The sequence below is a fragment of the Pipra filicauda genome, unplaced genomic scaffold, assembly GCF_003945595.2.
Source record: "Pipra filicauda isolate LSUMZ 115617 unplaced genomic scaffold, ASM394559v2 scaffold685_size171430_pilon, whole genome shotgun sequence".
Classification (NCBI taxonomy): domain Eukaryota; kingdom Metazoa; phylum Chordata; class Aves; order Passeriformes; family Pipridae; genus Pipra; species Pipra filicauda.
The window spans coordinates 49,776-121,864 of NW_024104848.1; the positions used below are offsets into that span (position 1 = coordinate 49,776).

Here is a 72,089-nt window from a genome sequence, read left to right on the forward strand (position 1 = left end):
TCTACTAGGAGGAACAGGGAGCAGACAAAACCCACACCTGAGATATGACGGTGAAAATCCAAAGGCTAAAAAGGATGGTGCAGTTTTCTGCAGACCAGAAAGTTCTTGGTTACACTGAAAGCAAGACTACAATAGATAGCAGGAAAAGTGGTTTATGAATTTTTAAAATTTCTAGTTTGCTCATTTTTATAATTTAAAGGTTCTTTTTACAACCTTTTACTTTCTCTGTTGAGAAAAGAAAGTATTCTACACTCTTAGATACAAATTAAAACCTGCATTCCTTACTTTTTAATTTTTTTACCTTTGTTTTCTCATTTTAAAACATGCCACTCTTACAAAAGTTCATTGTAAGCTCATTACTGAAATAATCTCAAAACTGTATTTGTTTCAGAGTACTTTTATAGATGACAAGAGCACTAGCATACAACTATCTCTGTTACCTATTCTTCAAATAACACAAGTGTAAATAGAATGCATTCACAAAATATATAATAAAACATATATAAAAACCCAAAATTGTTAATAAATGACCAATGCATTAAAAAACCCAACCAATTTAAAATTCTTGCTGATTTTGTGTATTTCAGTCAGCTGAGTTATTATAAGGCACATTCTAATTTTCCAGCTCTAGCTGCCTGATTGATCAAGAAGTGTGGATTCTGCAGTCTCTCCAACATGTTATAGGTCTCTGGTATTTTAACTCACTTCATTCAATTATCCAATCACTGATATAGTAAAACAATATTCCTTTAAGCGTTTTATTGCTCTTACTTATTGTTAGGATTAATGTCAAACTGCAAGTGGCTTTGCATCCTGTGTTGGGTTTCTGAATGCATTTATGTCCATACAATTTCCATTTCCTAGCCCTGGCAGGTAATGTTGATTGGCACTGGCAAGATAGAAAGTCTTCCATTTGTAGTAAACCGCAGAGATGTTAAAGATCAAATTAGTGTAGCTTAATAAAGCAGATGGGAACTTGCAGTCAGGTCCAAACATGGCATCGTTGTATTGGCTGTGATTCTGTATCAAGGACTCTCAGAAGATTCAGACATTCAGCATCAGAGATTTGAGGCTTTCAGCCAGCAGTTGGGGTTGTTATTCCAGCTTTCCATTCTCTTGTGCACAATTCGTTCACTCAGCTATGCTTGATCCTGCAGTTCTTCCTTCCTAAGGAGTCCTCCTGCCTCTCCTCAGCTTCTTTTCTCTCACCATTGGCCCAAGAGCTGCTTGTTTTTTCTCAGTGAAAAGAGTTTTATATCTTCAGTGTTTTGTTTGAATGGACTTTTTCTGACCTGCAAGTTGCCTTAACTTAGTGCTACTTGTTGAAGCTTGGACAAGCCTTTCCCTGTCCTATCCTGAGGCACTAGGAACAGAAAAACAAAGTGATTTTCTTTTCATTAGAAAGTTTTATGTTTTAAAACATCTGTTTGTGGATAAATAATTATTAGGCAACAGTTAAGAAAATAATTCCCAGCAAGACAGACAGGAGGAAACAGACTATTCTATTGATGCTTGAAATCTATTAAAAGGAACTATTGACAAAATAAGTTTCTTAAGCATTGTCTGTAACAGTGTCCTCTGCTGGCTCCTGGTGATACTAAAAGTTCTGGAACACCACAAAAGGATTCTTACAGTACTTGTGATCTGAAATGGTTACAGACCAATTGCAGCAAAAATTTGTTATAGGTGTAAAACAAAACATACCTGATAAACATGCCATCGGTTAGAAAATCCTCAATAAACATTTATATATTTACCATATGTCTCCATATGACAAGAAAACTCAGATTCAAATAATCAATATATATGTAAGTATTTATTATTTTTGTAATGTATGTGTTTATACAGACATATATTCAATATGCACAGCATTTGAAAATTAGGTGTTTTTAGCCGGTCAGACTGGACAGGTTCAAATAAGCCAAGGACCTTCTAAAATCTGTATAGCCTTCAGATTAAGTGAAACATTTTCTGATGTAAGACTTCCAGAATGAGTATCCAGAATGAGTATTATAAGTATTCCCAAATGAGCAAACCTGAGTATGCGGTGTACTCCTCTCGATTTGGTGCTCTGTATCTGTGTTTTGGGTTGCACAGAGGTGGTTGTGACTGAGGTGAGAGAGATGGTACTATGTTAAACAAAATCCTTTTAGTCACTATCCTCGTGTGGTATTTTCAGACAGAAACTACACTCATTTGGTATGTGACATGAGCAGGGGCACACATTCATAACGCCACAGATTCCTTGCAGTCAAAGTGCTAAGGTGACTGTCATGACCGAACTTCCAGCTATAGCAAACCTGGCTGTCCTTGATGAACTTCTGCACACCTTTTAATACTACCTCAAGAAAGTCCTCTGCAGTTGTCTCCTCTGATTAATGGATGTACATAAATAAGTTCTGCAGGTATGCTGGTTTTTACAGGGAATTCTAATTAGTTAAAATAGCAGGTTCCTCTATTAGGTGCACACAATTATTCTACACTCCAATTTTTCTGCCAGAAAGATCTACCTTTATCAACAGAAGTGACTACCATGGCAGCAGAATCTGTTAAACTTATTACAGTCTGTCCTAAGATAAACACATGAAATACTAATTTTTTTCCCACATAAATTGCTATTTCCAGAATCCATGTTTTGCAGAAGATGCCTAGTTAATAAGGTTCTGTTTAACCAGGTCTTTAAGGATCACTGTTCTTGCTTTCATCCAAAAGAACTGGTTACTGCTGCTGCTGGGAATAAACAATAGCAGTGATGTTATGTTTGTTCTTTACTCCCTCTCTGTCTTAGTCAAAGAAAAGGTGTTATCATTCACTGGAAGAGTTTTCTTTGCTGTAGAGTGATGATAAAACCCGTTGAGACAATATTTCTGGTAGTTCTCTAACTCAAGAAGATCTTAATTTTGAAAATTCCTCTCTCTCAAAATTCCCATTAGAAATAAAAAGGTCAAGAATAGGCAGGATGCAACTCAGATACAGGATTTTTTAAAAATACTTTTTCTATTCAGAGAAATTCAGAGAATCTTGAAACTCAATCTTTTCTGATAGCATACAGCAGGTATGCATGTTTACTCATTGTGACTTGTGTTTCCCATCTGCTGGAAATAATTTTCTTTAGATTGTTTAGTTTACCCTCGAAAAGATATACCGTCTTGTATTTAGTTGCAGTTACCTAAATTCCTCCTAATCCTATGGGTTGAGGCTATGGATCCCCTTCACCATTCCAGGTCCCACCTCTTCCTCTTTGTTGGGAGTGTCTTATATGCAGGATACTTCTTTCTTTCTAGCATGAGGCCACCCTCAGGAGAAAGGGAATAACTGTCCTCCCAGCACAGAGCCTTTTGCCTGAGAGACAGAGGAACCCCTGTGTTGCTTTGTTTGGTACCATTTCAGACAGCCCTCTTTGATATTCAGTGTCCAGATGATGCTGCATGAGCTGGGATCCTGATGCTACAAACATCTCTTCTTAGGTTACTTAGATCAGCCCATCTTCCCTCACTGCCCTCCGTGGCCAACAGTATTTGACTGCCCTGGAGAAACAAAGCTGAGCAGATTTAGAGAGCTGCTGAGCAAGTCTGGTGATCGCAGGTGTCACATACAGAAATCCCTGCTTTAGCTTTTCATGGAGAAGGGCCAATTTTCATGTGCCTCTGCTTATTCTAACCACCACTTTAAAGTCATACTTCAACAAATAAAGATTAGAAGATATAGGTCAAATCACTGTAGAAAATCAACACAGTCCTTAAAATCTAGCAGTAGAATTTACTTAATAACGGGGAATCCATGTTTTCCTCACTGAACTGGAGAAGTTATATTTCTCTGAAAGGCAGTGTGTCTGAAAGATGCATGAGCCTTATTTCCAAAAGCTGCTTGAAAGCCCAAGAAATCCCGAGATCGTGAGAAATAGTAAAAGCCTATTTGTCAGTGCAAATCCCATCAGTTGCAGTTTGTTTTTCCTATCATCTTGGATGCAAAAGTGATCAGAAGGCTCACAAGCCCCTGTTTTCCATAACACTATCATCTAAAGCCTTCTCCAGTCTTGTGCCACATAGAGTTTAAATGACAAGAAGTAATTTTAGCAAGATTCATCAGCAAAATTCAAGTCCTCTGTGCTTTGAAGATCAAAAGACTGTCACAGATATTATCATTCCCATTTATTGTGTTATCACATTCTCCATTTTCACCTCTGAATGATGGCAAATTCTAGTCTTGATAACTCCAGCTTCAGCATTTGTGATTTTTATTTCATACCTTTCAATCCTGAGACCTTCAAATCTGACTAGCTTCACTTTTATCTGCTCACTAATAACACTCTGGCTGACAGGTTGTGAAGCTTGAAACCACTCCCATGGACTTTAAAGGTTGATCACTCATATGGGGGTGTTGATGAAAATAAGTTTTGTCTGCAAAATTTAAAAGTGAAATCTTTTCAGGATCAATGTTACCACAAGCCCTTTTTATATTTTTCATCCCCAGAACTGAACTCATAAACTTGTCAACCCATCATGAATATTGAAATAAACAAATACAAATCAGACCATCTGATAAAGCACCCTATTCTCCCCTCCCCACACCTAGCATGTGAATACTTCTGTATCAAAACCTAGCATTTCACTCACAGTAGAGGCACACTGATGATGTGAAAGATCACCTAAATGGAATAAATGTAAATGAACATTTTCTCAGCCAGACATTAAATGTGCTATGTGTGCAACTGATTCTTGGCCATGTGTGAGACAAATATAAATACCATTAATCAGCTTTGGAGTAGAATTTTTCCTTTGCCTCTTAGTCCTTTCCTTCTTTTTAACAGCTAAAAAGGCAGGAGAAAGGGGCAAAACTAGTCTCAATTGCTGGTGAACTGTAACACTACAAATCATCAGGGAAAGAGTCCTGGTGTCTCAGCACTCAAAAAATTAACAAGGGCTACTTTTGACAGCAACATAAAACACCACATTTTTCTCAGTAAATTAACCACAGTAAGTGAAATGATGGCTGAAGACTGCATCTGTGGGAGACAAAAATGACACTTTCCTCAGGCCTAGGCAACACAGTTTAGACAAGCATGCAAGTTGCCTGCTGGGTTATTGCTTCACAGCCTGTGTGGGTGGTGTGTTGCTTCTCTAGATGAGTTAACTCTGTGCTGCTGTAAAAATGGTCATTGACTTGAACTGCATTTAGTTACTTTCAAAATACATGTGCCAGACACACGAAATAAGGGAGCTGCGAATGCTAATAATGCTATCGTGTACAGTGCTGAATTCCCAGGAGCATTTGGGAAGATTCTTAAAGTTCTTTGAAGGAGGAAAGACAGGTGAAGATGTAAGCAGCAACATTATTGCACTTGTGGGAATCTATTGTCTTGTCGAACACTGTCTCATGATGCAGAAAAGGCTACAGTTGTGCAGGCTATATTTCTTCATTGGCAGTGTGGTGGGACCTTAGGTCATGTTGAATGCTTGCGCTGGGCTGCCCAGGCTGTCCTGGTAAAAATTAGCATGGTAGAGCTGCTAGTAGCTCTTAGACTCACACAGGAAAATGTCTCATGATACCCTCACGTCCTTACATGTGACTCTGCCAACTAACTTTTAGCTAATTTAGTTGAAAAACAAATCAAGAGAAGATTAAATAAGGAGATTCTCTTGTGACATCAAATTCCTGTCCACAAAATATTGCTTCCTTAAGTGCAGTTTGAACCCAAATGTAAGCATTTGTAAATGAAGCAGCTAATTAACTGCTCCAGTGGAGGATAATAGGTGGAAGCAATCAGAGATTTAAGCAAAGAAAAAGGCAATGTATTAAGAATGCATCAGTATTTCAAAGTCCATGAGCAAAAGATACCTTAGTTTTAAGACAGGAAATATCGGACAATCAAGTCAACAATTTCCAGTAACCATTAGCTTTCAAAGAGCCTCACAGATGTTCTCTCTAGATTCCTCATTCTGAATCAGCTTCTCACCTATTTTTACTTCCCATTAGTGGCATTCTGTTTGTTGCAAAGATAATGAAAAAAAGAACATCCCAAAATTCATGTACTGATTCTTACCCTGGCCTCTGCTAATGAATACTTGTCTGACTGACTGTTTACAAGTGTTGAATTAACTCCTCTGCTTGGAGGCTTATATTGACTTAAAATACCTCATGGAGCAAATGTGAAACTTCTCTTTGATTTGTTTATTACAGCCTACAGTATAGAATCCAATAGCATAAAAAGGCTTCAAAAGCAGCTCTGGTGCAGCGAGTCAAGAGAATTATTTGCAAGATTACAGTATGTAGTAGTTATCCCAGTAGTTAGCCAATTTTCAACATCCTGTGTGAGGAAACTACATAAAAACCAGTATTGTGTAGGTTTTCTATCTTGATAATACTTCAGCCTCCTTTTCCTAAGACATACTTCCAAGAAGTTGGACCACATAAACAATGAGTAAAATTTGTGTAGATTATCTTAAAGTGTTTCTCATATCAAACAACACTATATAAAAAATAAAGATATCTTCAATAGTTAAAGCAACCAGTGGTGATGTTTGCAACTGAAAGAAAAAAGTCCAGTGTTCTTCAAGTTCCCAGGAAGGGCTTTCCTGACTAGAAGGAGTAGAGAGGTCAAAGAGTTTTAAAGCCAGAGTAGAAGATAAAGCATCAGCCGCATTTTTCCCCTTAAAATTCCTGGATAAAGAGAAAGATTATCAGATTCTCACTGAAGAGAATGGCTCATTCAAAATTAAATTAGTCAGATCAATGAAGCAAAATCAGTATGCTGTTGAAACACAAGGCTCAGAAGAGAATTTCAGTTGAAGTTCTACCCCAGGTTTTTCTCAGGTGGCTTGTGGTGGCATGTCCTTAATACAAAAACACTTGGTAACTCAAGACAATTCTTTTTCCATTTAGAAAAGATATTTAGCACAGAATTTTTAAATTAGATAAATACCACCTTTTCCTCCTCTGAAATGCTTGTCTGCTTCAGTGATATATGTATTTACTTCTCATACACATTTCTTCTATGTAGATTTACTCCAGATAAAAATATTTACTATGTATGAGGTAAAATTCTGTGTAATAAAGCAGTTTTCACTGGGTTAAAAAGTAATAAAACTGTCACCAATTATGAAGAGCTTTCCAAGTTTTACAGTGCTAATACTTCAGTGGTTTAAGTTTTCTTACCTAGAGCTATTGTCAAAATAAGTAGGAATATACACCAGGAAGGGACCACTTGGCTTACTGAGGCCATTTTCCTGCTGGTGCAGACAGCCAAACTACTTGATCTTTTTCATACACTGATAGAAACTCTATTTTTAACACCAGTTATGCATTTTCTCTCTCGTGTCACTGAAAAAAGAAGTTCCAGAACTCATTCAAGTAGAAATAAATCTCTAGATTCAAGTAGAATTAAATCTCTAGATTTAAGCACACATTTATTCATTAACAGATAACCATTTTTTTCCTGTGCCAAAAATGTCCTTTAACTTAAGTATTTTTTTCCTTTCGGAGTTCATACTTCTGATGATGTATTTACAGACAGTAGTCATATCTCTTCTCATTCTTACAAGTACTTTAAATTTTGCAAAACACAATAAATAAGAAGATAAACTCTTTGGAAGAATATGTTGAATTCAGAAGTAATGCCAAGAAAATTTTTGAGACATAATCCTTTAAAGCATAAAACATTTACATTGTGGAAAATACAGAGCTATATTTGCTCTTAACACTTTCAAGTCTAAGATATGGTAAAATTATGTACAAAGGAAGAAGCTACTGTGAACGCTGTAGTGATGGTGAGGTGTGCAGAGAAATGTATTGGGCTTTACACATAAACTTGGATTATTGGGAAATTTGTTATATTGAAAGAAGAAATGTTGGCAGAGATTACCATCTGAGCTTCTAGTACTCATGCCTTGACAAATTCACTGAACAGAGGTGTCATTGGATAAAAGAGGGGAAAAAGCTCAGTACCCCAGACCTGATCATATCTTTAAATTTTTCTGTTTGTCCTTTGTTATGTTACCTTTCAAAAGCATTTATGAAAAGTCACTGTAGAACTATTTGCAGGTGTAATTAGCATTAGTATCTAGTGGCTACATATATCTTCACCTGTGACTAGCTAAATTGTGTCATTTATGTTTACAGATACAAAATTTGCCAGAAAATGAAAAGGTCAGTTAAATGCAAATCAGGCTCAGAAGTAAAACATTTCCAGATACTTTTGTTGATTTCAGCAGGCTTTGGATCTCACTTTAAGCATTTTTAATTTTCTGGATCAGCTCTTGTAAAGTTTCTGGGTGACAAGGTACACTTCTGTAAATAGGAGAAGTAACAGTTCTTGATCTTTTAGTATAATGTAAGGTAATATTGATAATTTTATTGAAAAACACTGTTGATTTAAATTGCACCTTTAAAGGTCATGACTGACAGGCAGAGGAGATCAGAAACCAGAGTATTTGAGTTTTGTTGGGTAGATCGGTTACCAAAAGTACTAACAGAGACGCCTTTTTATAAAGGCTGTTCTAAAACTGGCAGTGCTGTCAGCAGTTACATTCTGTAGTTGCTTGGACTATTAGGCATTCCTGAATGGCTGTAGTTCTTCTTCTCAACAGCAGCTTAGGTACTTTTTAGACCAATAAGTGCTATTCTCCATCAGAAGAGAAAGATTGAACATATTGTTAAACATCACTCTATTTGTATGAAAATCACCCTGGTGTATATATTGTGTGTTGTTATCAGGTTTTCCAAAAAGAATTAGTGGTGTCATTCAGCTGAATTTGATCAATACCTGTTGCAAAACTCATAGATTTGTTCAGAAGACACTATTGATATTCTATTGATGTTCCCCAAGACTGATCTAGTCTTGGGGAAACAAGTGGAAATATTTTGAATGCCCATTCATAAAGCCAGACACAAATACCGTTGTGTTTTTGCTTCAATAATTGTGCCATCCTGTAGAACCTTTTCTCTGTTTCTAGGTCCATTACTTATTCCAATTATTGTTTCTTTCCCTTGTCTGTCATCTAAACTCATCTCTGGTTACACTCTTTGTTTTTCCACATTGCTGATCTCCTTATAACTTTTAAGGTAAAGGTCACAAGAGCTAGACTATTTTCTACTGTTTGAAAAGCACCAGCCTCTTAAAGCTTTCCAATCTTCTGTGCTTCCTCCATATTTTTCACTCCATTGATTATAATGTAACTCACTTTCAGAAGTTTCCAAATGAAAAAAACTGTTTCTTCTGAGATTTTCTGAGATGAGTATGGTTCAGTCAGGGTGTTAAGTGTAACAAAGTCATCTGCATAATGTGGCATGTGGGATCATTATATGAGCACAACATCTGTGACGCGACAGAGTACAAGCCAGCTTCTATGGTACAAAACAAAGAACAGTAATGTTTTAACACAGAAGACTCTCTCTTAATTGTCAAAAATAATGCAGCTTTTATTTTACAGATAAAAGCATGATAGACAGATATTAATTAAAAAAAATGGTGTGTTTCTTAAAACATTTCTTTTGCTTTATTGATGTTTCAGTGTCAGTAGTTCCATATGATGTGTCAGTGTTTCTCTGACTTCGGATTTTATTGGCAAGCTCATAGTACTCTAGTGCCTGTTGAAAAATATCTGCTTTCTTGATTATTTTTCTGTTGTCAACTTTATCACGCCATCCCAGTTCTCAGATCTTGTGAAGCATGTTTCAGGTGCTTACAGCAAATATCAATACATGTTAAAAGCCACATTGAAGATATGGATGAAATAAATGCATAGTCTATTGTATCTGTCTATGTCCAGTATGAATATGCTCATAGATGAATATTTAGGTTTGAGGGCAAGGGGCAAACTGATGAAAATAGGCAAAATTACTTTGACAGGAAATAATTTCTACAAATTTCCTGTTGTCCACTGAGCTAGTCACCTCACCAGAGAAGGGTCATTTGGTCAGGCATTTTGCCTTCGCAGGCATTTTACCTCTGCTGACTAATCCCAATGACTGACTTGTGCTTCTACCTAATTTGGCACTGGGGCATTCCTAGCTAGTTTTCCCTTTGCTGCTGATATTACAGTGAAAGCCCTCATCATCTATCCCCAACCAGAGATCTGTCTCTTCTAACTACTCTCTGCTACAAAGGGCAACTCCTCCTCCTCCTCAGAGGGTCTGTATCCTTCCACATGAGCATGATAAAGCTACCTCACATTTCAAGTTGAAAAAACACAATTTCAAGATTAGTGAGCCAGTCTAAAAGGCAACAAGACTTCAGTATGGGAAGCACAGCTTAGCTGCACCTGTTGTACAACCTATGAATGTGTCACTGGCTTTAGAATTACAGCAGCTGTGTGCTTGCACAGCTTTTCTATGCCAGTTTCCTACCTGGGGAAAGGTTAGTGGCAGCCAAACCCAGTGGCATCTAGGTGTTCTTTCTGTATTCATAATATGTAAACAAGCCTTTGATAAAGAATTGTCAATATAATACTTTTTTAGATCTTACATTGAAAAGAAACAAACAAGCCATAGTCTCAGAAAACTGACTCGGCATTAGGAGTTGACTAGAAAAACAAATTCTTTGCAGTTACTCTTGTTTGCCTGCCATTGTTTTCCTTCCTTTTGCTGCCCTTTCCTCCCCAAACAGTTGGTAGAACAACAAAGTGTAGGTATGTGTAACAGTATTATATGTAAACTCCCACAGAAATATTCTTTTATTTCAATACTTGAATTATTTATATGTACTTGTATGAAAAGGTGTTTTTCAGTCTTGAATAAAAGAAACATCCTCTCAACATTTGAATCAGGTATGAGCTGCACAGAACACAATCACACAATTCTGTGACATAACATAAGAAAGAAGAAGAATCTGAAGGTGTTAATGTAGAAAAAAGCTTGGGAGAAAAAATGCAGTTTAAAAGCCAAGAAAGGTGATTTTTATGTTACAGTGTCTCTTTCCCATGCCTATATAGTTAATATAGACATTAACAACTAAAAACATTTTAATGTGCCTTTCATATGCAGAAGCAGTGATTTCTGCTAATGTTTTGTTATAATGAACTATTATTTTGTTATAAAAAACTATTGTAGAAATGTCTTTCATGTACTATGATTTATTTGCAACTAAATGTTTTAGGATATGGTTTTGTTACACACCTTATTTAACTTTCTGGGAAATTAAGTTTTCTTTCTCTCTCCAGTTTACATTCTGTATCTGTCTTTAGCTAGACTACAACTCCCAAGGAAAGTTTGATGTCAACAGCTTAAGGCATTTCTCAACATAACGCAGGACTTTGGGAAGCCTCCCACTGGCTGTTGGGAAAGTCAAATATCAGAATCATAATGACACCTAACCCATTGCTGGAGAAAAATGAAACTCAGTAATGGGCCCTTGGTGATTTTTTTAGTTCTCAGGTATCAGCATGAAAGAAAGAAGCAGTGGTGTCTGCAGGCCCAGCAGCAGCACTCACAGACTGGATGTTTTCACAGTGAATACTAAACAAGGGTTGCTGGTGCGGCACTGAGTTTACTCTGACTAACTACTGCAGTATCAACTACATCATCATGTAAAAAGGTTGTAGCAGAAAACAAGGAGACACATGTGATGCTTTTTAAAAATCTCATTTTCTAAGCCAAATTATACAGGAAAAGAGAATAAGATTGCTGAGTCTACAGTAATGAAATGTAGCAAATGGTAAAAAAAAGGCAGCCCTTTCACTCTACCAAAGGGAAAAGAACTTGTTGGAGCTTAACCAACATACACTGGAGCAATCCCTGGCTATCTGTTCTTCCTTTGCTCCTGTTCTTACAGGGACTGTGACTGTCTTTTACCCCTTTTTTATTATCTTTGTGTTTTTCCTGTATACAGCATGTTGTATACATATTCCTTTTGCCTCTGTCATGTCCTGAAATCAATCCTACTTAACTCCTAAAGCTGCATTCCTTCAGTAAAACAGTAACTGAGCATGTGGTGTCAGGCACATTTAGAAGGTTTTCTTCAGCACCTTCTGAACTGGTCGTCTACTGCCCAGTGGCTTGCAATAGAAGGGTTTGGGGCTTGATAACCCATTCCAAGAGGATGTCAGCAAGCTGCACGGGGTCTAGCAGAAGGCTGGAAAGTCAGGGCCAAGATCACACAAGTTGTGAGAAGTGGTTAACAGAGTTGGCCTTTTTTAGCTTGGAATATGGAAGGTTAAATGTAAACTCACAGCAGCCTACAACTGCTTGAAGGGACTTGCAAAGAAAGTCTTGACTGTGGCAGGTGATATAAGAGGCAAAACCCACAAGCTGCAAGTTGAGTAGCTTAGATTGGACATGACTTCCAAGAGTCACCCAGAGAAGTGGTAGAATTTTCATCCCTAGAGTTTTTTTTCAAACTTGTCTCAGAAACATTATAGAATCTTCTCTGAGGAATGAGACTGAACATGGATGTAATGAGATTATTTCTGGAAGGATGAGAGAAAAGGAAAGGGAAAGGTTTTACAAAAGGAATCTCTCAAGTACTGCTGATTAGGGCCAGTTCATCCTCTAAGAGTCTGCCATGGAAAAATATAAATGACAAAAGCAAGCCTCTCACATACATTGGAATAACAATGATTCTGTTTTAATAATGAGGGTTTTTTATTGTGAATTCTGTGTTTATTGTCTATTTTAGTGTATGTAGTGATTTAGTGTAGCATCATTCCCACTATTTCAGAAAGATCATGATCACAAGCAGGCAACTATGTTGTGGTAATAAAGCTATGTTTCTTTAAAGGAAATGTCAGTCTTTAAAAAGAAGGCATATTTGGGAATGACTGGATTAGGTTAGTAGTGATCAAATTATTATTGTGTAGACCACTTGGAGAAGAAAAATGTAATAAACCATTCTATTTCACAAACTAAAAAAATCGATAGCTTTACCAAATTAAATATAACATTAATATTTTTTTCATCTGTCTTAGTCAGCTCTGTTAAGTCATCAAATGCAACCTAATTTTCTTCCAACATTAGAACTGGACTGAACGACCATTTTGATAAAGCCTTTCATATTAATCAACTTCTGTACCAATATCTTCATAAGCTAAAACTGAGTTTCAAGCAAATGGTCCAGAATTTTTTGCTTTTGAAAATCACAGGAACTGTTATTTTGATAAAAATAGCTCTCCTGTATGTCATGTCTTCAGAACTGTTTTTGAATAAATAAGTATATCTGATGAGAAAGCCGTGGATCAACATAGTTTTAGGCATTTGCTCAGAGCTGCAGTAACAATGGAAAACTGAAGCTGAAATTTTGAGGCATTTTATGTGGTTCAGGTTTTTTTAACATTTTGATCTTTGACAACTTAAAGGTTAATTTCAATAAGTATTTCCTCTCAAAGCTAACAAATTATACCTTTTTGAAGTAACCAAGGGACATGCCAAATGTTTTTTTCATTTTAGCACTTTATTTTCTTCTTTATAAGGAAAGTGGCATTAAATTTTTCAATCCCCAGTGATTCATGCTCTGATGAAAAATAAGTTCATGTGATTTGTAAGTGAGAAGTGTATTGATATTGAGGGTTTCTCCCTTTTAGTGGAGAATATATATCAAACTACTATTATATGAATGCTGTCAAAAATATCTTGATAACAGATCGTGTAAAATATGATTTACCTAATCCATTTTAAGGTTTATTAAAACCTGATGGGTTTTTAAGAAAATGTTTGGAACTAGTGCTGTAAAAGAAACATTTTTTACTGTTTTATGTAACTTTACTGAAGTTTCAAGGATTTTCCCACTATGGAGTAAGCTAATCCAAAACCTGGCAAGGACTGCAAAAATGACTGTGACAGCACAGAAGACTTAATGACCTTCACAAGAGAAATTTCAGTCTGCAGTGTGAATATGATCTGCTGGTTTGGATTTCTGTTTTGCCAAATTTAACCTTCAGTCTATTCTCATGAAAAAGACTCAGTCATGTAGATATTGATTAGCCAAGGATACTTACTTTCTAGTGTCTTTTATGTCTTTCTAGTTTTGTGGTTTGTGGTGGATCTCTTTGTTTTGGTTTTGTTATTTTTTTCTTTTCAATATTCAATATATCATTGTAAAAGCAGAGAGTCTGATCTAGTTCTGTTTTGATTTAGGGGAATGGTTTGAACCCTAAATTGTGCAATTATTAACTGTTACCCTATTTCTGATAGATCAATATTTTCCAATCTGTGAAAAACACCACCATTTTTAAAAGAAATCCCACAACTAGCTCTCTGTAGAACTGACTTTGGTTAGTTAAAGAGCATGATGACTGTATGATTTTTGTAGAGAATACCCTTGGTTAGATTTTGAGCATCTAATGTTTATGGACATACCCACTTGGACTGCAATCCTAGGTTGAATATGACCAAGATCAAATGAATCCTTGGGCCTACTAAAATAATTGCGTCAGTGCTATTAATGAAATGTTCATTGTAGTTAGATTTCTAAAAGCTAAGCCTTTTTGTAATTCATCTTTGTGGAGATCCTTTCTTAAATATTGTCAATAATACTAATGGGAAAAAAAAATCATATTCTACTTCAAAAGGAGCAGCACTTTGTTGATGACTGAAAGGATCTATGTAAAAAATATGTAAAGCATTTTGTGATACTTAAAGATGAAAGTTACTCAGTATATATGAGTTAACAACAGTAGCTGTATCTAAGGGCTTCTATCCAGTATTGGTATTGTGGTTTCCTGAGGAAAGAGTCAGGAAACACATGCACCATCAGCTAAGGTTTAGAAACCACCTAGAGTAAAAGGTACATTTCATTTCCCCACCAAATTTTAATTTCCTTGAGATAGACTCTATCCTTGAAAGGATATTAGGCTTAATTGTCAAATAGCAGTCTTGGCTGGAATTAAGATTGTAGTTATATATATGTAGTATATGTCCCAGACAAATGTAACCATTTCAGGAGACTGAACATTGTTATACAGATTTTTATTATCTCTTTTGTTTTGAATAATCATGGATGAATGGAAGTCCTTCCTTACAGTGGTCTCCTTGTGTTATTTAGTACAGAGCTAAATTTCTTCAGTAGCTGATATAGTGCTGTATTTTGAATTCAGGATGAAAATAATGTCGATAACACACATTTTAATTGTTGCTAAGCAGTGTTTACACTAAGTCAAGGACTTTTCAGCTTCTCACACCATCCTTTCTGCGAGGAGGCTGGGGGCCACAAGAAGAGTAGAAACAGCCAAGACAGCTGATCCAAACCAACCAAAGGAGTATTCCACACTCAGTATATAAACCAGCAGGAAAGCTGGCTGGGGGACTGCTACTGGGGACTGGCTGTACCTCAGTGAGTGGTGAGCAATTGCAGAGTGCATCACTTGTTTTGTATATTCTAACTCTTTGTATTATTATTATTTTCTCTCTTACTTTTCTGTCCTTTTAAATTGTCTTTATCTCAAGCCACAAATTTTACCTTTTTTTCCCTCTATTCTCTCTCCCATTGCCCTGGGCAAAGGGGTGGGAGGGAGTGGTATGAGGATGGAGTGAGCAAGTGCCTATGTGGTGTTTATCTGCCTGCTGGTTTAAACCACAATGGTCCTTTTTAGGACCCAACATGAGGCAAGAAGGATTGAGACAATGACAGATCTGACCAGAGAATGTTAAATCAAACTTGTTATAAACATTCATTATATTAGTTTAGCAATCACTGGTTACAAGGTTGCTCTATTTGCCCTCAGAGTCGTGCTTGTTCTGAGGGTTGTGTTGTGTAGCCCCGTTTATGCTGTATACGTTCCCATCTGTGGTGCTTATCGCGTCTCGGGGCTGGGTTAAGGTTGTCATCTTGTTGTGCTCTGTAACACAGGGCAGGTGGTGGGAGAGTACCTAGTGTGTGCACTCGGCACTGCCTCCATCCCCGCGCTTCGGGAGCCACCTGTTGGGAATTACTGTTGATTACACTGTTACCTTTTCTCCTTGGAGAGCCCAGTCGTGGGGGAAACACCTTCCTCCATCTTCCCCTCCTCCTCCAGGATGATTACAATAGCTCTTCAGAATTTTGAATATTCCTGGGATGGTCAAACCAGCGTGTTCCTGTTGCTATGTTTCCTGAATGTGTTTCAGGTCTTGTTTAGGGTTAAACAACTCTCTAAGAGTATCACTCAGCAATCTGCCGTGAGGTTGGATAACTATGAGCGTCAGGGTGGGGGATAACATTGGCAAGTGCCTAGGGCAGTGGGCACCTTCAACTTTTTGGAATTTCACCCTGAACAAGTGCAGAATCCTGGAAAAGAGTAAGATATTTGGAAAAATAATGCTGTCACCTTGGCAATTCTAGAGAGACTCAAGTCACTGCAATATGCTGTGGTCTGGCCCAGGCCTACCAAGCCCTGTTCAACACTATCAGTACCCTTAAGGGAAAACAGAAGGTCTCTGGCTCTGACAACAAAAGGACAGGCACAGTGGCTACTCAGCAACAGTCACTGTGGTTATTCCAACACCCACCACAAACACCATGGCTATTCCAATCCCTGCAAGGGAAGCGGATTGGGCAGATTACTGCAAAGCAGGGCCATCACAAAAACAGGAAGAGGAAGAAGCTGCTGATCTGGGAGGAGGAAGAGGAAGAACTCATAAATGAGGCAATAACCCCCAATCCCTATCCCTGAGTGATCTGAGAGATACGCGAAAAGATTTCAACTGTCTTCCAGGCAATTACTACACGCTGTAGTAATTCCAACAGCCTGGAATTAGAGAGTAAGGAAGCCAGAAAGCTGGGATTCCTTTCTAGGGAAGGAGTCATTGACAAAACAACTGGAGAAGAGGCACAAGCCCCCGGTCTCTGGACTTGACTCCTCTCAGCATGAAGGAAAGGCAGTCCTTCAAGGGATTCATCATGAGAAAAAATCAAATGGCTTTTGAGGATAAAAGATAAATAATCAAAGACATCTGTAACTCTTTAGTCTTCAAAAATCTACCCACATTATTTCAGGATGATTTTTAAGACTGAACTTTGTGTGTCAAACTTGGCAGACATTTTCTTGTCTTTATTTAAAAATATTTTACAAGGAAATATGCAGTACCTTTTCCTTTTTTCTTTCAATAATTTTAAAACAAATTTGCAGGAAAAAAAATCAAGTCATAGCTAAAATGTGGTCAGCTGCCTTTTCTTCACCTGCTTTGCAAAGCACAGGGACCCACTTCAGAGGAAACACATACAAGGGACTCAGCTTCTGGAATGAAAAAGTCAAGAGCCATGGTGAAAAGATGGACTTCAACTACCATCTGCACTGTGCAGTACTGCCAATAGAGAAAATAGCAGCTTTTGCCTCAACATTCCTATTAGGAAGTCAGGATCAGCCTGAGCCTTTCTTAAGCACCCATCATTCTATTCCTGCCTGGGACACTGGAGGTTTGAAGACACAGAGGTCTGCCTCTCACATGATTTCTGGATTTTTAAGAAGAAAAAGGAACTTACTAAGGAAAGTACCAAATTTGCAAATATTTTGTTTAAATATGTTTATTTACATAGACTCACTTCTTGGCCTAAGCCAGATGTTTAATTCTGTACTACTTGCCTTGATTAGATTAATACAGATGTAAATTTCAGTTTCCCTTTTGAAGGACACCTTGTAATGAGATTATCCATAAACTGATCTTTGCTATCTGTCTGCCCCTGTTAGCTTCTTACTGCCAGGTGCCAAATAAATGCATGCATTATCTTTTGAATTTGTGTCAGTGTGAACTCATGAACACTGTTTGCCTAATAATTTTGTTCTCAGAAGTAGCTTTTTCCACCATTTAGCAGTTAATTTTTACTTAAAATTCACTATTACTCTGGTTTTGATTTTTTTTTTTTAATGAAAAATTATAAGAACCAAGAGCTGAGATGAAATGCCCATCTTTTGATAACAATTCTTATCTTTATGAATTCAAAGAAATAACTGGCACTTGAAATTAAACAACTTTTTAAAAAAATTGGCTTTAAAAAAATGCGCGGTAGAGAAGTAACATCAAGCCATTACTTCCCAGGTTAGATGAAATCATTCATCCTGCCAATACTGATTATAGTCCCATGTGGCTCAGTCTCTACTTCCCATCTCTCGTCTTCAGTGAGCTCATAATTCAAATTGTGGCAGACCTGGAAGGCTGTGAACATTGAAATCTCCCCTTTGGATACTACCCCAAAGGAAATAAATAAATAAATAGTCTTTAGTACAGCTGGAGACACAGTTCAGTGCATGGTTGTCTGTCCCTCTTCCCCCTGCAGACACCTATGGTTCAGATACACCAACTTCGCACCTAGGCTGCTGCCTCTCTTTTACAAATAATGACCCAACAGGACTGCTTGGAGGAACACTTCACACAGGATGGTTCAGCAAGTAGTTGTGAGCTTACTTAAGGCTTGTTGAGCCTCTGTACTGGGGTCATCTCTCATGTGTTGTGAATCCAGCCTTGAAGCAGCTGAGACATAGAGATGTAATTGGAAGGAGAAGTACTTGAGAAAGAGAATAGAGACAGGCTGCTGTCCTTGCTGATGGTGTTTTCTGGGCAGGCAGAGGACCTATGTGTCATAGGCTGCTGTTACTGGGACTGCTGTGAGCACTACCAAGTGCTTCCCTGTGCCTCTCCTGTGTGCAGGAACCAGGTATGCTTCCTATCTGAGAAGTCTTACTCTGCTGGCACAGTGTTTTGTAGGAGCTGTTGGTCTTCTCAGGTCTTGAAGTGGCACAGGAATTAAGGCTGGAAGACTCTTCTCATCCTGATTCTTGGCCATTTTAGGAGCCATAGGCTGTGACATTGAGGGAAGGATGGAAGCAGAGATTTTAACTGCCAAGCTAAATCATGTTACTCAGTATCCTATATAATCAAATAATGGAATATGTCTTTTAACCATGTAGAAGCGTCCCCTAGTTGGTGTCATAGCAATTGACAGCAGGTATGGAAAGTTTCCCCTTCAAATCTGCAAACTATAACTTTGAATTCAGGAAGGATTCCCCCCCGCCCCGCAGATCACTTTGGGACTTTGTTCTTCTTCTATTCTTCTATTATCAGATATGTAGAGGCAGAACTGTCACTTAGCAGTTAACCTAGGACACACCAGCTGCCTCTGATGTCTCCAGCGTTTTCCTAGGGTACCTTAGCTCTTCAAAGATTTTGCCCTATGTACTAGAATTTACTGAGTTTTTTATAGTGATGTTGGAAGTGTTTTTCATTTGTTACATGTGGTTGAAATATTCCCTTGGCTTTCTTTCTGTATCATTCATCACTGTGGGGGAAGGAGAAGATGGAGAACTAGAGATCTGTATGGCCGCTGATACATGTGTTCATATATTCAATAAATGATACTTTTGAGGGAAGATTTTCAGAAAAATAATTTGAGCTTTGTGTTGACAAAATGTTTTGACAGCATTTTGATCTGAGTTCTCTAAACTCATACCTTACAGTGTACACATCAAAACATGAAGAGGTTTTAAAAGTCAGGGGTTATTCAGCAACAGACCATGTGATTTTCTAAAACAGAAAAGGCACAGTCACTTGAAGAAGACAAAAAAAAATGGGCATCATGAACAAATCTCTGCTTGTGTTGCTTTTGCAGGAAATATCCTATGTCCTGGATTTGTTTAAAAACTATTAAATATGTATCTTTCTAGGTAGCAGCAGAGCACACTCAGTATCTCTGCAGGAATTCTGTCCTTCCACCCCTTTGGAAGTCTCATGGCATACCTGCTCCTTCCTCGTTTGAAGCAATTCATATCTGTTGCTCTATGAATTACACTTATGGGAAGCTCTCATTTCTTGCTGCACTCTAAAAAGTTCTATTAGTGGACAGACACTTGTATGTCTCCATGCAAAACATATTTTCCCCTTCTTTTCTAAAGAGTCCACCTGCCCCAAGGTATAGTAGTAAATACTGGATGATCTGCAATTTTCCCTTAAACATTCCACAAACTGTTATACAAGTGTTGTTTTTCAAAAACTAGTAAACATTTTTATGAATATACTGCAAAATGTATACTCATGGATAGACAATGATTACTTGAGTAGTTAGGAACCATATTTTGTTGCTTTTATTTACCAGTTAAATTTTCATTTACTCAAACTTTTCTCATGACACCCATATGGAAATGTGGTATTGTGAATCTGGGACCAAAGCAAGATTTAAATTAAAAGTAATACTTTGCTTCAGAGCTTCTCACAAGCATCCCTTAGAACCATTGAATTGCTAACATGAATGTTATGTGGAATTGCACAACCAACATACTTTTTTTTTTTTTTTCTGAAAGGAATTATTTTCTTTATGCACTTGTTATAAAGTTTTTGCTTTTGAGTCAGCAATATCTGTGCTATAGAGGATAAGCTGTATTTAATAATCCTTTAAACACTGAAGATGAAGCTATACTTTCCCATTAATGACTTCTGGTGAATGGCTCTCTAGCTACTAGTCTAGATGAAACTCAAGGAATTTAATATTTTTACATTAAAATTATAATTTAATATAATTTTCTACTGTCCCTTTGACATGAAGACCTAATGAATGAGTTTTTTAAAATTAATTGTGAAGTAAGAAACTCTAGCTAATGTGACCCTAGCTTCTCTGACAGAGATATTCCATAATATGTAGAGCTCTAAATTCTTATGCCTTCAACTGAAGATAGGCTGCTTAACCTCCTTAGAAGCCTTCATTACAGCAATGTGTTCAATGAAGCAGTACTCCTTAAGAGTTTATCTTTTTTTGATGCAGTACTCAACTATCTTAAAAAAAATTCTAAAGAGGAGTGAAATGTTTAAATGGTATCAATAATTTCCACTGATTTTGTTACCCTCATTGCTGTCAAGCCTTAATGAATAGGCCAACTGCAGTATTGGGTGTTTTTTTATTTATTTTGAAATGGGACTGCAGCACAGCTTTACAGGCAATGAGAGATCACTTTTGCATTCATAATGTTTAATTGCTGAAAAACAATTGTGGCAGAAAGTGCAGTACTTGTTGCAGTAGAAAGACACAACTCTGTTGCTCTAATGCAACATTACGGCAGAGAGCTGTTGTTTATACGTGAGTTCACATTTTCATCTTTAACCTTATTTTTGATTTCTCATAACTTCCTCAAACCACTATATTCTTAGCTGAAGTATCTTGTCTGGTATCAATCGAGAAGTAAAGTATTTAATTTTGAAAAGTGTATATAAAAAAGCAAAGAGAAAAAAAAAAGTAGTTTCCACACAAGCCATTCTGGAGCACATTCCTGGAGGCAAAAATGCATAAAAAAAGGTTCAGCAACTTTATTTACCTGAAGAAGTTTCAATTTGAATTTTTATTTTAAAAATTACCTTTAGAAAAATAATTTCCTGATGATATGAAATACAATATTTTCTTTAAAGATTGTGCAGCATGGACTTCAGATATTTACCACAGTGGATAACAGAATTTGCAGCCATGCCAATTGAGAAATCATTGTGAACAAGACTGGAAGATATAAGAAGGAAAAAAGAAATGAAAACTTCTAACTTTGAATATTTTGTCATAGTATATATCATATGTCTATACATCAGTTACATTGGGACTTGCTTTGAGGATAAAAATATAAAATAGTAATAAGGCAAGGAGGTTTTGAGAAAGGGAAGATATAGGAAGAAAGAATTTTGTGGTAAGCAGTCTCACGAGGGGAATGTAGATAGTTCTTAAAAGGAAAAGTGGGACTGCAACAATAAAATTCTGTTGCCTGCCCTAGATGTTTGATTTCATAGAAAAATAAAGCTTTGTTATGTTGAATCTGCCAGGAACTTTCACAAGAAGCAGCTGAAGACTTAGTGATTGCATGTAAAACATTCTCAAAGAAGTAACTCTGCGCTTATATTCCAATGTAACTTCCTATGTCATGATATGTAGACTGTTTCCAGTGACATAATGACTCTTGATTGGGTCGGTGATAGAACTGCGGTGAGGCTTTGGAATATCACATTGTCAGCAGCTATTAGAAGAGATCTGAAAGATGGTAGATTAAATCTTGAGAATTATAAAGAATGTGTTATGGAGAACTGTCATTGTGGGCACGTATTTTAAGCCTGTTATTAAGACGTTAAAATAATTCATGTGTTTGTTTCTACTTTACATACTCATGCAAATACTACTGATAACCTGTCAAAAGTCTTTGAGATAGGCAGAAGTGAACAGACATGCTGATTAAGCTTTGAATCTTGCTAATGTGATCTTTACTGTCAAAGAAAGAAAATGATTTATTGTCTAATGACCTCTGTGAGGTTTTTGTGTCCAAATTTCATACTGTGGAAGATGAAATAAGAGCTCCTACTTTAAAAGTGAAAACCCTGTAATATATGCTAAATCTTATTTAAGACTTCCAAAACCTCCTTTGGACTCCTAGAGCAAATGTGAGACAACATAATAAAACTGAATGGTATAATTATATGAACATAGATAGCTTAATTTTTTTTTAGGGGGGGGGAAAGGTATGGCAGAAAACCTATGAAACTGCCTAGATTTAGTAGTCTGATACTTTGGATAAAAAATAATTCTTGGCACTTGAAAAGTAAATTATTACTCCAATTTATAAATCAAGTATGAGAGATGAGAGGTTTTTTTCATTCCTTTTAGGTATGCTGGCACCATAGAGAGAACACGAAATAAACATGGAGACTTCATGTCAAACAGCTTCAAATTGGACCTGCTCTTAGGGCTACATGATGTAATTAATCCAGTGTATTTCTTCTCTCTTTAGAAAGACAAAGTGCTTAAGCAAAATTATTTCTTTATCTATATATTGAACTAATGTGCCATAGCATTTCAAAGCATGTGGAAAAAACAACTACTTGCACTTGGGTGGTCCTCAAAACAGGAAATCTACATTTAATAGCAAATGGGCTGTGTGATATTGTGGCAGTTTATTAATTTTTTCCCAGAATTACCCTAAATATGAAGAAATCTAGTTGATTGTTTTTTTCCTCAGTCTTGTGTGCACAGTTATAAATTATAACTGTATGCCAGCATACCATTTTTGATTACTTGCAGAAGATATTTTCTCTTTCTTATTGGTTATGTTTACCTCAATTTCACATGTTTCACATTGGTGTCTGAAACACTACCAACAGTCCTTTTGAATCAACAGAATAATTCTGTGTATTCTCAGAGATGTAAATTAAATAGAAATTTAATATTGGGTTAAATAAATCATCAGGCTTCTAAAGTGTGTTTATTTCCCCGAGAGCTGTATTTGGTCCTATATTTTCAGATCTGTGGTTTTGCTGTGACACATTTTAAAAATCAGAAAATAATCTGCTAAAACAGAACATCTACTGTTATTTAATATGATTACTAGCACACTGCATGATTCTAATCTGATGTGATAATATGATAAATATGATTAGTATAATATAATATAAAGAACCAAGATGAATCATCATATTACTGTTTGACATGGGAGGCTGTCCTGCAAGCCACTGTTGTAGCAGATAAATTTAATGTCAGACCAAAACATGATTAAATTTTCCTAGGACACATAACATATAGAAATTTCTTTCTCTATTAATTCCCACTCACAAAATATCACAGAAAACTTTTTCCTAGAATCAGAGAATATCTTGAATTGGAAGGGACCCAATAGGATAACCAAGTCCAACTCCCTTCTCCTCATAGGACTGACTATCTATATGACAAAGATGTCACCCAGATGCTCCTTGAAATCTGACAGGCTTGGTGCCATGACCGCTTCCCTGGGGAGCCAATTTCAGTGGCCGACCACCCACTCAGTGAAGAACCTTTTCCTAATGTCCAATCTGAACCTACCTTGACAGACCTCATATATTATAATCTGATATGAGTAGACAAATTCTCATGCCTGTATAAAAACCACAATCCTGCTCTGAGAGCTCAGTCCTACAGTCTTGTTTCATCAAGTAGAGATGCAAAGACTTTATCTGTCAGGAGTGTGTAACGCACCACAGTAGTTACATGATAAACATTCCAAAGCACTAATGCTTCAATGTGGTGCTCAACATGAGTCAGTCTGTCTTCAACAGGATCAGACAAATTACAGCTTCTCCTACATTCCTCCTTACCCTCAATACGACTCGAAATATTGCACCTGGACATGGGCTAGCTCTTGGCTAGTACCAAATAGAAAGGGCATGCATACCTTGCTCATGTTTGTTTACTTTCCAACTATAGAATGGACTTAGTGGAAAATGATTTTCATGCTTCTAATGCATTAGGATATAAAAGCACGTATCTTTGTAATGATCACCTAAAAATGAACGCTGCAAAAGCATTGTTTTGAATGCCATTCTTTCTCAAACCCTGACATCACTGAGAGAAACAGGTTTGTATCCCAGAGAGTTTTGCGAGCACTATGGCACAGCAGATACTTAAGGGTAGAATGTTTGATTAATAAAGTGACTGTAAGGGTAGAATTTAATTTTTGATTTATTGATTTATTTGAAATTTACTCTTTGTCATATAACTAGGGAGGAATATAGTAGTTCAGTAAATGTAATTTTGAATGGAGTGGCAACATGTAAGTTGAGATGATTTTGCCATCTTGAATTAGTAGGATTAGTAAATTCAGTTTAATTTGACTGTTACAGAGATGAACAACAATAATAAAATCACCATGTGTAAACTCCTGATAAAATCAGCTATCCAGACAAATAAAAACTGTCCCAAGGTACTCGATCTAATATTTTTTTAGAATTATTATAATTGCCTTAAAATACTACTTAAAAAACTGTACTTGATGGATATAATGCTTCACTCTTATGCTTCATTTTTACAATGCTTTATTTCTGCATGCAGGTTTGAGTACGAGAGTGTTTTCTGTTTGACTGTGTTAGTTAACTCAGTTTGAATTTATTTCTTACCCACTTCCAAGTAGTTACAAAGAGGAAGTACACTGAACACTTAATTCTGCTCCATGTCTCTTTTCTCCAACAGCATCCAGGAAACTTACAAGTATTTTTTCAAGCAATTCTGAAAAGCACCTGCTACCAGTCCCCTTCTCCTGAGGTGATCTCAGAGTATCAGTTGCCTCACATGCTGAATGCATGAGTTAGAGTCGATCAGATGCTCTTAGCTGAGGCTGTCATTTCTCATGAAGCCAGATGACAAAGACCCATTCTAGTGTGATGATCTGGGAACCTTTTAACACTCCCTTCTGGAAGCCTGCTGTTTGACTTCTTGTTAAAACATCTTTATTGTTTTATCCTTGCAAAATGAAGTTTTTTATTCGCTCATGGGATGTTATCTATCAATCATCCAAGCTTCATGCTGCTTTGGTAATTAGCTAGTTTTTGATTAGAGGCCAAGAAATAAAAGGTGAACCCTGCCATGAACTGAAAAGAAAAGGCTGAAGTGGAATTACAGATGAGTTTTCGAGACTGATTTTCAGCTTCTCAGCGTGCTGCTTCAGTGCTAATGAACATATTCAGAGCACACTGACCAAGAACCTGATCCCTAAATGGGGGCAACCAGGATGGATGGAAACACATAGGAGCTGTATTTTTCCCTGGGCTAAGGAGTACTGGAGACCATCATTGAGATGGTCTCTGAAAAAAATCTAGCTATATGTGACTTTGCAGAATTCATATCTTTGTTCTCTAACATGCAAATAGTTTTCTATGTTTGACTGGCTTCTCACTGACATCCTCCCTTCTGTGCCACAGATGGTGCAAACCCTCCTTACACAAATTTAAAAAAAACCCTAAAATGCAACACACAACCCTCAAAAGAAGTTAAAAGAAATTTGAGAATGACTGTATTCAGAGAGAGTGAAGAATAATTTAAGGAGAAAAGAGGTGGAGACAGGATGTTGTAGGACACCTCAAGAAAGGAGGGTTGCTTAAATGATGGTCACAGGCTGATGAATATTTAGATGACATAAATTAGTGGTCCTTTCAAAGTTCTTTATATCCTAGTACTTTGCTCTAGCATCCACAATGTTTAGCTCCAAGAAGAATGCCTGATTGTTGTGTTAAGCAAAGACGTCTGAAGAGTAGACACAGAGGTGCCTATATTTGTTATAGTTTGCTTAGGGTGAATAGTGGGCAACCACAGAGATATGTCCATGTGTGCATACGTGTATATATACATGTATAGAAGCACCGGTGCTGTAGTTAGAGTCTATTTCAGGACTGGGAAAATTATGCTATTCAGCTATAGACAAGGAGAGACAGCTAAGAGAAAGAGACTTTTTGAGTGCACTTCTAGTGACCCTAAAGGACATGAAAATAACTCCAGCCTTGATACCCTGAATGTGCGCTACCAGGATGCTTAAAGTTTTCAGAAGCCAACAAAGAATGAAAATATCTTTCATCAAATATCCCATGGTAATAACAAGTAACAAAGAAGAAGGTTCTCAGATATCATAATAAATATTAAAAAAGCATGAGTAGGTAAGCAGGTGGAAAAGAATCAGCTCAGACTGGGGAACAGTAATTGCAGTTAGAGTCCAATGATTGTACTCACTTATAATCTTTCCTGTAATGAATAATCCCACTGAAATAAAATTAAGTTCCCTACATGAACAATGCAAACAGTGTGTTTTAATTTAGATGAGCTCATAAGTATGGGGATTTTTTTGGTAGAATAACATTTTTGAGCCCATGAATAGCATTAATAATTTGAAGAATTAATGCAAGTTGAGAATTCTAATTTGAAACCTTTATGGACTATTTAATCAATTAAAATGCACATGGGACGTTTTGTCTTTTTAAAACATGGCAAACATTCTGAAAAGCAAGCTGACATTGCCTCCCTGTAGCTCATGCATAAATTTTAAAGATGTTAGGCATGCCTAGTTTAGTGATGGTTTGTTGAAACTCCTTAAACATGGTTCATCTGGTTTGTGCATATGTATCTTGCTAAAAGGCAGGCACTACTCTATTATCCCTTTTGCAAAAACTTTTTAGGCTAAAACTCCTCAGAGATTTAGACTGCTGGAAAGTTAGAATCAGGCAGTATAAAACTGCCAACCCAAAGGCTATCTGTTTAAAGGCTTTACCAGTGAAATATGATCATTCTGGCAAATTTGGATCATTTTCCATCAAATGAGACTGGATTCTTAAAAGGTCACCTTGGCCAGACAATAGTTGTTCTGAGTTAGCACTGATAAAGTCATCCCACTCCTATCAACTGTGGGACAGCTGGGACATTCCTTAGGAACTTTTTGTCACTTCAGCCCCAGAAAAAGCTGTTGAGTGTCTGCATGGATTCACATAGAAGGTTCATTTAGATCAATATTCTGTTTCTGTCAACAGGCTTCTCCAAATTGTTCTCTTGACTCTCAGCCTGCAGCATCTCTGAGACTTACTGGAACAGAGGTAATTTTTGTTTTCCATATCGCTCAGTGGATTTTTCTAAACTAACCATCAGTTAGTTTTTTACAGAGACAATGTCAATTTTTTTCACCTGTGGTTTCTTCAAGGAAGAAGGTTCACAGTTCATCTGTGCATTGAGTGCAAAGAGAAGCTCTTCCCTTTGGCTTGTGTTGTAAGGCATATTCGTAATCCCTGGAGATGGAGTGAGCTTTTGACTGTTCACCTTCTTCGTGTCACAGGTGACTTTATAGCCACACCATTCTCATCTCTGTCATACCTTTAACCAGAAGAGGCTATTTAATCAGTCCTCATACAGAACCCCTTCCAAATCCTTAACTGTTCATACCACTTTTTTTTCCTTTCAAATTCTATATACACTTTTTTATGAAGAGGCATAAATCCCATACAGTATCTCAGAAGGTGGTGCCTATAGATTTACGCCACAACATAATGATGCTTTCTATTTTGTTGTCTGTTACTTTCTTAATGATTCCTAACATTTAATTTCATGTCTTGACAACTATTGAATAATGTTTCTCTATCCAGGTCCCACAGTCACATAAGATCAGAGCACAGCACTCCATAAAGAAAATCTCTGTTGTTTTTACTAATGCACATGTTTTCATTTATCTACATTGAATTTCATCTACTGTTTTATTGCCCAGTTACTCAGTATCAAGTTCTTCTTCATAATCAGTTCCCATTTTTGTTATCTTGAATAGCTTAATACCATCAGCAAAAATTTCTAACTTGACTACTCATCTCTTTGCTACTCCGTCATGAACACATCACACAGCACAAGCAAGAACAAATGATAACTTCATAAAATGTATATTATGAAAGGCATTTAGGAAATTTATTTAGGAAATTTAACTATTTAGGAAAAATAATCATAAGAATATTTTACGCTTTTGACACCATTTTCTAAAAATCCATAGGCAGGACAGGCTTTGTAGGTGGAGGCAGTGTTCTTTAGTAGACATGCTAATATTCTTGAGGAAGAAAATAATCTTAGGCATGAGCCCAAGGTGTCTTCCAGGTCTCAAAATAGAGGTAGCATCTTTCAAAATAAAATACATGTTAAGAACATTAATTTACTTATATATCAGTTAAACCATCTCTATAAAAATAGATCTTGTTACCTAGGAAGCAGAGAGGATATTGGGAGGGTGAAAAGAACTGAAAAGAGAGAAAAACAGAGACGGAAAGTAAGAACAAGACAAACTGAGAGAGATTAATAGAAATTTGTACTGAGTTTCTGTGGCTGGGTTTTGGTTGTGTGTGGGGGGGGTGGTGGCTACAGGGGTGGCTTCTGTTAGAAGCTGTTAGAAGCTTCCCCTGTCTGGTGGAACCAATGCCAGCCGGTTCCAGGATGGGCTTCCTGCCGCTGGCCAAGGCCGAGACAATTATGAATGACAGTAATGCCTTTGTGTTAACATATTTAAGAATGAAAAGTTGTTGCGCAGTGAAAAATTTCAACCAGGGAAGAGCAGAGTAAGAACATGGGAACAACAAGGTAGACACCAAGGTCAGTGCAGGAGAAGGGAGGAGGTGCTCCAGGCACCAGAGCTGAGGCTCCTGAGCCTGTGGTGCAGACCATGGTGGAGCAGCTGTGCCCCTGCAGCCCATGGAGGACCATCGGAGTGCAGAGACCCACCTGCAGCCCATGGAGAAGCCCATGTTGGAACAGGTGGATATCTGAAGGAGGCTCTGACCTTGTGGAAGGCCCAAGATGGAGCAGGGTCCTGCCAGAGATCTGTGGCCTATGTCAAGAGGAGCCCACAATGGAGCAGGTTTCTCCCAGGTAGGACTTGTGGCCCCTGTGGGGGACCCAGGCTGGTAAAGCTCATTTGTGAAGGACATGGAGGAGTGACCCACGGGACAGCAGTTTCATGAAGAACTGTTGCCTGTGAGATGGACTCATGCTGGACAGGTCCATCAGGGACTATCTCTTGTGGGAGGGACCCCACGGGAGCAGGGGAAGGACTCCTCTCTCTGAGCAGTGGCAGAAACAACAACTGACTGTAACCCCTATTCCCTGTCACCCCTGCACCATGGGGGGGAGGGAGGAGGGAGAACATGGAAGGAAGAAGGGGTTGGGGGGAAGGTGTTTTTAAGATTATTTTACTTCTCACTCTTTTGCTCTGATCCTGTTAGTAACAAATTCAAATAATATCCCCACTTTTAGTCTGTTTTTGCCCATAAGGGTGATCAATAAGTGACCTCTCCCAGCTCTTATCTCAGCTCACGAATCCTTTGCTGTTTTTTTTTCCTCTCCTCTGTCCAATTGCAGAGGGGAGTGAGAGAGTGGCTTTAGTGGGTATCTGGCATCCAGCCAGGGTCAACCCAGTACAATACTGATCACTTAAGGGAAAGATACACACAGTGTATAGTTTAGGGAATATGGAGAAGTCAATGCTGGGGTGGGACATCATAATATGCTATAAAGAGAGTTCTGAGGTTTGTCTTGTTATATTTCCTTTGTGGAGATGGAAAACATCTCCACAAGGATGGAGGTGGAATGATTGTTTTCTGGGAAATGCTTTTCACCAACAGCTGGATATTCCTGTCATGCACAGCCTGGATATATAAGTTCATGCTGGTGCCTAATAGTTGCCTAGTATGAATTACCTATATGCATTAATAACATCTGGTGCACTTTGTGAAATATCATACATTTGTCCAAGTACAGGCATAGCAGCCAGAGCTGCTCCTGGTTCTGTTTTAGGAAGTATTCACAGTGACAGACAAGTTAGCGAACCTCACTTTTGCTGCCTATGTGCAGTCTGTATTCAACTTTCTTAGCATTATGGAGAATTTACTTCTGTTGGTTGATTTCATGAGGCTGAGAAGTTGCTCAAAGTCTCAGGAATGTGGTTGTGGGAAGATTTCTGTCCAGCATTTTCTTCCAACAGAGCCTGTGTTTAATGACTTTGTATTCAAGTTCAAGGATAGAATGGTATGTGATAAGTGGGATTTATTTTTTTCCTTAGAGCTAAATAATTTTTTATGTGGTGTTCAGGGGAGTCTTAGAAATATGATCTATTTTTCTAAGTATCTTTATTGGATAAAAGTCCTCTTTTATTTATGAAGTGACTATTGCAAACCAAATACAATAGTACAAGAGGCTTCACCTCGACCTTTAGGCTTTTGTTTTATGTTTCAGATGGTACCTGGTGTATATTGGTAAGTATTCTGGAATGCAGGTTGTCCATGTATCATAGTTTGTAAGTTGACATTTTTTTACTGACTGTACTGTTTAGAAAAGTGAGATTTGCATAATAGTATTTTGGAAATAATTTGAAAGAAGAGTGCAAATAAACTTTTGGAGAAAACAGTAGAGGAGGCTGAATTTCTGAGGCAGGTGGTAAAGACACTTGTGTATCTTAGAGTTTTTGGTAGTGCTATTCTAAAACCTTTCTTGAACAATGCTCACAGGTTCACAGACTGTGGGCCTATTATAGGGCTTGTACCTATTTCAGTACCTGTCTCACAAATGACTGCCTGACAGTGACACTGGGTTTTAATTTGCCTGAAAGCTATATTGATAAACCTCTCCATTTTCATCTTTTACAACAAAACTGGAGCTGCTAAGCTGGAGGTAGGACTCTACACAGAAGCCACTGAATTCCCCTGTTTCCACAGAGCTCTTCTGGTCCTATAGTTCAGGAAAAATCCTTTCCCTTGAGAAACGTGTGCACACATATCACCTGCCCGTCAGAAAGACAATCATATGCAGTAAAATAAGAACTTCCCATACTTTTTCATGTGGTTCATCTACCTGAAGGAGTATGTAGTTGTTTTATGTGGTTATTTTCTTCTGTGCCCGGAGGCCTCCTGGCTTCTTTTATGACTTACCTTCAGAGATGGACAGCCTGCTGATCTCCTTCCTACAGCAGCATAAGTCCGTTTTTGTCTCAATTCCAGGGGTCTGCTTGATCCAAGCATTTTGTCTGTTAAAAGGCCTGTTAGTTAGAATCTGCATGCTAAAATATATTTAATTATCCAAAGAGGGAAGAATTATTCTTAGCCTCCATTTTGATCTTGGAACAAACAATCTGAAGGAAGATTTTGAGTTACTTAATTTTGAATATCTGTGCCTGAGACAGTTGCCTATATTACTGGGAAGGCAAATTCTTTATAGTGACTGTAAGAAGACTTGTCTCTTATGATTCTGCACTTGTTGAAATCTACCATCAACATCAGTTTCATGGTGTTAACTCTTTCATCTTAATATCACAGTCTTTCATTCTCACAGACATGAAACTTCAGATTGCTGCTTCAACCTCTAGTATTTAAACAGTCTGCAAAATGGAGCTAACTAGCCTTAGACATTTTTAGAATAAAACTGGACTAATCAAGACAGAAGTCTTGTCAAGATGGCTGAAGAATAGTCCCTTTTTTGCAGGGAGATTTCGATGAGTCTGAAATGGGAAGGAGATTATACTATGATAAACAGGTGTAGAAGGAGAGGGTTAGGCACTGGATCTACTTCAGCAGAGCACTGAGGGACTGGCTGATCCTATGTTGCTTGGTCTTCAGCTCCTTTTCTTCTGCTGCATTGTCTCCTGCTTGTGAAATGCAATGGGAGAGTGTGGGAATGTCTGAAATATCAGCAAGCCTAAAGGTGAACTTTGGCCCACGGCTGTAAGTGCTCCGACTGCAGAGACATTTAGCTTAGACTTCACCCTGTCGCTACTGTTAACTGAGCTATGGAGAAGTTTTGCAACACTGCATGAAAAGGAAACAAGATTTCTGTGCTATTTTACTTTTGCATCAACTTTCCACCCTGATTTTGCTTATAGCTTGCATAAACAAATTTGTTGGAAGGTTCAGAAGTCATTGTTTTCCAGATCTGTGCAGCACTCGGCATACAATCATGGGTGTAGTAGAGACGGTTTTTGTGAAAGCTGGATATACTTCTAGAACCCTTCTGGGAAATGTGCCAGTACATGATTTGTTTTCATTCCAGAATGAGGGATGAAGATAGAGCTGTGCTTACAATGAAATAAAGTGTCTGTGAGAAATCTGAGAGTTTGTGTATCGTGTGTACTAACCCCTAGGGAATAGTCCAGCACTGGCCAGATTTGTAGCATGGTAGCTTTAGAGAAGCAATGAGAAAATTAGATATCCATAGATTTACTGAGTCAAGGACTGCTACATTTCTAAATGCAACAGTAGGGATCCATAGAAGAACTCTTTCCCAACCAGAATGACGGAGAATGGATGACAGAGTTACCAGCTGATCAACTATTTTCTGTGAAGATTTTTTGTGCCAGTGCATTGAAATCATTGAAAAAAGTCCTCATATAAAGTGAATTTATAGTTGAGATGTGTGTTTTTATCTGTGTAACTAATATATTTTTATCTACTTCACAATTTAACTGAGCAATTACAGGCAATTACATCCTAAATCTGTAATTGCATCTGTTCTTATTCACTGAATTTCATACTGTTTTAGCTTGTCTTTCCAAGCTTGTTTACTATGATTCTAGCTTATTTCTAACTTATTTTCTCCCCACCTTCCCTTCCTTCTTCCCTCCATTGGTCTTCATTTTTTCACTAGCTCAGAAAAGAAAAGAGCAGCTCTAATCATATTATACAAGAATGTGAGGAAGCTTTTTTCATTAGACATCAGTCTGTTGATGAATTTCTTACAGCAGCTCTAATTTAAACTAATAGTATATGCTAGAACTAAGACAAATCATGGAGTGTCCAACAAGTAAGGTAGAGAATGTGAATATGAGCTGGAAAACAGTTTCAAAATGCATGTGATGGATTAAATGAATTGTGACATTTATAGAGAGTATGACAATTTTTCTCACATTTCGAAGGACTGCTGTAAGTTAAATGATGGAAGACATTCCGATTAATACCTAAAATAGTCAAAACTAGGAAAAGTATCAAACTAAAAAAATAAAAAGTTCAGAAAGTCCAAGAAGCAAAACTTGAAAGATGAGACTATGTGGATAACCTGCTCCTCCCCATATCACCCCTCTTACCCCACCAAAAAAAATCCCAAACCCAATCAGCAAAACAAAACAGAAAAACAAGTGACCAAGGAACCATGAATCAGCTCATGAGCTCTCAGGAGAAGGAATAACTAGAATCTCTGCAACCTGAGTGAGAAGAAATGGCAGGACAGGGGAAATGTCTGTTGTCAGCTAGGTAGTAGACTTTAACTCTGGAAGCCATCAATGAGAAAATATGAAACGGAAGACATTCTTTACCAGTGCAACGGAAGAATCATGATGTGCTGCAGTACAGACCTTTAATGAAGGAAAATCTGGTAGCTCTACTACACAAATAATTAATAATTTCTATATATTATTCAAATATTCAATTGTTATACGGAGAAGGCAAGGCTCTTGCTTGATGCAGAGTTGTGGTCTAGTTTATTCCTGCTCTCTCTAGTATTCTGAACATCTAAAAAAAGTCATGGATATAAAAAATTACAGGCACATGTCTAAGCACTTGCCTCCATAACTACCTGACTGCATGGTGACAGGATAATGACAGACATACAGACTCTGAATCCCTTGTCTGATTTGCTCTCTGAGGCAGAAATCCCAGGATGGTGGATGAGGGCAAAACTCATGTCTTGTACAAAAATGCAGGAAATAGTGATTTCACCTCTTTTACCCATCCTAAACAGCAACTCACTGTACATCTTTCTATTACTTATGGTATTATTCACTTGTCAACTGGCTCTTACTGAAATGACATGGAAAGAGAAGGAGTGTGGCGCGGTGTTATAGGCCCCTTCCAACTTGACATATTGTATGTTTCTGTGATAGCCTACTATAAAAAGACAGTAAAAAAAGATAGAATAAGGATGGTAAAGATACATATATATAGGACTTCTGAAGATAAATCTGAGCCTACTCAGATTTAAAAAAGACTGACTATATAGTTACATGGAAAAAACCTGATGTCCAGGAAAGGCATAAGTATCACAGAGTGGTAACAAGTCTATAGTCAGTACTTTACAGACATCACAGTCATCAGCTAAAATGAAAATTTGAGAAATAATCATTACTGAAACCTGAGTGAGAAGAGATAACAAACCTCGCATCTTTATTATCAGTAATATCATACAGCCCTTTTAAGTCAAAGAAGGCAGTGCAATTCCGCGAGAACAGACTAATTTACAATTACTGTCTCCTCTGAAAACCAAAAGGTGCATACAGACTTTTTGTGGACAGACTCTTCTAAGCCCTAACCAAAAGGATGAAGAAAGATCTAGAAAGAACTAAATGGTACTTACAGCATAGTGGTTTTACTTTATAGATTCCTATGTCAGGTTGCCTAACAACACAGATGTCCTCACTGTTTGGTGAGAAGTAGAGCAATAATACTTTACATTAAGCATGTGATTGGTATATATATGGTAGCATCATACAAAAAGTTTAGTCAGACAGATCCTTCTTGAGAAGAAAGACAGTGAATGAATAACAAAACTGTAGGAAGAGTGAGTAGGAGAAGGCAGGACAGTGCTGACAAGATGGCATGATACTTCAGCCAATGTGTGGACATGTCTCCGAACTAGTGAGAAGGTCATGTGATGGGCAATGGGAAAATAATTACTTACATAGCATGAGGATATGTCGGAAATCAATAGGAAGAAAAGAGTTAAGGTCACTCTTCCTATTCTTCTTCATCTAGATTCTTGCAGCACTCCTCTATTGGGATAGCATGACAGAAACATAATTCCCTCAAAGGAAAAATCATAATGGTGATTATTTGTGAGCACTGCTGAAGTACCAATTATTTGTTTCTGTCTGAATGGAACTGGGTTTGCTTCTTTCTACTGCCTAAGATCCCAACCCTAAAATATAAAAACCCAAGGTATTTCAAATAGGTCGATGACTGTCTTGCATTGCACGTTCCTCCTGATGACTTCCAAAATACAGTATGCAACATAGTTTACTCTTTCAGCTAGTTCCAGTAAAGTCACATTTGCTTCAAGAAATTAGGTTGCCCTAATAAGCTTAGAATAATCATGCCCACTTTTCAACTTAAATGTATGATCACCTGCAGAAATTTTTGAAACCTTTTAATCAGGTGCTTTAATTCAGGCCCATTACTGAAGTGACAGAGTCAGCACGACTACTGAACTCACGAAATAGAGATTGGTGCAAAGATGTAAAGAAAGGAGGGATTTCCCCTAATGTTGAGAAACAGGTTACAGACAAGACTGGAACCAGCCAGAATAAGAGACTGGAATAGAGAATGGGTATGTAGGAAAGAGACTGGAAAAGAGGTTAGGCAGATATGAGAAGGAACTGTTGGTTTAGGAGAGACCCAAAATAGGCAGACCAAGAAACCAATTCCTGTGTCCTCTTATTAATAACTCTTCCAGAATAGAAGGACATATAACATTTTTTTATCTTCATCCAATTATTTGTAGTTGATAACTGAATATTTTAAAGCTTTTAACGATACAAAAGGAAACAAAGGTTCTTTCAATGGTAGCTGAGAATGCTTTAAGAACTGCATCTGTGTTAAAAAAGGGGAAAAAAAAATCGCATGAGTCTGTGCCTTCGGTTTCCTACGATAGGTTAATCCAGACATGAATCCATTGCCCATATAGTATGAATATATGATTATTTAATATTATCACCTGTCCCTGAGTCTCTTAGCATAGTCATAATGTATCCTTAGGGGTTTTTAAAATTGCTGAAAGTTTCATCAATGTTTCCCTCTTTGCTTTATGCAAACATATCAAATTATGAGCACAGAAAAAATTAATCAGGACATCAACTCAGCTGCTATTAATTTAGCTAAGCAAATTAAAAAGAAAAATCCAGAGACATTTTGTAGTGATGGGTAGTAGTCAATTTTACTAACTCCACATTTGAAAAATTAAAGTAATTCAGGCTGTCCCGTTTTTCAATGTCACTAGAGAAACCATCAGGTGAAATCTGCCATAAAATCTGTTGAAATGTGTTTGAAGAATATACCTAAGGAACCAAGTTTCATTAATTCTGAGGTAGACGTGAGAGGAAAGGAGATTTTGATATGCAAATTTAATACAGATTTTTCTAAATATCTGTAGCCTTTTAAACATAGCATTTCCTAGTGAAGGATTGCAATAATGGTCTGCTTTATAAGATTTTGCAGCTACTTGAGTTTAAAAACACAAAGCTGTTCTTCTGTATTGTATTTTGAAGAAGGGAGAAGTGTAAAAACTGCTGTGAACCGTTTGCTGTTCATACCTCAAACTCCTTCTCCCTTATCTACAGGAAGGTCCGTAAAGACAGTCAACAGTTCTGGATGCATGTGGCCATTCTAAGTTGCAAAAAGTCAACAGAGTCATTCATATGTATATTTAAATATACATATATATTCACTGAGCTATTTCCCAACTAACCTGATGAAAATTGCCCATTAACAATTAAAGATAATATGCCTGGGACAAAAAGCTGATATTGCTTATAACTGCCTAATTGCAATATTATGTGTCCAACTATAACCAACCACACCCCCCCCCCCCCCCCCCCCCCCCCCCCGCCCCCCCCCCCCCCCCCCCCTTAGGTCAAAAAAAAAAAAAAAGAGAGATAGAGAAATGCATTACACATGTTTTCTGAAATGGTCAAAAATATTTTTATAGCAAAAAATGCATTCACTAAAGTTTTCTCTGATTTGGGAAGTTAAAGAGAACTTTTTCTAAAATAAAACTGTTTGTGATTTATTTTGGAAGGCAGCAAGAATCTGATTTTTATTAATGTTAATTTTTCACAGACAAATGATAAAAGTCTGCATCCTGGAATAAATGGTTGTTGAATACCTAGACTAACATTTACTCACATATCAAATTAATTTGCAAGCAATTAACTCTAAAGGAAAAAAAAAGGAAAGGTAACACGCTGTATGACTGTGAATTACACAGTGAATATTATGGTAATTCAGAACACCAATACCAGAAATAACATTTGATAGGACACTTACTTTCAATGTATGTAGTTAATTAACATATTTATTATTAATACTTGTTCTGGAAAGGTCATGTACCCAAAACCGTTCTGCTTTAGGTTGAACTCGTGTATATAGAAGTTTAAAAATCAATGTATACCATGTATTTCAATATTAGCTTTTAGTCTGTGCTCATTTCCTCTGCCGCAATAAATTTGATAGGAATAGATAGTCAAATATAATTGGGATATTTTATTTAAAATAATACATTAAAATACTTTATGTCAGAGAATGTTGAATCTCAAATCCATAAGGGTGCATCTGTTGCATCTGGATTATGACTTTATTAGGTTAAAATGCATGGGTCCAATGTTAGTGCTCTTCAAATATAATTAGTGCCCTGATTCTCCATCTGTTTACTCCACATATAAATCTGATTTGAAAGAATTCACTATGGTCAAAATTACATCCTAAAATATCAATCTAAGTAAGAATTTGCTTGTGTATCTGAAACACTTTTGACCACAGAACTGAATAGGCAAAATTAGACTCAGATGGCTCATTAATACTTAAGCACACTCTTCCTTCAGTGCATAGCTGGTTCTAAGGAGCTTCCCTATAATTACTAATTGTATTTAAATCTTTTTTGTAATAAAATAATTTACTTTACTTAAAGAGTATCTTGTGTAAAAGAGAAAGAGATCCAAAGATCTCTGCTCTTCCAAAACTGAGTCTTAAAACTCATTGCTGAGCACTAGCACTTGACAAGCATCTGACATTTTACAATCTTGCATTTTTCTTTAGTGGTTCTCCCTTAGCAGTCTTCTTACACTAGAGTGGAAGTTTTTTTGAGGAGGTTGATGGTATTTGGCATACCAACTTTTAATTTATTAGATAACAATTGTTAAAAGAAATATTGCCCTTTCACTGATGCTAAGAAAACATGATTGTACTAGTCAATCTGGTCCCCAAGAAAACCTTTTCCTGGATTTTGCTGTCTTAAGAGGGCCCTAGGATGCCTAACTGAGACAAGAACTGATGGGTGGGTGGGGTTGTTAGATTCAAGCAAATCCTGGCAAGCTAAGCCATCAGTCCATTTCTGTGTGAAAAGTTCAAGAGGAGGAGATTCTGGTAGTTTTTCTTGAGCTACAGTCTCTCTCTCTTTTTTATTTTATTTTTTTTTTCATCCCCTGAACGAGCAACCAGGTGTAAGTACTGTTTATGACCTTACTGACAATATTTAGGAAAGATTTCTTGTTATATTTTCAATGTTATCACTCCTCCTATCGTTATCTACATGATAGAGGTATATAGCAGAAAAAGTATATTTAGAAGAAAAAAAATCCCAGTCCATATTTCAAATATCACTACTTATTTGAGCTTTAGACTCAAAATCTTAATGTTTGGAGCAGACTCTAGCTTATTTGGGGGTTGACCTAAAGCTGTCTTCTGAAACCACCAATTAAAGTCCTGTCAAAAAGGAAAGCAAGCCTACAACCTGAAGCTCCCAGCTTTGTGATATGATGTTACAATTCACAGGATGTCTACTGCATAGAAATTTCCATGGTGTGTGTCTGAGATCAGCATTCTGTGTCAAATCCCTGTGGTATAGATTTATGTTGATCTTCCCTTAGCTTTGTATTCTAGACTGAACACTCAAACCTAGTTTTGCCCTGTGATTTTGATAAAATGGCAATGGCTTGCATTCTCAAATAATTAACTTATCTTAAAATGTGAATATAATTCATATAAGAAAAATATGAAATAGGAGACTGCACACTTTAAGAAATATTTTTTCAAGATTGTCACATAAAATACACAACTTGAATAGAATTTTCCAGAGCCATATGAACCAAACAGCCTGTTCTGTAAGAATTTTTCGAATTTGATATGAAAGGCGGTGCTTCTAAAATAGCAGCTTACTTCCACAATACATTGATTGATATGCTATATTACTGAATTCAGCAAAATATATATACGTATCAAAGTTTATTGAAAACTTAACTGGGAACAAACAACTGCAGCCTTATTGTTGCTCCACCTGAAGTTGCTGGCAGAGCTCATTTAAATTGAAAGGGTTCAACACTGAATGCCCTGTGAAGCTGCTACTTAGACTATTTATTTTTCAGTTAAGAAGAATCTTTTTATTATAATTGCTTTCTACTAGCATGGACACAAAATACTTATTTTAGACACAGTAGTCTCAGAATGCTTTTTGGAATAAAAACGTGATGATTCTATTGTAATCCATGTAGAACTAATTTATATGGAGAGAGGTACTTGGAGCATGAATACATAAGAAGTTACAAATAATATGGCAGTTAACAGGTGGAATTGTTTCTTACTGTTCTGGATTTTTCCAGCACAAAATTAGCAATAATCACACTACTACAGAAAACTGTATTTGTGTCACAGATTGCCTTTAGGATTAATTTCCTATAATACTAGCAGTTTCCTCTAAAAATATTTATCTTTTTTTAAACCATTACTACTTTGTGAAGGCCCTAGAGCCACGCAGAAATCAGGCATGGTGACTGTCAAACATTTCTGGAGTAAATAGGGCTTCTAGTAATAATGTTTTGCACCCAGCAGAATGAAATTGTTTGGACCTGATGATCTTAGAAGTGTTTTCCAACCAAAATGTTTCAATTATTCTATATGCAAGAGTTTAACTGTGTGGCCTACTGTAGTTAAGATTCCCTTAACAGAAACTTTGAAATTCACAAAGTAGACTTCAGAACTCCAGACTAGCTTTTAGTTTCTGTTCTTTTGATAGTATTATCACTATATAATTCTACATAATCTCTTCTATGACCTGTAATCTATTTCTCTTTCACATTATCATTTACTCTCTTGACATGCATGTGGAAAAAAATGGATGTACTTTTTATATAAACATGTGCATATACTTGTAAGCTGCATTTATTTCTAGGAAATAGATGGATGAATACTTCTGAGGGTTGCTTATTAACTGAAATTCCTGATATAGTGATCTATAGCACCAATCAACTCAGCTGAGTTCTGTTTTTTCTTTAAAAAACAAGTAAAATATTTCAGGCAAAGTACAGCCTCTTCATCTGGTATTTCATTTTGTTCCTCAGGAACACTGTTTAATGTTGACTTCCTTCCTCTAAATATATATTATATATATCTACTCATTGTAATATCTGTTCCTGCCTAAAAATCAGATCTCCATCATCTTTCTTCATTTCAGCTGATGGATATTGCTGATTTTCTACTGTCCTTCTGTTTCTGGGTGTCTGAGTATTGCCCTTAGCTGAAACAGAACCCAGTAATATGTTAGTTGCTATTGCATCTCAGGGAATTGGCTTTATTTCTTCTGTTTGAGAGTTGTTAGCAATGTTGCTGATGCTTGTGGGTCATTTGCTTTCAGGGTAATAGTCCATTCACTTTGTTTTCCTTTAACTGCTCTTTTATCAGCTATTTTGATGGCATCTCTTTTCTCCTGTTGTCCCTGAGGTACTCCAAAATGCTATCCTTCACTCTCTATTTCTCCCACTAAGTACATCATTTCTGACAGTTCATGCATGCACATCTGGTCTGTGGTGATTTACGTATTTTCTCATCTCATGCTGATGGTGGCATCCCCAGTATCTCTCCCAGGATGAGTCATTTGCTCTAATGGAAGGTGTTCCAGACCATGGCAGGGGCATTGGAACTAGATGATCTTTTAAGGTCCCTTCCAACACAAACCAATCTGTGATTCTATGACTTACCTGTGTATGTGTGTCAATTGAACATGGTTCAGAAGTGCTGCACTAACTTTACAAGAGATCACACACCTAGAAAAAGTTACTGCACAAATTCTGAAGGTCATAAAATTTTCTGACAAAATTGTGGTGATCTTACCTGTCAGCATTTGTCCCTCCTTACTTGTGAGAATCACTGACATCTCTGTTTAAGCCAGCAATCCTTGACGGTAACTTACTTTACCTTTTTTTTTTTAACCTTTACTGTTTGTTCATGCTGTCTACTTCTGCTCTTTAAAACAGGTAATAAATATAGTGTAGAATGAGTTTTTTGGATGTCCTATTTCAGTACGGAAATAAAAAACCTTATTGTCACCTTCTAAGTAGTTTAACTCAGTTCAGGTAATTAAAAATTAAATCTCACAGCCAGCTATGCAAATTTATGATCCAAGGTTCTCTATTACATGCATTGAAGTCACTACATGATCGGGATCCTCAGAAAACGTTGCAATATAATTTGACTCTTCAATGCATAAGGGGTCTAATGAGTTTTTCTCATTATAGCCTTAGCATTCTGACTCATGCTATTATTCCTGAATAGTGGCTTAGAGAAAGGTATGAGTTTGTATGTCAATGATCTTACACACTTTCTTGACAGACAATTCCCAAGGACTTTCCTCAGATTGGAATAATAATAATGTACTGAACACCTTCACCAAGAGGACAAACAGTTGACAGGTATCAAGGAGAGAGGAAGGCTGATGAGGCATCTGCAAGTTGAATTATGTGCCAGCAAGAAAATATGACTACTTATATCACAGAAGAAAAATGTGAGGTTTGATGAGGTGTAACTCATTTGTATTTCATACTCCCGGGAAGCAGCAGTAAGAAAAAAAGATGTAGTTTCATCTCAATGAGCAGGAGAATGGTGATACATTTACAATAATAAACAAGACAAAATTAATAAAGACATTAAGAAAAGACCTATTAGAGCTGAAGTTCAGAGCAGACATCTCCATGAAGATTTATAGTCTGTAAAAGTGATATGAATTGTATGTATAATTACTATTTCTGTTAGCATTTCATATCCTGTGTCCTAATTTGCAAGGTGATTTCTAGCAAATAGTTGAATTGCTGTTAAACATGATTTCAGTGAAATATTAGGGTTTCTGCTCTAGAACTGATATATTCAAAATCTAAAATCTGACAAGGAAACAACGCACACATGCACAAGACTAGAGTCAAAAGTATTAAAACTCCACTGGCTTTTGGATTTTACAGCATACAACGCAGTAAGACCTGGTTGTGAGTGAGCCTTTTTATTGCACAGGGTAACATGAACAATAGCATAGCATCAGTAGCCAAGAGCAATTAGGAGCCCTGTGCATTTTTTCTCAGGTGGTAAGATATGTAGAATTTGACATTAGATTCTGTCTTCTAACATATTATTGAAATGAAAGTTGGAAAAATTAATGTAAATTAGTCTACTTTTATTTTCACCTTCCATCTTCTGACCGAACAGAAAACTGTGGAGAGAACAATAGCAGTACGGTTCTTGAAGTGTCCTGCTGTCAGAGGTAAGGTAACGCAGGACTCACAGTGAATATATTAAAGTCTGTTTTCTTCACTGATACTTATTTTGTAGAAGATAAAGGCCTTGCACCCTCATTTGCTCACAGAGCTACTCCAGCCTTCTCCTGTTTATCTTTAAAAAGGAGTCCCCACAGGGATAATAAACAATGATCAGCTTCCTTGAAGAGCTAGGTCTCTGAGACGTGTCTCTGATTTTTCCACCCTTGCCCTCACTTTCTCACTGCAAAGGACAGTTAGATCCAAATTCATTTGCTGAAACATTGAGCAGTTTTCGGTGTTTTCATAAAACAGTAAAGATCTGAATAATGTTTCTCAAATACCATAAAATGCCAAAGTAGACATATATATATATAGTTACAAAACAGTGCCCTACAGAGGACTTCAAGAATGAGCAGTAGATGGGTTCTGGAAGTAACTTTCCGTCAAGAACTAATAACGTCCTGACTTTAGTGTTCATCTGACAACATCTATTACTTTATGTGAGGTGTGAGCTGAACAGTTTATACTTTTTTTTTATACTATGCATATTGAATCATGTCAGACAAGCACAACCCTCTGGAGTCATGGATTTATTTACTTAAGGTCGACAAGCTTTTTTGTTAATATTCATTATAAATCATCCCAGGAGCCTCTAGCCTCTAGCAATTATTTAAAGTTTGAGATGCAGTCAAATACTGTCACTTTTATTTCTGGTATTTATTAATTTTCTCCTTCACTTTTATATCTTCTTGCCTTTTTAATGATGTTAGATGGACCACTCATCTGAGCTTTCATTTTACTTTCAATCTATATTTTTTTCTTCTTTGGTCCAGAAGGTTTGCACAGCCAGCTTTAATTTTGTCCTTTAAAGTGCTCAATAACAAAGAACTTACATGATGATCAAACAGAGTAGTACACAGCTGCATGACAGACTGTCACGCTGTTATGTTGCGGAACAGAAAGACCCAGGTGACCCAAATGTCATATCAGGACATAGCAGAGACTTTGACAGCTGAGGCTCAGCCTCACAACCCCAGGTTAAGAAAGACAGGATTGGCCTCAAAAAGGCAGTCAGGGTCAGTCAAGGGTCCAGATCACTAGGTAAGACCATGGTGAAAAGGCAAGTCCAAGGTCGAGCTGGGAACACAAGTCAGGATCACGTCCAGTGATGGTATCCAGGGTCAGTCCAGTGACCATCACATAAGCCCATAGTGAGGAGGCAGCTCCAAGGTCAACTTGGAAAATCAGTCCCAGGGATCAGAATCTGGATCCACAGGATACATGGCCAGGCACAAGCAGAACTGAATTGAAATATTTCTTTTCATCATAAAGTGGGGGACTGTCAGCCCTAGCAAATAAGGACCCTGTTTATTTTCAGCAAGAGGCTGGAAAGAGGACTCACATCACAAGAAAATCCAAACAAGGACTGAAATTTCCCTGTTTTTCATTTTTTAAAAAATTACAAATACAGGTGGTATTACAGTGCATTGTGTGTACGCTAGGATGGAAGAGGGAGGGAAGCAGGACTGCTCACAAGCACTGTTCTGAAACAGAACCCCTTCTGCAGCCATTTTCACAGATGCTTATGCAGAGATTATAACTGTTCTGCACCAGGACAGAGTGTGAGAGAGAGTGAAACAGTATAGGTTCTTTCTTGAGCTCAATGGTAAAGGCCAGGAAACAAATGACAATGAAACAGCTGTTTTAATAAGATTCCAATAAAATTATAGAGTAAAAAAAGGAATAGAGACAGCAACTAAATCTGACATCACTCCAGATGCTGGGAAGCCCACGTTTCTGCAGCATTGGATGCCCCTTGCTTCTTCCTATAGCAAGATACATAAATCTTATATCTGAAGGGGTTCATCTGATGATGGATCAATGTAGTGAGCTGAGAAACTGAAATGGTATTACCCCAGCCCTCCACCCCTGAGTATGTTGAGAGATGTTTAAAGAAGTGAGAGGTAGGACTGGGCAGAGGGAAATGAGATTTAAGTGGTATCTAGATCTTGCTTTCAGTGCCTGTAGGAAAGCTATAATACGAGTGAAAGAATACAAGGGACTTCCAAGCACAATTGGAAAGTTTGGAGACCCATTTGCACTCAAATAAGTTGGAAGTCCAATGTAAATGTAGGAAACATCAGACTTTTTTCTTTTTTTTTTTTCTGTCACAATAGAAATTATGAAAAAAATGCCACTGGCATGTTATTTATTTAAGGTATTCAAATGTTTGATGCTTTTGTCACTATAATAATGACCTAATTTATAATAATACACAGTTGTTTATCTTTGAAATATACACCTGGATATTGAAGTGGTTTATGGTGTTAATGGGCAGAGACTGAAATCTTAGTTCCATATGAATGTAACTAAGAACAAAATGCTAATAATAATAAAAAAACTTTAACAAAATTTCAATGGTCTCAACATTTTTTTTCATTTGTGCTCTCACATTATGTAAACATTTTCTTTTCAACCTGTCAGTAAACTGCTTTATAAATCACATAGAGGATTCTAGTCAGAAGAAAGGAAGATCTTTATCAGATCTTGATGCTGCACAACTATGGCAATGTAGACCCCATGCATTAGTTGCACGTGTTTTGATTTCTGTCCCCCTTTTTGCTTATGAAGTATTAATGTCATCAATTAAAGAGACGGTGATAAAAAAAATTGAATACTCCAGGAAAGTAATATTTCCAGTTCAGTAGCATCTAGGAGATACACTATACTTCCTCCTTACTTTAGAGCAATTTCCAGTTAATGATTAGGGACTGACCTCTTCTCTGGTGACCAGTGATCGGACCAGAGGGAACTGCATGAAGCTGTGTCAGGGGATGTTTAGGTTGGATGTTAGAAAAAAAAAGCTTTTCACCCAGAAGTTGATTAGACACTGGAACAGGCTCCCTAGGGAAGTGGTCATGGCATCAAGCCTGTCAGAACTCAAGGTGAAGCTACATACATTTTTAGAAAGAAAACCCTGTAAAAGTACAATGAAAGAAATGGTGGTGGTTTTCAGTTTTAACCAAGAAAAATAGTTTATCATATTGGATCTTTATGTCAGCAAATATTTCCTTGATATGTCATGGTTTGTCCACTGGTGTTCTTAATTTTAGTTCAAGAAGTGCAACGTCTCTAGTGGAGGGGACACTAATGCTTTCAAGTGCAAATAAACCCTTGCTACAACTTGCTATACATGATACTACAAGGCAAAGATAAAAGGCTTACTGTTTTGACATCCATCTTGTAAGTATCTTTAAATGTTTCTTAATTCAGGAAGTATTCACACTATGCTATGAAGAAAGAGCTTATTAAGTTTCACCAAATATATAAAAATTAATATTAACCATTCTGTGCATACTAAACAGTTTCCCGCATGACTATCTTGCTACAAAAATGACGAATGTTCAGAATGTGTTTCTGTTCATTTGTCTAGTGAGCATGTGAAAGTAGAAATTCAGCATACATTACACTAACTCAGCCAAAAAATCTGATTTTTTTGAAATTGCAAACCCAAACTCCTTCAAATTATTAACCTTTTTCATTAGCAGATGAACATCAAGTATAATATAGAAAGAGGTGTGGTAAAGGTCACTAAAAGAAGAGAACAAGACAGAAAACTTGAATTAGTCATTGAGGCAATACAAGTAGCACTTTCGCTTGCAAGAAATTATTTTAATTAAAGAAGCAATAATTCTCATAAAAGAAATGTAAATTTGAAGAGAAATGACACATTAATTGTCCTCATCTGTTTTATCTAGTTGAGTGTACTAACTGAAGTAATTGAAACCTTGTAACGTGATGCCAAGTCATTATAGAAATGGTTGAGCTCAAGGACCTGAACACTGAGTAAATTACAAAGTTTCCTCTAATCTTTCTCTAGTATCTGTTCATGATGAATAGAGAATTTTCTCAGGTGTTGCTCATATGATAACGTTTTAGTTTCTGGAGCATTTTTTGTTGATGTTTTATTTTGCTGAAATGGTATTTGTTCCCTAGGTATTTTGTATTAGTTTTATTTGTAAAATAATTGCAAGCTGTAAAAATAATATTATTTGGAACAGACAAAAGTATTATTTCAATGTAAGGAGACCAGTTTCCGTAGGGAAGTAGGTGTTGGGCACTGGTCTCTAAAATTGTGGGGTTTTGATGCATATTTTGAAACATCTAAAGATTAATTTTATAAAAATCCTCAAAGTTTGTTAGAAACCTGTCTTATTAAAGTTTAAGTCTAACTGAAAATTTTACACAAGGAATTAGTCCCATCTTTGTTCTCAACTTTGAAATGAAGCTTGTAGTTTCTCAACTTTGAAATGATAACTGTAGTTTCTTTGCAAATACGGTGCAAATATTCTCTTTATTTTGGGGTTTTTTAGGTGGTTTTGGTTGGTTGGTTGGTTTGTTGGTTTTGGGTTCTTGTTTGTGGGTTTTTTTGTTGTTTTGTTAGTTTTTTTCCCTAAGTTCAGTGTTCAAGACTTTCAAAGCAATGCAGCAGAATTGGAGCCTAATTTTCATTAGTTCTACTGAGAATTTTTTTTCTCAAATCTCTAGGTAACATTCAAAAATATCTTGTGAAATACATTGGGTAGAAGAGCTTGGATTAGTGTAACTTTTTGACTGTGGCCTGAACCACAGGTCAGTAATCAAATTAATTATATTCTCCTTTGTTTTTTGTAGTTTGTCTTTTCTGTTATTAATACTGTAAAGTGCTTCAGATAAGCCTATCCTACATCTCTATTGAAAGAGAAAGCTGCTCATCTCAGAAAAAAGTAGTGGCTAGAGTGCAGCCTAACACACAGTCAGCATTAGGGCAAAGTTGCTTGAATCAAAACAATAGCTTGAATTTGGGACTTTATCCTTGCAAATTAGTATCCTGGTGCCTTTGAAATATACAATTTACCTTGCCTCTTTTTTTTCTATATATTCTAAAGGTATCTGACATCTTCCAGGGAGGAATTGAAATTTTTTTTGTATTTAAGCATGTTCAGTTAAAGAAAAAAATTCAAACTACAAAATGTTTAGCTAATTTGATCTAAAATTATTTTGCTTAATAATTTCTCTCTGAACGTTTTACATATCAAAGCATGCTCAGAAAAAAGAAAAGCATTTCATTTCATCTTAAAAAAAGTCTCTCTCTGACATCAAAATATTTCCCTATCACTTCCTAGTGGATTATCAGAACTCAAAAAATAAAAATAATTTCACGTAGAGAAGCAGCAGATTTTTGTTTTTCTTATGAAACTTCAGGGAATGCAAAAGCATTTATTCATCCTTCTTTTGTTATTTTTCTTTCTATTTTCCATTTATAATTGTATTCAAAGGATGTCACATAATAGTCCTAGATATTTTGCTTCCTAGTGCAGAGCTGTGTATTCTTCACTTTTATCTATTTGGTTTCTGTAGTTTGTCAGACAGAGTTTTGTCCCAGGCAGAAGCAGCCAGCAGGACTCTTTTCTAAGGTTTATGGACTTTCTGAGTTTTTGTTTGTTTAAATATAAATATATTTGCATAGCCCAATGGAATAGAACCAGATTCAGACTGTACAGGATGGTTAAACAGGTAAAATCTTTTCTTAAGGTGTAGAAGAAATAATTTTACTAACACTTTGGGCGTAGAGCCCTGGAAGAGACCTGATCCAATGACAGAACTGACAGCCTTCACAGGCAAGAGTCCTGCTTGTGCAAACAGCATGCAATCTACCACTGTGCATCAAGTTAATGACATGAATTCATTACCTTCATCTATCCAGTCACCCAAAATGGCATAAATTGGCACCACTTGCAAGTTCTGAGAAGTTCAGAACTACAGGTGGTAATTTCTGAAAATTTCTGCCAATGAGATGGGGAAAAAAGCGCATTTTTTACATGATGGAAGAGAATACAAGAAGAAAAGAAAGACTTTGTACAATAGATTTTGGACAGTACTGTCACGACCTTCACAGAAACATGAAGACACCCAGAATTATGGTGTATCACACTCTTTTGTATGAGGCAGACTTGAATTGTACTCATGACTTTAATCCCCTTGCCCCATTTCCTGCAGAAGTTGGTTCTACATAACATGCTGGTCCTTGGGTGCTCTGCCCTTCACTTGGGGGTTCCTGTAGCAGTGTATCTACTCTGGGATTTTCTGAATAGTCTGAATATAGTCAAATTCTTGAACAGAACTTAAAGGAAGATTGTATTGATCCTTCTATACCTTACTCACTTCCTATCAATGTTGCAGTTAGCAACATACTTCAGATTCCAACAGGATAGCTTCTAACAAGAAAGAACTGTATGCTTACTAGTATCTCAATTAGCATGCTTCTGGAGAGAAAGAGAAAAGCAGAAGGAAAGGAGCATTTAGGTACTCAATTACTGCAAAACTATATGTGAGCAAAGAGCTATTAGGCTAAACATGGGCATGCTTCTCATCCTAAAGAGGTGTCTGAAAACGTCTTTGCTGGCGGGATGGGAGGGGAAGCATTTCCCTGCTGGAAAGTATTTACCGCTGAGTTGCTGTCTTACCCCAGCTCCAGCAAAAGCCAGAAACCCTGAAAGAACTACTTAATGACCTGATAATTCACAGCAAGATCCCAACTAGACTGACCATCCTAATTAGCCTTATTTTGGTTTTCTTTCTTCTTTTAGTTCTTGTGTCTTTCCATGCTGGTGATTTCAACCTTGAAACTTTGAGATACTGCTGATTCTCTCTCAAAAATCCTGTGTCTGTCTGTAACATTTACTCTCTTACATGTTTGCAGACAACTCTTTCAGAGCAGCCTGAGTCCAGGTTATACAGCTGTGTCATATCAGAGCGGGATCATGTATGCTTGGTACACAGACACCTGGACAGCTGTGGGTGTGTGTATATGTGTGTGTTAGATGACAGCAGAGTTACAGGGACAGGGAGTGACATCACTGTCCTCATTTACTCCTCCTCAATGCTGCTGTTTCTGGAGCTTGCATAGCTGTATAATGAGCTGGCTCGGTTCAGGGAACTGGAAATTCATCCAGCTCCTGGTACAACCATCTGCTTTTTGCAGCCAAGTGAGCAGGGCTTCATTTTGTATATTGGCACACTGAAAACAGAGCAAACTGCTTACGAAAATGAGTTGAGTTGTCCAAGGAGTGAGAAAAATATCAGAAGAGGAACACTGAGGCAAAACCCTACTTTTTTCCCCTGTAAATCTTCATACCTAGCCACAAGACAGCAGCAGTTCCAGATTCTCTTTGTTATTAAAGTTATAACAGGTTCTTAAAAATTCACCATTTTGAGATTCTGTATTTCAATATTTAGTGAACGATTTATGAGTGAGAAGCCTAGGGTGCTGATTTCTACAACACTGAAGTATTTTCTATCAGAAAGTCCTACTTTCCTGAATTGAAGATGAGTCCTAAGGGATAACTGAAATTAGCTCACATATGCAACACTGCTCAATATTGATATGCTTTCAAGAATCCACTCCATACTATAACAACAAATTTCTACCTGCTTATTAAATACACCAAACAAATAACTAAACTTCATTCTTCTGCGGAGGTTACATGACAGACGCACAATATCCTTTTGAGTCCAATATAATAATTTTAGGCAAGTTCCCATCCAGTAAATTTGATATTCTGTGAGTGAGCCAGCTGCATACTTCTTTGTAGAATGTTAACATTCCTATGGCATCTGAAGGTACACACCTAGAAATGAACTATATTCCAACATTGTTGTTTTGCTTCTAAGTTAAGTTGTATATATGCATGTTGGTTTACTGACTTATATAGTTTGCTTTACTATGTTTAAAAAGTTTTCTAGTTATTTGTCCCAATTCAAGAAAGCCACATATTTAGTAATGCAAAAATAGAATCAACCTTAAAGATTTTTTTTTTAAATTAAACATCTGGTATAGGGATTTTATCCATTGGTATAGGGATTATGTCTATTTCCATAGTCACATATTCAGAGAAAAACACATTTCAACAGTCTTTGGGTTGAGTTTCTGATACTATTTTAACATGTGATATTCTTCCATAGACAAGTTTTTATTCATTTTGCGGAATATACTCCCTATTTGATTATTTAATTTGAACAACAAATAAAAAAAGCAGCTCTTCTAAAAACACAGAAAGATAAAGAAAAAAAATCTCTTTAAAATAAAATCATATATTTTGGTAATAACTGTAACACAGTCAGATAAATTGGAATGGGAATTTCTGCACAAAATATTCCTAATTTATTATAAGTCTGATATGCTTTGTGACCTTGGATACACCTGGTTTTGTCATTGTATTCCAGTTTATATATAACACAGTCATGTGAGACATGAATATATTGAACAGAATCACAGGAATCTGATCTGCCAGTACCTCCTGTCCTCCTTCTGTTGATGAGGAATTTTTTACCATTCTTCCAGATAGTTCCTTTGTCAGCAGTTCTATATCTAAAAATATATATTTGGGAGGAGAGGGGGGTACATCTTTTTTCTATTGTCCTAGATCTTCCTTCTTCAGCCTCTCATTACTTTGTTTATAACTTTCAAACCAAGGTCACCTCCAGAAGTCTAACCTTTTCCATCTTTCCTTGATGTACCAGTTTCGGCTATTACGATATTCAATTCTAACACATAGCAAACTGTACATAAAGGCTCAGATCACCTGTTACCAGGCCAAGACACATGTCCTTTTGCTCCATTGGATTGTGGAGTGGTAGTCTGACACAACTTGGTGCAGCTTTCAAGGGCATTAGAGTTCCTCATGGCTAAATTGGGTGACACTGAGGGCTCCTTGATGGTGCCTGCCATGACAGAGCAGCTATCCTGGAGTGTAATATCTATCTTTTGTCAGACAGTGTATTGTAAAGCATCTTTCCACACAGGAAAAAATTTGAATTACTCTATTCATCTCTTAAGATAACGAGCATGGTAATTAAACCTGTCTGAACAAATGGAAGTTGGTAGCTTGGAAAGCGGTGTCACTGAAAACAATTTAAGGGACACAACTGATGGACAACTCATTATTAGCTCCCATATTGCAATGTGGCAATTTAAGGAAACACAATCCTTAGTTGCATGACGAAGGAACACTGAGATGACTTATCTCTGCATAGCACAAATATAAAAGACATACTTTTACTTTGGACTTGAGGCTGCCTTTAGTAGTCCCTTACCTTTTGCCTCTCTTAATTGAATTAATGTTCTTGTCCCAGAAGACTGGCATTATGACTCCAGTCCATCTGCCAGCTCCTCAGGTCCAAGGTTTGATCTGAGCAAGCAATTCATCTTTTTTTAAGTAATGACTTAATTTGCAAGTGATGACTACATTTTGCAATACAGATATGGTTTATGTAGCAGAAAACAATATTAAACAAAAGGTAAATCGTATGTTCCTAACCTTATCATTTGTCCAGGACCTGTCTGGCTGTGACTGATCAATGAACCATGACGATGTTAGAAGGCCCAGAGAAGATTTGAATGGTGACACATCCATGAAGCTTCCACAAGAAAGACTGGACAGTTGTCTTCCTTCTGTATAAATGATTACAGCAGTTGAGTGGATCAGCCGTCAACTGGATAAAGTAGTTGAGTGAATCAACAAATAGTACCAGCTGAATGGATCAACCTCTTATTTGTCCCTCAATTAATAAAAAGAACAGAAACAGTTACACAACTTGTAATAGAGTACCCAACACAGACTGCGACCAGCTGTTACACTCTGGATTTTAAGCCATAAGCTGCTTGAAGCAGTTACATTTTATTTAAGACTTTTTAAAAGTCTTTTGGTTTGTTATAACCTCAAATTCGCATCTGGAGAAAGAACCACAACTCTTCTCTGAGACAAATTCTTTTAATTTGGTGAGAAAAATAGACATTTTGGCAAAAGGTTTTACAGGAGTAAAATACAATCAAGAAAAATATTGAGAATTATGCTAGTACTGTGATTCAACTATATAATGCAGTTGCTATACTCTGATTATTTGTACTTGTGTTTTAAGTATGTTGCTGTATCCTCTTGCAAAATCAAAATTCCATGTAACGTCAGAAGATATTCAAATAAGTAAATTTGGTGTTAAACTTTAAATCCTCCATGTGCGGAACAGTTAAAATAAATTGGTCAGTCTGTTGGACTCTGATGCTAATGCAAGTTTGTCAGGTCTGCATCATAGACTTTGCTTTGTTGCCAGTATCTGTGTCATCTCTCATTGATCTCTCATTGAACACAACTTTTTATGGTTCTTGAATGTGAAAACTTTCACAAATCAATGTACTTAATTTACAATTCCCAGTTATTCCCCTCATCTTTGCAGTGGTTTCTCCAAAAATCATCACTCACTGAGCCAGGAGAACAGCAAGGATACATTGATATAACAGTCTTTTGCCATATTTTGTAGATTAATAATATGTAATATGTCAATGTATTTGGTTTTGAAAGACCCATGATTCCAAAATATGAACTCCAGCAGAGGAAGCTGGTCTTGAAATTGTGTAAATGAATCCGCTATCCATATTTCAAGAAGATTGCTGAAAGAATAGCAAAAGTTAGAAGAGATATATTTGTGGGTTATTTGTGAGTTTTTTGTGGGTTATTTGTGGGTTAGAGGAAATAATTTTTAACAAATGGCTTAGTTCAGTATTTTTTGTCTTTTCAGGTAGTCTGTTTGTTTTGGTGGGTTTTTTTGGTTTGTTTGTTGTTTTTTTTCCCCTGAAATGCTTTGAAGACCTTTTTTTTAAACCGTAGAAATCAATTACTATTGAGTACATATGCAGGGTCAATCAATCTGCATACAATGTAAGTTGTTTGTTTCTCTTTATATTATTTTACATCCATTTTACAGTGAAAGTGATTTTACTCCTTCACTGTTCTTTATCAGTCTCATAAGATTTTCCTGCACTTTCAGTTGTTGTCTTTAAAATCCCAAATACCAGGTATCAAACCCTCACTTTAACATCCATCAAGACTTTCCACATCTTCTATGAATATAGTGAGCAGATTGTACTCCACTTGCAGCTTTCATATATGCAGAAAACTGATAATTAATTCCAACCTTTTAATTTTTATTCTGTCATGTGAAGGATTTGCTTCTTATCACATTGTAGAATAATTTTTTGAAGACCATTTGATGACCAACATTTTTGAATGCCTTTTGAAAGTCTAAATAAACTTTATGAATAGAATGTTTGTCCTCTCTAACACTTGATATGATTTTTTAGAGATAAATGATACAAAATGTACAAAAGTTTTCTTGACTTCCCCAGTGACTGATATCTATCTATGACTTCTCAAATTCCATTTTTAATGTGATTGCCAGTGATTTTACTGTGTAAGCATCAGATGTGTTGGTCTACAGTCACTGGATCCCACTAATATCGTTAAAAATTAGTACTGTATTCCGATTTTCTGACCCTTTTATGTGAGAGGTTACAAACTTGGGTTACTAGTTCAGCTACTTTACCCTACAGTTTCTTAGGAATGCCTGGGTGTAAATTGTCTTGTGCCAGTGATTTGATATTACTGCCAATGCAGTAATCAACAATGCCCAAACCCTATCACAAACTCCAATGACTAACCCCATTAAAAACCATATGCTAAGAAAAATTCAACCAATAGTTAGAACCCTAAAAGCCTAATCCCAAACTGAAACCAACCCCCAAACCTCCAAGCTCCTCCCTCTCAGGCGTGCGGTAACGCCAAAGCCCTAAATTTAATCTTGGGGATAGCATTAGAGTTAGAATTCAGTTTAGGTTTGTTTTTGTGTTAATGCTTAATGTCAAGCTGAGGATTTGATTTATTGCTGGGATGAAGATAACAGGGCATGGCTAAAGATTATTGCCAGGTTTAGTACTAGGGTTTGTAATTATGATTATGCGTTTGGGCAGAGTAGAACTAGAATTCAGGTCAGGATCAGAAGTCATGGCTATGCTTTCAGCCAATGATTTTGTTTGGCTTTATGTTTAGAGTCAGGGACAAGGTTACTCCAACTCTTCAAATAGGGACATTTATGGTTGGAATTCATAATTCACTATTAGTGTGCAGATTTAGATATTGGGCTAGAGTTCAGTGATTGAGTTTGGCTTTAGCATTATGGTCAGGTTTAGGAGTAGCTTAAAGCTGTTATGTTTTAATTAAAGCTTAAAGCTGTTATGCTTTATGTTAGACTTTGTTGTTCAGTTAGGGTGCAGTTAGGCTTAGATTGATGAGTGAGAGTAAGGCAAAGTTGAAGGTTTTGGTTAGATTTAGGGTTTGGGTTAGAGTTATGTTTAAGGCTTTGTTTAATTTTAGGATTAGGGTAAGGATTAAAGATTAGGGTTCCTGTTTCATTTTGGTCAGGCATGAGGGTTTATTATTAGTCTTACTTTTTTAAGTGTATTTATGATAAGAGAGATATAATTTTTTACCATTTTTTTGGATGCCACCAGTTTAATCAAGGCTATACTGAGTTGGAATTATTCTATTTCTGGATCGACACACACCTGGATCCAAATATGAAGTTAAACATATTATTATGCATAAGAAAGTCAGAGAAATGCAATTTGGTTTGTTCAGGGTGCTGCCCCAAGAGACTGTCATCTCTGGTCAGTCTCAAATGACCAATATCCTGAACCTCCTGCATGCAGGGTTGGGTCTGCTGTTGCCAGTGGACCTTTCACCTGCCATTTCAACCCTCGTCCATCGCTACAGGGCCTTGCAAATGTGAGTAAGGCCTTCGAGCCTGTGCAATGGACTTTTTAGGTGAGACGCAGTATGCACGGAACCGAACCCGCCCTTTAATCCTAAAGGTTCATCTGCCGGGGCCGAGCGAGCTTGGATGCTGGCAGCGAGGTCCTCAGGATGTAGGTTTAGAGTGACCTTCTCTTAGATGGATGGCCTTACAGGGCTAAGCGAGCTCGATCTGCCCAGGTTTGGGAATTAAAGTTGTCCTTCTCCTAGGATGACTGCCAGAAGGCTAATGAGCTCATCCTGCCCAAGGATGTATTGTATCTGGCCCTACAGGTTTGACCTGTCTGGCATGGGCGACCCTACCGAAGGCATGTACCATCACCAGCATGGCTTGTAACCACATAGGGGTACACAGGCTTCATTCCTATTAAAACCATTAGGGCAAGTCTTTCACTTCCTACTTTTCTGCCACCTATCTATATTCAATCCCAAGGAAATACCCAGAAACAACCCTTTGTCCGGATCACTCTTTCAGGATGTAACAAATACATCCAGAACATACTGAACCTGGGCAGTAGCCGCAGGTGAGCCAAAACCAACCAACCAAACAAACTGTTCCAGCCCCCGTACCCACCCGGAGCTCGGGTACCTTTCAAGACCCCAACCTGGCTGGGACCCCCATCACTCCAAAGGAGCCCACTATCCACCCTGACCTTATTCTCCCCCAACTCTGTTACCACTTATCCTCAGACGCACTGCTCACCTGCGACATTTCATACAGGGTTGCCCCACTCGCCCTCCCACCAGTCCGAGAACCCCCACGGCCCGTCCGACACCCCTCCCCTCCCCCAAACCAGAATGGCAAACCTTTGTGTGCTCCGAAGCTCCCCCCTCTTCTCCCACGAGGGCGCAGCACCTGCTGGCTGCCAACACGTGGCACCCGGGGTCCCCCGGGGTGGCCTGCGGACACCAGAAAGAGAGAATAATAGAATTAGATTCTTCTTACCTGAATGTGGTAATTTCTGAAAAGCTGTCTGAAGTTGCAGTAGATGAATATCAACCCGAATGTTTCCAGGATGTTAGTTTATACTATGCATTATTTTATTTTATAAAGGATGGAGTGACTGGCATTTTAAAATCTTAATTTATAATTCCATGCATTTGTGGCATCTTGTAGTATTAAAATTATGTGAGACACCATAGAAGTAATCTGTAATCAAACATGATGTTTTAGTGTGTTGCTCTTTTTCTGTTGAATGTATTGCTAAAAGAAAAATAAAAGCATCTTTCAAATGCACGTAAATGCAGTTGCCATTCATCTTTCCATCTGTTGGATAATGTGTTGCACATTACAAAGGCTAATACTTGTCATGTGTTTCTGCCTACATTTTATCTTCCACCTATTACTATATTAATAATGTCATGTGTAGGTCACTTTATGATGGTAATGATTACGATTTGATTCTGTCCCAAATTACAAAAAAAAAAAAAGACAAAAAAAACCCCAAATCAAAACCACAAACCACTTTATATTGATTTATGGCTGGGCTTATGTGTCAGTAGAAAAAATTTCCACGGTGATTTTCAAGGTACTGTGGCCCTTCCAGTTTATTAGCGGTTCACTATCCCAGGAAGTTTTTATATTGTTATTTCAAGTTTTATATATCCTGTCCTATTTTAGCCATAATCTTGCACAAACCTCATCACAAAAAATATGAGCCCCAGTTACACTTTACCAAGTCACTGGCCTAGTCAGATTTTACTTGTAACTTTAAGACAAAGTCCTCAAGGGATGACAACCCGTTACACTGAAATTGTCCAAGATAATTACTACACCAATGGTCAATTTTGTAAGCATATGTTTTCCTGGATTAGAATCTGTAAGCTTTTCTGCCTGGGTGCAATCTAATTTTCTGTTTCAATTCTATACTGAAGAAAGCATCTCCTTCCAGTTTAGCAGTGTGAATGTCAAGCTAATTTTAAAATAATTATTTTCAGGTACACAATTCATCTTCTATCTTTACTGGTTTAGATCATTGTTTTAATTGAAGCTTTAATGGTTTCAAAGATTTTCTTGTTGTAACTGGATGATGTGAGAGTTGACAGTGTATAGTTCCAATGCACTGGCAGTTTGGAAGTTATTACGTATTACCTCTACTCTCACATCAACCATGTGTGAATTTACCACTGGTAAAAGGTAAATTTTTTCTATGTTATTAACCTGAAATGGGATATAAGAGCAACTGCTGCATGGATTAAGCACTCATTAACATGCACTGTAGCTTTTGGACTGCAAATCTGTTTGAACAGCCTGGCTTGGGCAGGAAAAAGGAAAAGAAAAGGGCACTTGTGCACTATTCTTTATGATTGTCTCTTATATCTAGGGTCCAGATGTAGTCCCAGTAAATCCATCAATAATAATTACTGGAATGATCACATGGCCTTTTCTTTCCAAAGTATTTTTATTTCTTTAAGGTAAGGAATTTCATATACAATGATCATATCATATTTAACTCCTTCTGGTTTAATCTCCTATCTGAACTGCTTACAAATGGAAGATATTTAATGTTAGTATCAGTTAAGATGTTGTCCTCATATTTACACCAACATTAAAAAGTCATCTGGCAGTGAGAAAGTTGTTTCTGAAACTTCTGTTCTTTGCTCAGGATCAATATTCCTTCATACTGTTTCTTTCTTACTGTGTTGGGGTTTTTCCTGCACTATTTGTTGTTAAATTATTATTTATTATATTATAATGATTAAAGACAGTAAAATAACTCATGCAGAATAAACCATTCAAGGATGATAACCTTTGCTTTCATTTTTGAATGCAGATAGAGTTTGTAAGTGCACAATACACGTCTTACTATATTTTAATGAAATGCTTGTAAGTTGTTGTCTTAAACTATTAATTTTCTTTGCTATGTTGACAGTCACAACGGTTTCACTCAAGCTTTTCTCTCTGTCTGCACAAGTTAAGCTTTCCAAAACATGAGCAAGTAGCATATAATAAAACATAGCTGTTAACAAATGTGTCTTTCAGAAAGAGAAAACTTTATGTTAAAGTTCTTGAAAAATCAGGAGTTCCTCAGTTATGTTGATAGGTTGATGAACCGTCATTTAAACAAACAGCTGGTTCAAACAATAGTCATGCATTTTTTACGTTCAGTCATGGGAAACTTTAGCAATCTATGTCACTGACACACCTCTAAAGTTGTGGATATCTTGAACAAGTGTAATGTAATGCTTTTTAAAGAATATCACACATTTCCTTTGTCTTACAACCATTAAAAAAATCCCCTAGAAGCCACTCAAAGGGCCAAAACTGTATAGTGCCTCCAGACTACTTTTGAGTTAACCAAGGAAACACCCCGTCAGTCTACCTAGTCTAGATACCTCATTTAGCATAAGATAAATTGTCTCTGCCGTTAAGTTTGCCTCCACTGACCATGAAGACTTCCCAGAGGATAAACTGAATGGTAAATAGAGGATAAACTGAATGGTAAATGCTTTTTGACAGTTGGAATTGGGCAAGATGAATCCCAACTATGTCATGCCCCAAGAAATTTACAGTAGACATTTGTTTTATAGAGCTCCTGTAGCTTCACAGCCTCTGCAGCAATCCCATCTGGTGCTCACTGTTAGAAGGGATTCTATTTTTCTAACATACAACTTGCCTCTCCCTGTGCCGTGGTTCAACCTGTCAAGCAGCTAAACACTGCACAGCTGTTTGCTCACTCTGTTGCAGTGAGATGGGGGAGAGAATAGGCAAAAAGGTAAAACACATAGGCTGAGATAAAGACAGTTTAGTAGGACAGAAAAGGAAAATATTATTAATGATTATAAGACAATATACAAACCAGGTGATGCATAGTGCAATTGCTCACCAACCACTGAACAATGTCCAGCCTGCCCCCAGCACTGGGATGATTCCACAGCCAGCTCCCCCCAGTTTTACTCTTCAGCGTGATGCCTGACACTATTGAGTATCCATTTCCCCAGTTAGGGTCAGGTGTCCTGGCTGTGTCCTCTCCCAGCTTCTTGTGTACTCCCAGCCTACTCACTGGCACTGCAACTTGAACGTTTTCCTAGGTAAAGGTGGTTTGAAAAACCTTTTCTCTGAGGTAGTAATGGTTTGCCCCACTGATAATACTGGACCAATCAATAGTCCATGTGCGCCCTATGGAAATTACATACCCACAGAAATGGAAGAGAAGGTGGTGAAGATAGTTTAGTAGGTAGGTAGCCATGATCTGAGTCATGAGGAGGCAGGGGGCCAGTGAGCCCCTCTGGGGGCCCCCAGACCCCAGACGAGGCTACGGGAGACCCGGTATAGTGTCAAAGCTGGACCGGGTCCCCTAATCAAGAGCTGGAAAAGTTTCCTTACTGTCAGGAACAGCAGAAGACACTGAAAGTGGCACTGGCGCAGTCCTGAACAGAGACAACGGTAGAGAGACAACAAAAGATAGCCAGTAGCAACGAGATAACGTGAAGCCGGCTGAAAGACGCAGAGATGTTCCTGCAGGAGGGAGAGCTGGCAACAAAACAGAGGAAAACTCAGCAGAGCTGGTTTGGGGTAAGATTGTATTATTTTCCCAAAACCAGAGACTCTCCAAATCCTTAGGGAGTCCCGAAATGCAGCTGCAGCTAGAGAGAGGGAGAAAGGAGCTGAAAACACGGAATTTTTCCTGAAAGCTAAGCCAGGACAGAATGCGGAGGAGGTGGCCGTGGCCTCTGCTGCTGCTGTTGCTGTTTCTATCAAGCTGTCGAGCTGGGACAGAGTAAAAGAGCATTGGTAAGACTAAACTGAAAGCTACTTTCAGTGTTCTAACCCAAGAGGAGTGAAGATCTACAAGGAAATCCCCCGAAGGCTCAGGCTCGGGGTTGAAATTTCCACAAAGTAAGAACAAAAATCCTGACTGCCATACTTAAATCTGCTGCCTCAGGAAAATGAAGGACACTAACCAGTGCCACAAAAAACTGAAATGAAAGAACTGTGGCCTGAGAAGTGATAGAAAGACTTTCCTCTTTTCTTCTTGGACTTTTATTGAAGAAGAAGAGAAATTAATTTAATGTAAATATATATGTGGGTGTAAATAAACCTTTGTAAATATTTTCCCCTTCCTCCAATAACGAATGGTTGTGTTTTGTCTGAAAACTCTCCACATGAGGTGAAAAAGATATCAAGTCCATACCATCACTAAACCCTCTCCCAGGGGCAAACTGGGCGGGGTGGGGGCGGGCTTGAACTTAAAAATTAGATTCTTGGGAGTTTCAAACCACCACACCTTACCAAGAATAGGAAGAGGGCTGTTTACTGTTCTTGCAGGTTATAATCCTATTTGAACCTTTGCCTCTTCCACAACAGGAACTGACTGGCTTTCCTCTACAATAACCTTCAGAGTCTTTCCTTATGGACTTTACCATGTTTATGTGCCATTGTTTAATTGCATCTAGATGCAACTTAATTGCATTTTTTCACTCTGTTTCTCCATTTCATCAAAATCAGCAGTTCCTCCAGTGCTTACTCAGTTCTTCCTAGTTTGGTATTATTTGCAGATTGCTACTGTACTCTTGCAAAACAGAATGCAAAGGTACCTGTCTGGGCAGACGGAACAGTAATCACTATTTAAAGAGGAAAAAATCTGTTCACTTCCCAGTTTTTATAGTAGAAACAATTTTTAGTTTTCCTATGCCTGCCTGATGAATAGGACAATTTAGTTTCAAGCTCTTTCAAATGTTCCAAATCAAGACTGACATCCCTTCCTTCCATGTGGTCTTTTGTTATAATTTGTGATTCAAGGTTTCTCTGAAAATTCTAATCTTTTTACAAGGGAAAACATAACTGATTTCTTGACCACTCTAAGGTATGTTAACAAGCCTGAAAGACCAGTAAATAAGAAGAAGCAAATTTTTTCAGATGACAGGATGTTATTTAGACTAAGGCAGATAAAGGCATTTCAGAGTCCCAAAGATCTTGAGGAACTTGAGAAAATGTGACATCAGGTGGGATTCATTGTTGACAAACAAAGGTTTCAGAGGAATATTGCCCACCAAATATATTCCTGGACTCTAGATTAACTGTAACAGGTGGAAAGAGCTGTGGGTTGCTATAGATAGCAAATGAAAAGTCTTAGCTCAGTGCAAAAACAAAGACAGAACAGGAGTATGAATAAAGAGAGGAATAAAGAGAGGAATCCAAGAAGAAACAGAAAAGTTGGAAAGTGTAAAGTGTTCACTCTTTTTCACAAATCAGGAAGAAGAGACCAATTTACATGATGTGATCACAACATATTCAAAATTGATTAACAAAAACATTTATAACTGTGAATCTTATTATTTTATACCATCATTTACACCAAATTTTACTGGGGACATTTATTGAGCTTTTGGATGAGAACATATGTGGCAAAAAAATGATGAAATTTGTCTAAAGTATTGTTTATAAATCTACTGTCTGAGGGCATAAACACAAAGTACATTAAGAGGGACTTTCCCATCAGACAGTTTTCCCAGGGCGACAAAGCATCCTTTTAAAAATATATCAAAAATGAACCAAGAAGAGTGAGCAAGACTCAGAAAAGCTTTACAGGCAAAAAGCTTTCATTAGCATTAATAAGTGCAAGATATTGTAGTCTAGACCAGTAAATTATTACACACAATTACCAAGATGTTTGCACTGCTATAAATCAAACTGCTGGAAGACTCCATAGCAATGTATTTCTTGTCATATAAAACTACTGCAATCAGCCAGTATTTCTATAGAAAGCTTTGGGAGGAAAGATGAAAAGACTCAGAGAGGTTCGAAGAAACACTGCCAAATCTGAACCAAGGCTGAACTCAGTACTGTGAAGGTAAGGTAGCAGGGATGATAGTACAAAGGAATCCACTAATGCAGAGGCAAGAAATAGCAGTCCGAAGCCTGTGACTTATTCCAGCTGCCACTGCTCTGTAGAAACTGATTCACATCCAAACTCACCATCATCTTGAGACAACATTAAGAGGCTACCAACATTTCCATCACTGGCATCAGGGAGGAAAGGGGGATACAGAAGTGTCTGCAAAGGAGGAAAGAAAAAACACTGAATTACTGCTCCCTCAGATACTACAAAAGTCTGCCGTAGTTGGATCAGTGTTTACCCAGACATCCTCTTGACAGTGTATCTGTTGATGCCCAGAGAATCTGGATTTCTGTGCTGCCATGGTTTGCTATAGACACGAATTTTCACTTAGAATATATCACTGTCAAATTAATGCTCAAGAGAGTCAGAACTGATCTGTAGGAACAAAGAATAGATGTTCTTCCTCACTTTCATATCAAGGGAAAAAGCTTCCACTCTCCCTTCCCAGTGCAGGCAACAGAGCCATGGTTCCTTGCAACTCCTCCAGCAGCATCAGCAATAGAGTTGCTGCTGGAATCAAGGACTCAAAACTGAACCCTCCCCTGCCCCTAGTCTGGTTCATTCATATATTCCTTTTTTGCTGTCCTGTTTAAGGAATAAATATTTGTTTGGATTCATGAAAAAATTTTTGAGCCTTTTCCAGAAAACTTAGAGACTGGCAAACTGGTAACTGTTAAAAGACTGGAGAAGTCTGTTTAAATGGTTTTTTTTGTGCAAGGAAGGCAATGGAACTTGGGTTGTCCCCTCTTCTGGCTTAGAAAAAGTGGCACTAGTGATGTTAGCTCAATATCCAGCAGCTGTATACACAGTTCAATAGTGATTGATCACTTCCTAATGACTAGAAGAGGCAAATCCACAGTAAGAATGCAATATTGTTCAATAAGCCACAAGTTTAGTGCCAAAATTAGGAATCAAATTCCTTCATGTTTGAAGTACAATGATAGTTGCAGTTTAATCTATTCCTAGTTAGCACAACATATATATTTACAAAATACATATTTTAGCTGGAAGTTGACAGTGAAAAAATATAAACCTTCTTCTGATACTTCAGTTTTCATCTATTCAATTACATTAAGTAATTTTGTGTATTGCTGGAAAATAACCCTTATTCTTTAATTGCTTTGTCACTCTGTGTTACATAAATGGTGCTCCATGGTAACTGGAAGAGGAGCATGGTTTGCTTGTTTTTGGTCACTGGGGTTTAGAAGTGACTGATCCTTCCTGCATCAAAACCTTGAATGTCAGAATACAGGTGACTGAAAAGTGTCTTCATAAAAAAGCAAATATTGGCTGTTAAAATTCACTCTACAAGCATTATTTACATTGATAGAGGGAGAAAACTATTCCTTCTCCTTTAGTATTTTGTTGACATTTTAGAACTTTGAAAGATGTTTTACCCTGAGTGAACACTGCAAGTTTTTCTGAGGTGTATTTTTAATTAAAACTCCCCCCAGCATATGGCTTTATCAAGAGCCAACCAAAATAATGTGCAAATGTGTTTATGCATGAATGGCTGTATTCCAAAGTTCAACAGTGCTAAATTGGCAGCATTTTCTGAAAAGATGAGATTTACTGTTTGGAAACAGGATGAAATTTTAAGCTTTGCATTCCGATTACTAGCTAAAAAGAGATCAGTTTGGTTTCCATTTGCTATTTTAGTAGCCTTTTATTTATCTTTATTCCTTTGCTGCAACTATGTAGGCATAATATAATACTGTCTTCAACGTTTAAGATAAACAACTTATACAAAAATGAAAGCATTAGAGGAGGAAGACTTCAAATATATGGGTCAGAAAAGTGATGTTACTTCTATTGACACAAACAGTGCCATGTTTAGACTCTGGAAGAGCAGTGCTTTTTAGGCTCGCTGAAGGTTGTTGGTGATTCTAAACTGGATTTGGCAACCAGTACATACAGCTTTTGATTAAAAGTAGCCTCTTCTTCTCAAAAATCCTGCTGTTATATGAGTATCTGTTACACTTGGTAATGCCTAAATGTAAACTGCTGCACTACACAAATAATGAGTACATATTATGTTAACAATTAGATTTTCTGTAAAATGGCCTAACTCCATTTGCATGATAATGAAATGGACTACAAAAAGCAAACAAATCAGAAAATGAGACTTTATGCAAACTGTCTGATTCTATGTGCTTGTTGCAGTCCTTAGAGCAAGTCTGTTTTTTGAAAATTGCTAACAACTTTTACCAAGTCAACGATTTTGGATAAGCATTACAATGGAAAAGAGAATATGTAATTAGTTATAAATCAATCACGCAACAAGAAATGAACTTCTTTTTAAAATAAGCCAAGAATGTTAAATGTATGAAAATGATTCTGTAAGAGGAAAGAATGCTTTATTTTGTGTGTACATTGAAGGCAGACTACAGCTCTCTTCTGAACAAACAGAGCTGTGTCACTGCAGGTGCTGCACCACTCAGAGATTTTAGGGAGATCTCATGACAGAAAAGCTGCTTTTTTCCCCCCAGGAAATTTTTTGTTCTTATGTATTATTAAATTGAAAATATGTGCAATCTCACCTCTCTGTGATCTAGTGTAGGAAAACCTTCATGTCTGCATTAGAGAACAAAGGGTGTTTGTAAAGTGTTTCTCCATCATGTCTGTGATTTCTTGGAGGGTACATATGACTCCTGTCTCCGGGGTAAAGAACTTTTAATGCAGAAAGGGACAGACACCTGAAATTCCAAAAGCACCTTTGAATGTAAAACATGGCTGTATCTTGCTTACCTTACATCCTAGTTTTATGGTTGATGTTATACTTGTTACAATACTAATCACCAATTAAGAACTGACACTACAAAAACTTTGTGAGAAATGCAACTCTGTCTCAAAGAGCTTACTCACATATGCATATGACCTTGGATATGAACTTGAAAAAGTAACTAATATAAAAGAATACCTGCAAAATTTAACACCAAAAAGCTAGAAAGTGTTTGAAGGATGATTCGCTATGTAGATTTCACAGCAAGAGTTTCTGGGTACTGGAACAGGCTGTCTGGTGGCTTTAAAGAGATCATTAATTTTAAAAACTCAAGAGGAAAAGGTCCTTAACAACCTGTTCTAGCATTGAAATTGGCCCTGCTTTGAGCTGAAGGTTGGGCTGCAGACCTCCAGAAGTCTCTTCCAACCCAAATCATTCCATGATTCCAGGATCCTTCCTGTTTGTGTAAGTATATGTTGTAAGTGTATAGACATGTTTTGGTGCTAAATTTAGAGCAGATGCCTTCCTCACCAAAAGTTAGTCCACAGCTGACTGCTGTTAGCTGAAACCTTTTTGTGACAATCACTGACTTTGGATTAGGGCCTTGCAACACAGAATAGATCTGCTCGAGGGAGGAACCAGCTGTCCTATATGTCTTTTTACACTCATTCAGCATGTGGCTGCATTTTTTGTTTACTGAATCACATCCAAATCCTCCTCTGACAGTCATAATTAAGTCTTTTTTTTTTTTTAGCATGCATTTATCACTATGATATTCAAATGCTTAATGAATTCATCTTTATAAGCTTTAAGTGACATCTTTTACTGCCATGGGCAATAGCAGCATTGATTCACATTTTTACAGATGGGAAGTGGTGAAGACAACAGGACAACTTGCATGTATAAAATGTCTGCTCAAAGTCCTTACTGATCGTGAACTTGAGTGATGAGCCCATACAGCTAAGACAAGCAGCCTTAGGAATGAATGTCGTATCTAATCTCAGGACCTGTACTGTAAGGCACATCTGTCTCTTTTTCAGTAGGTTACAGCAATGTTCTGAAATAGTTTCACTTAGAATGGCTGTGCCATTTCACTAATTACCTCATTTTTTAAATTGTTTTAGCGTTTTGTTAACTAGCACAGGAAGATCTGTGAGTGACATTCTGAAAACTACAGAAAGTCCATTATATTTCAAGTATCTAAAGGGGAATTATTTGGGGTTTTTTTGTTAACATTATTTATATTGGTAGGTCAGAGATTAAAAGAATAGAACCCTGAAAAGTGAAAAGTATAATTTTTCACTCAATTTGTGAATATAAAAGTTTGAAATAGTGTCACAAATCAAAGTGTTTTTTCCAAATGCTACATTTTAAGCAGTCTTCTCCATTTGTGATGTTCAAAGACATATTATTATGATTTCTCCTTTCTTTTTCAGCCAATATCACTGAGAAATAAAAGTATGGAAGAACCAGCCATTGTCATGATAGTATGAAAATTGATACTTTAAGTTTAGCTAAGACATTTATGCAAAGTAGAGATATGTTCAAACTGTTGAATTCTATTTTAAACTGAAACCATCTTTCAATATTCAACTTTGGAGAACTCAAAGATGCTTAGAGATGTTTGTGGCACAAATCAACTTCTTGTAAAGACCATGGGCAAACAGAAAGGACTTTCTCCCTCTTTTCACACACACACATACATCTGCATATATACACAGATGTTTTTACCTTGCTTATTGCATCAAAGAGCACACAAAAGTTCCTCCTGCTGTGGCTCAGAAGTATGTTCCTGACAACGCATGTGTCAGAGAATCACAGAGGTGCATGTGGAAATGATTGAAAGCAATGGTAAAAATATTGATTTCCAAGGAGTTTGACTTCATAAATTGAGGGCAGACAATAAAGTCTAAACCTATAAGAGGAGAGGAAAGAATTGTGGGAGAGGAAGCAAACACACCACCTCCAGTGGATGGAGGGGGCCAAAGCCCTGTAAATTTCTCCTGCTCCAACTCCAAGTAAATCCAGGTCTGCTTCCAGGGCAGAGGTTGTTGCAGTGGAAGCCTTCTGTTTTATCTCAAAACCCCAAACAAACTAGGGGTTATTGACCACATTTGTTTCAGAGTCTTAACTTTCAGGTCATGGACATATTGATAACAACACAGCCCAACTGCTAATCCAAGGCTACTGGGAATGCAAGCACCTCAATACTCTTAACTTAATCTGAAAAATGTCTGAAGGTTGATTTGCCTAACCCCAGACATTATTGCAACTTCTCCACATTCATGTTTTAGCACTGAAAAAAATTGCAGAGAATTTGAAATTACTACCCTCTCAGCCATTCCATGTCTTTCCCTTTCTCTTGTGTTTTTTGTCTGCTCCCTTTCACCCTGAAATGTTGGTTTATATCCTGGATAATGAAGTGTGAATGAAGAAGAATAGTGTTTTCCTTAGTGTTTTCTCCACTAGCAGTCACTGCTGACTAGCAGAAGTTTCCATACATCACTCTTGCAGAACCTTGAAGAGTTACTTCAGCCATGGAGAGAAACATTGTTAACAGGAAAATAAGACAACTGGGAGTATTAGATCGAACTAAATCATCCTGCTATAACAGTACAGTGGAACTGCAATTCAGCACCAAAAATAATGAGGGTATTATTTCATCTAGTTTTCTTTATTTTCCACCTACACAGGGAATTTTTATTTCTTTACAGTGTCTCAATCTGATCAATGAAAAAAGTGTATGATCTGCTTGGTTCTTAAAAGAATACATGAAAAAAATAGGGATATTTCTTTGTTCTTTACCATCTTAAGTGCAGTATTTCTGTGCCAATGCTGCTGACAGTATTCAGGCTTGGAGAGTTTTTACTTCCCCTCTGGACTGGCTATGTGGATTTGTTCACGTCTATATTGCTGCAAGCACTCTAGAGAGAAGTGCTATATCCATATTGCATTGCACTTGAAGGGATATCTTTCTCTGTACCACATCACAAAGAGCTTTGTGCCTTCTCACAGAGGTACTTTTCTAGCACAACACACAACGCTGTTTATAATATCCCTATGTAGCATGTGACTGCTTCAGTAGCCTCCACAAACAGGTGCAGCTTGGCAGTCTGTATCTGCTGCCTGCAGTAAAGCCAGGCTGCCTGTTGCATCATCTGTTGCTTTGCAGGCTGTTAGTAGCTGATACTTTGGCCACTGCTGCATTTTGCCAGGCTGATTTGGCACTTTCGCAGGCCACGGGCAGAACTCTCACTGTCTGCAATAGCATCTGGCAAGTTGCTTGCTGCTTGCTAGCGTGCCATGTGAGTAAGACATCCAGGAGATGCAGGCTAGCCACCAGAATGACTGCTAAAAATGCAATATGCCACTCATGGTCAGTAACATCAGTCTGGTGGGCTGCCTGACTTGCTGTGGCCAACGGTTTTCCCAAAATGGGGAAAGATTTGGGAGCTAGAAAACCAGTATCCACTGTTCTGCAGATGAGATAGGCTGGAAGTGCTGTGAGGATCATACTGAACTCCTTTGTGAGGACCTGTCAGCTCCAGCATCCCACACTGGACACTGTCCTAGTGAGAATCCATGCTCGGTATAAGGATCTGACTGGGCTTCCTTCTTGTCAGTCAGTTCACAGTGGGTTTGAAAATGACAGAGGACTGTGAAGCCTTTGCTACGACCATCTTTTCACAAGTCATCCATATAGCTTACCTTCCTGGGATAGTAAGAGCCTTTGCCCACTTCAACCATGGCAATGTTGCCCACAATATGACAGCATTAACTGCAAGCAGAACCACTTGGTCATCCTGCATACCATGACAGATTGCTGAGGAGACCTTATGCATAGCATTAAGTGGAAATCTCTAGCTGTGGACTACGACTGGGCTCTGAAATCTGGCATGTGCATATGTCCCGCTGCCTACAAGGTGGCAAATGCTGAGAGGCTGGACACCAAGATCTCCTGAACCATCAAAGTTCTGGCTACATTTGGCACAACCTGTGTGAGAATGTTATTGCCTTTCCTTACAGACCAGTTGGTGTGGCATTTGGCTTTCCAGCTTTTGCATGTCCAGCCTGAAACTGGACAGTTGCCACGGTTCAACATGCAGCAGAGAAGACCGATAAACATAAATGTACTGCATTTGTGGTAATATGCCTACAGGATCCTGTTCACTTATTGACAGAGCACTGTAGAAAGGCCATACAGTGGGTCCACCCAGTCCTAACAATGCACATAATTCAACACCTTACATAGCAAAAATATATCATTTGGATTCAGAAATCAAAAAGCACGTAAAGAAAAAAATCCTATTATTGCCCAGGATGCATCCTGGACTTCATTTGCAGACCTTTCAGACTGATTGATCACTGTAAGGGTGTGGGGAATGTGAGAACATCTGCTTCATTAAGTTACCTGGCTCAGCACTATTAAATAACAAATAACAAAAAAGGTGATAAATTGAACATACATATATACAAATCTGATGGGTAGGTGATAACTGAGACAGTAACAAAAAACAGAACTGCTCAGAAAGTCAGTGATAGTTCACTGAAAAACTACACAGACACACGTCACGAGTTATCTGTCATATCGGTTAGGTTTGGTCAGTAGAGAAAGTAGACACACGCACACAGAGAGATGAGACAAGGGTGTCTGCTGCCTAAGCGCAGCAGCCTGCTTTATTGAGAGCTAATCCACACTTTCCCACACACTTACTGTAAATACATTTTTTACAAAAACACACGGGAATTAACACCTGCACCCTGAAACACAGCCAACAGCCCTGTCCTTGCACTGCTTATCATCTTTCCAGTCAACTCCCTGATACTCAAGGCTGCTCTGTCTATGGGAACGGTTAATTAACTTCACTGTTCTCATGGGAATGGCCTAATACCATCCAATATTTTAAGCTCGTCAACTTCTAAGGGCTCAGTGGACCTGCCGCCTCCCCCCACAGACACAGTCTTGAAGAGGGTCAACCTGAACCTCGTAACTGATAAGAAGGTAGAAACAAGACTGGATATCATGGGATGCGCGAGGAGCCCTGTGGACTTTGCAAAACTTATTATGGAAAGCCTAAAGGAAGAGCTAAAGGCTGAGAAGTTATGTTTAGTGAGTATCTGGGAGGAATAAACTTGAGAAAATAGAGAAAATTTAGAAAAATAAGCTGTTTAAACAGTCTGCTGGTCAGTTAGCTTCTCTGAATCTTGTGCCTGAGCACCTCAGTCTATCCTATCTTCCTATTAAATAATTTTTCTTAACAATTTTTCCTGTGTAAACCCACTTTCTATCCTATGTTTGGATAGAAAGTAGAAGGTGAGTTCTGTAGGGTATATCTGTCAGTATCTGGAGACACTCACACGCAAGAGAGTTCTGGGTGTTGGCAACTGTAGAAAAGATCTGAGATGGCAGGGATTTCAGCTCTGTGCTCGGCAACTGGAGGGACACCAATGTACCTATATATGTAAGTTATCTAAATGCCAGGAACTGGAAAGAATAAAGTGTGGTTATTTTTCCCTGGTCAATCTAATCCCATATATGTCTCAAGGTCAGAGCCAGGGGGCCCTTAGTGAGCTCCAGGTCCAAGCATAGGTATCAGGCAAGCTGAGAGAGCACGTGACAGTATTATATGTGTGTGTGTGATTGTTGGGCGGACGACCATGAGATGCGTGTATGTGTGTGTGTGCATGCATCTGCTTTGGTAGTGAACATCAAGGCTGCCTGGGAGTGTGAAGGAGACCTATAGACTGGGTAAGGGGGCCCGGGGCCTGGGCCTGGGTATTAGACACTAATAACTGAGGGATCCAGGACCACGGATGTGCTTATAGGTCTAGAAAGTGACAATGTGTGTGATTTCACAAATGAGCTCCAACCCTCATGGATCAGAGAGGAAGAACAGAACTGGGCTCACTGTATTTCTCTACTTATGTTTTATATGAGTTTTGGTGGTGGCACCTGGATGCTGCTAACAGCAGATAGACTGTGGCAGTTGTGTAAATCTGCTTGGTGTGTGTGTGTGAGTGTGTGTGTGTGTGAAAATCTCTGTCCCTTCAACTCCTCATGCAGCTTCCATGTGTGGCTGGATGTATCTAATGACTCAAAGTATTGTCTTATTAATGATGTGCTACTGGAGTGGGGGAGAACTCCCTGGAGCAATAGAGTGAGGGCATAGGTTGAGAGGACTGTGCCAAGTGCAGCAAGATAAACTTGAGCAATTTCAACCCTATGATCTATGTGGTGGGTTTTCTGAAAATCCTTTCCCCACAACTCTCCCAAGTTTGGACCCACAGGGAGTTGGATAGTTCACACTAGAGCAGGACTCAGAAGCAATCTAACAGTGTGAATAACTCGGAGCCATGCATTTACATTTGCTTCAGGGCAGTAGTCTGTACACAACCTTTGTTTGCAATTGAAGGTTACTAGCAATTTATTGAAATGCCATTTGAAAACAAGTGTTTAAATACTAGAAATAGTAAAAGATTAGATTTCTGACATTGTAAAGGTTATTTTCAAAGACAGCTGCAGTGATAAGTCAGAATAATGCTGCGTGACATTGACATATATTTCACCTCATTTGTAATAGCTGCCGTGAGGAGGCCTGTTGAGGTAAATGGTGAATGCACCTTGGCATTTCCAGCTTCAAAACCCATAGTGAAGGATTTATAACCACCGCAATTTTCTAAAGCTGCTCTGGAAGGATAAAAAAAAAATAGTTAAAATGACATCAAGATGGAAGTATTCTGTAAAGGGAAATAAAATCTTTAACCCATTCAGTCTTTTCAGAGGCTGTGGCAATCAAAGAATGATTCTTTCATACAGTCTGTATTAGCGCACTATAACTCAGAGAAGCTGTTAAAAACATAAGCAAGGACATACTATGCACTTAAAAGTCTCCCTGAGAACAACTAGCACACAATATGACAGTTTAAACTATCTCGGTGCCATTTCTTCAGCTAATTTCAGTCATAAATACAGAGCTCTGCACATAAAAAATAATTTCTTCATGTTTATGCCAAAAAGCACACCAAATTCTATAGATAATCACTCGAATAAAAAGATTTTGGCTTTAGAAATGGTATGTCAAAACTTAAAAGTACCAAACTGTGGGAAGAGATGTGTTCTTTAATACCAGTGTTGTGTCATTTTTTGTCATCCCTTCATTTTTCTAGAAGATGTATTAATATTGTAAGCAAATGAGATTTTTTTGCCAGCTGCTCTTCCAGAAGATACTCCTTGATCTTTAAAGGCTTGGTCCCATATTACGTATTTTTAAATGTGCATGATAGAAATTTGTTGTGCCTCACAGAACGGGATTGGAGACTGGTCAGACTAACAGTTAAACAAGGAGAACTGGGAGGTAAGCTCCAGAAAGAAAGTCTGAATAGGTAACCTCATCACTCTTCTCTCCTGCAT

General features: G+C 37.6%; 1 long non-coding RNA gene across 1 annotated transcript; it reads left to right on the top strand.

The window, feature by feature from the left end:
- The first annotated feature begins 28,852 nt into the window (after positions 1-28,852).
- Positions 28,853-52,061, top strand: LOC120324740. Its single transcript, XR_005566268.1, has 2 exons — positions 28,853-29,038; positions 51,807-52,061. It is a non-coding gene; the product is annotated as an uncharacterized LOC120324740 (long non-coding RNA).
- Positions 52,062-72,089: the final 20,028 nt, after the last annotated feature.